Source organism: Bos indicus x Bos taurus, chromosome 13 (assembly GCF_003369695.1).
Source record: "Bos indicus x Bos taurus breed Angus x Brahman F1 hybrid chromosome 13, Bos_hybrid_MaternalHap_v2.0, whole genome shotgun sequence".
Classification (NCBI taxonomy): Eukaryota; Metazoa; Chordata; class Mammalia; order Artiodactyla; family Bovidae; genus Bos; species Bos indicus x Bos taurus.
The window spans coordinates 83,010,579-83,082,667 of NC_040088.1; the positions used below are offsets into that span (position 1 = coordinate 83,010,579).

General features: G+C 38.7%; 3 pseudogenes; all 3 read left to right on the forward strand.

Moving 5' to 3' along the window:
- Positions 1-25,167: 25,167 nt before the first annotated feature.
- Positions 25,168-26,110, forward strand: LOC113902744 (annotated as a pseudogene).
- An 18,840-nt stretch (positions 26,111-44,950) lies between these two features.
- Positions 44,951-46,020, forward strand: LOC113902844 (annotated as a pseudogene).
- Positions 46,021-54,023: 8,003 nt separating this feature from the next.
- LOC113902840 lies at positions 54,024-54,928 on the forward strand (annotated as a pseudogene).
- The last annotated feature ends 17,161 nt before the right edge of the window (positions 54,929-72,089 follow it).

The window sequence follows — 72,089 nt, forward strand, 5'->3', positions numbered from 1 at the left end:
AAATTAAAAAAAAAAACAAAAAACAAAACTGAAATAATCTCAAGTATCTTTTCTGATCACAATGTGGTAAGATTAGATGTCAACTATAGGAAAAAGATCACTGCAGATGGTGACTGAATGACTGAACTGAACGGAACAGGAAAACAACAACAACAACAACAAACTATTAAAAATACAAAACATATGGAGGTTAAAAAACATGCTTCTGAATAGCCAATAAATCACAGAAGAAATCAAAATATACACAGAAACAAATGAAAATAAAAATACAACAACACAAAACCTATGGGATTCAGTAACAGCAGTGCTAAGGGGAAGATTCATAGCAATACAAGCCTACCTCAAGAAACAGAAGAGAAATCAAATAAATAACCTAACTCTACACCTAAAGCAACTAGAAAAAAGAAGAAATGAAGCACCCCAGAATTAGTAGAAGGAAAAAAATCATAAAAATCAGGGCAGAAATAAATGCAAAAGAAACAAAGGAGACCATAGCAAAAATCAACAAAGCTAAAAGCTGGTTCTTTGAGAAGATAAATAAAATAGACAAACCATTAGCCAGACTCATCAAGAAACAAAGGGAGAAGAATCAGATCAACAAAACTGGAAATGAAAATGGAGAAATCACAACAGACAACACAGAAATACAAAGGATCATAAGAGACCACTATCAGCAACTATATGCTAATAAAATGGACAACTTGGAAGAAATGGACAAATTTTTAGAAAAGTATAACTTTCCAAAATTGAACCAGGAAGAAATAGAAAATCTTAACAGACCCATTACAAGCACAGAGATAGAAACTGTAAGCAGAAATCTTCCAAACAAACAAAAGCCCAGGACCAGATGGCTTCAAAGCTGAATTCTACCAAAATTTAGAGAGGCAATGGCACCCCACTCCAGTACTCTTGCCTGGAAAATCCAATGGATGGAAGAGCCTGGTAGGCTACAGTCTATGGGGTCGCTAAGAGTCGGACACGACTGAGCAATTTCACTTTCACTTTTCACTTTCATGCATTGGAGAAGGAAATGGCAACCCACTCCAGTATTCTTGCCTGGAGAACCCCGGGGATGGGGGAGACTGTTGGGCTGCCATCTAGGGGGTGGCACAGAGTCGGGCAACACCTATCCTACTCAAACTCTTCCAGAAAATTGCAGAGGAAGGAAACTTCCAAACTCATTCTATGATGCCACCATCACCCTAATACCAAAACCAGACAGAGATGCCACACAAAAAAGAAAATTACAGGCCAATATCACTGATGAACATACATGCAAAAATCCTTAACAAAATTCTAGCAAACAGAATCCAACAACATATGAAAAAGATCATACATCATGACCAGGTGGGCTTTATCCCAGGGATGCAAGGATTCTTCAATATTTGCAAATCAATCAATATGATACACCATATTAACAAATTGAAGGATAAAAACCATATGATTTTTTCAATAGATGCAGAGAAAGCCCTTGACAAAATTTAACACCCATTTATGATAAAAAGGAGAAGGCAATGGCATCCCACTCCAGTACTCTTGCCTGGAAAATCCCGTGGATGGAGGAGCCTGGAAGGCTGCAGTCCATGGGGTTGCTGAGGGTCAGACACAACTGAGCGACTTCACTTTCGCTTTTCACTTTCATGCATTGGAGAAGGAAATGACAACCCACTCCAGTGTTCTTGCCTGGAGAATCCCAGGGACGGGGGAGCCTGGTGGGCTGCTGTCTATGAGGTCACACAGAGCGGACACGACTGAAGTGACTTAGCAGAATGATAAAAACCCTCCAAAAAGCAGGAATAGAAGGAACATACCTCAACATAATAAAACCTATATATGACAAACCCACAACCAACATTATTCTCAATGGTGAAAAATTGAAAGCATTTCCTCTAAAGTCAGGAACAAGACAAGGGTGCCCACTTTCATTACTATTCAACATAGTTTTGGAAGTTTTGGCCACAGCAATCAGAGCAGAAAAAGAAATAAAAGGAATCCAAATTGGAAAAGAAGAAGTAAAACTCTCAGTGTTTTCAGATGATACGATCCTCTACATAGAAAACCCTAAAGACTCCACCAGAAAATTACTAGAACTAATCAATGAATACATTAAAGTTGTAGGGTATAAAATTAATACAGAGAAACCCCTTGCATTCCTATACACTAATAATGAGAAAACAGAGAAATTAAGGACACAATTCCATTCACCATTGCAATGAAAAGAATAAAATACTTAGGAATAAATCTACATAAAGAAACAAAAGATCAATATATAGAAAACTATAAAATGCTGATGAAAGAAACCAAAGATGATGCAAATAGATGGAGAAATATACCATGTTCATGGATCAGAAGAATCAATATAGTGAAAATGAGTATACTCCCCAAACAATCTATAGATTCAATGCAATCCCTATCAAGCTACCAATGTCATTTTTCAGAGAACTAGAACAAATAATTTCACAATTTTTATGGAAATACAAAAAACCTCGAATAGTCAAAGCAATCTAGAGAAAGAAGAATGAAACTGGAGGAATCAACCAGCCTGACTTCAGGCTCTATTACAAAGCAACAGTCATCAAGACAGTATGGTACTGGCACAAAGACAGAAACATAGATTAACGGAACAAAATAGAAAGCCCAGAGATAAATCCATGCATCTATGGACACCTTATCTTTGACAAAGGAGGCAAGAATATACAATGGATTAAATACAATCTCTTTAACAAGTGGTGCTGGGAAAACTGGTCAACCACTTGTAAAAGAGTGAAACTAGAACACTTTCTAACACCATACACAAAAATAAACTCAAAATGGATTAAAGATCTAAATGTAAGACCAGAAACTATACAACTCCTTGAGGAAAACATAGGCAAAACAATCTCTGATGTAAATCTAAGCAAGATCCTCTATGACCCACCTCCCACAGAGTAATGGAAATAAAAGCAAACAAATGGGACCCAATTAAAATTAAAAGCTTCTGCACAACAAAGGAAACTAGAAGCAGGATGAAAAGACAGCTTTCAGAATGGGAAAAAATAATAGCAAACAAGGCAACTGACAGAGAATTAATCTCAAAAATATACAAGTAACTCCTGTAGCTCAATTCCAGAAAAATAAACAACCCAATCAAAAAATGGGCCAAAGAACTAAACAGACATTTCTCCAAGGAAGACATACAGATGGCTAACAAACACATGAAAAGATGCTCAACATCACTCATTATTGGAGAAATGCAAATCAAAACCACAATGAGGTACCATCTCACGTCAGAGAGAAATGCTGCTATCAAAAAGTCTACAAACAATAAATGCTGAAGAGGGTGCAGAGAAAAAGGTACCCTCTTACACTGTTGGTGGGAATGCAAACTACTACAGCCACTATGGAGAACAGTGTGGAGATTCCTAAAAAAACTGGAAACAGAACTGCCATACGACCCAGCAATCCCACTGCTGGACATACACACCGAGGAAACCAGAATTGAAAGAGGCACGTGTACCCCAATGTTCATTGCAGCACTGTTTACAATAGCCAGGACATGGAAGCAACCTAGATGTCCATTGGCAGATGAATGGACAAGAAAGCTCTGGTATGTATACATAATGGAATATTACCCAGCTATTAAAGAGAAAGCATTTGAATCAGTTCTAATGAGGTGGATGAAACTGGAGCCTATTATACAGAGTGAAGTAAGTCAGAAAGAAAAACACCAGTATAGTATATTAAGGCATATATATGGAATTTAGAAACATGGTAACAATGACCCTATATGTGAGACAGCAAAAGAGACACAGATGTAAAAAATAGACTTTTGGACTCTGTGGGAGAAGGTGAGGGTGGGATGATTTGAGAGAATAGCAGTGAAACATGTATGTTACCGTATGTGAAATAGATCGCCAGTGCAGGTTTGATGCATGAGACAGGGTGCCCAGGGCTGGTGCACTGGGAAGACCTAGAGGCATGAGACGGGAAGGGAGGTGGGACAGGGGTTCATGATGGGGAACACATGTACACCCATGGCTGATTCATGTGAATGTATATCAAAAACCACCACAATATTGTAAAGTAATTAGCCCCCAATTAAAATAAATATTTTTTTAAACAAAAAGAAATGGAAGCATTGATCCAATCTATTACAAAAGCCAAATAAGGAAGTGGATAAAAGCTTATGTAACAGAAAAAGGGCATTTTTATCTATGGATATTATCTCCTGTACTAAGCTTAAGCTAATCTCTCAACCCAGTTGGACAATGGAAGCAGCTTATGTATTAAAATAAGAATAAATATTCTCCAATAATAAAATCCTCACATGGGGGTTTCTTCACTTAAAAACTCGGTGCCTTGACTGAGATACTCACCAGCACTTGGCTTTGGGGAAAGAGAACCTGTTATATTAGAGGAAGATTTTATTGAAGTCTCTAGATTGTGAGTTTAGCAAGATCTTCAACTCTTTGAGTGCATGACATCTTTGTTTTTTTTTTTTTCCTTCTGAAAGAATGAGTTGGTTGAGAGATGGAAAGTGGAGATTTTAGGAAAATTCTGGAACCCCAAAATTATTTTTTGAAAAAAAAAATTATTTTGAAATCATTTCAAACTTACAGAAAAGTTGCAGGACGAGTACACAGGACTCCTATATATCCAACCAGATTCCTCAAGTTTTAGTATTTTGCCACATCTACCTTATCATCCTTATTGTAATTCTCTCTCTCTGTATATATGTAGACATATTTATTTTTTCCTGAGCCATTTAAAAGTTAGGTTGCACACAATGCTCCATTAATACATCAGTACTACCCTTTAATACTTTACTGTGGATTTGCTCCACCGTACAACCAATCAACAAATCAGAAAATTAACATTGGAGCAATTTACCTATGTAATTTATATGCCCCACTCACATCACTATTATTCTGATATCTTCTATAGGTCCAAGATCCAATCCAGAATCATGCATTTAGTTGTTACATCTCTTTATTCTCTTTCAATATGCAACAACTCTTTGGTCTTTCCTTGCTTTTTATCATCTTGACATTTTTTTTAAAGAGTGCAGATGCACACTCTAGAGCCCATTCTCTGCAACAAGAGAAGCCACCGCAATGAGAAACCTGAGCACAGCAATGGAGAGTAGACCCTGCTCACCACAACTAGAGAAAGCCCATGAGCATCAATGAAGACCCAGCACAGCCAAAATAAATAATTTAAAAAAGAAAGAAAATTGAAATAATGGAATAAGACAAAAAAATTACAAAGGAAAGCATAGGACTGACTTTTACCAAAGATTTTGAGTGGAAACGTTTATATTTTTGCAGGCAGAGATTTCTGAAAAAAAAAAAAAGTACCCATACTGACTTCAGTTCAGTTCAGTCACTAAATTGTGTCCGACTCTCTGCGACCCCACGAATTGCAGCACACCAGGCCTCCCTGTCCATCACCAACTCCTGGAGTTCACTCAGATTCACATCCATTGAGTCAGTGATGCCATCCAGCCATCTCATCCTCTGTCGTCCCCTTCTCCTCCTGCCGCCAATCCTTGCCAACATCACAGTCTTTTCCAATGAGTCAACTCTTCACATGAGGTGGCCAAAGTACTGGAGTTTCAGCCTTAGCATCCTTCCTTCCAAAGAAATCCCATGGCTGATCTCCTTCACAATGGACTGGTTGGATCTCCTTGCAGTCCAAGGGACTCTCAAGAGTCTTCTCCAACACCACAGTTTAAAAGCATCAATTCTTCGGTGCTCAGCCTTCTTCACAGTCCAACTCTCACATCCATACATGACCACAGGAAAAACCATAGCCTTGACTAGACGGACCTTTGTTGGCGAAGTAATGTCTCTGCTTTTGAATATGCTATCTAGGTTGGTCATAACTTTTCTTCCAAGGAGTAAGCGTCTTTTAATTTCATGGCTGCAGTCACCATCTGCAGTGATTTGGGAGCCCAAAAAATAAAGTCTGACACTGTTTCCACTGTTTTCTCATCTATTTCCCATGAAGTGATGGGACCAGATGCCATGATCTTCATTTTCTGAATCTTGAGCTTCAAGCCAACTTTTTAACTCTCCACTTTCACTTTCATCAAGAGGCTTTTGAGTTCCTCTTCACTTTCTGCCATAAGGGTGGTGTCATCTGCATATCTGAGGTTATTGATATTTCTCCCAGCAATCTTGATGCCAGCTTGTGTTTCTTCCAGTCCAGCGTTTCTCATGATGTACTCTGCATATAAGTTAAATAAGGTGACAATATACAGTCTTGACGTACTCCTTTTCCTATTTGAAACCAGTCTGTTGTTCCATGTCCAATTCTAACTGTTGCTTCCTGACCTGCATACAGGTTTCTCAAGAGGCAGGTCAGGTGATCTGGTATTCCCATCTCTTTCAGAATTTTCCAGTTTATTGTGATCCACACAGTCAAAGGCTTTGGCATAGTCAATAAAGCAGCAATAGATGTTTTCTATTTGTTTTATATAACTCTATATAGTTATATTATATAACTATAATCTACCTACATATATATATATATATATAACTGGCAGGAATCCACCAAATATTACCAGTGGTTTTCTTTTCATGGAAGATTACATAGGATTTTAATTTTCTTCTTCATAGTCTAGATTTCAGTCATTCTACAAAGAATATGATTTTCATAATAAAAATGCAATGACTTTTTAAAGTATATCAGTGTTCTATTAAGATGTCAAGGTGACTGGAAAATAAACAACATTAGTGTAGACATCAGAAGGCGGCAGAAAGTGTGCCCCCTGCTAGTTTTTAGTGGGATGTTATATAACTACTATAAGTGAAGTCGCTCAGTCGAGTCCGACTCTTTGCGACCCCATGGACTGTAGCCCACCAGGCTCCACGGTCCATGGAATTCTCCAGACAAGAATACTGGAGTAGGTTGCCATTTCCTTCTCCAGGGGATCGTCCCGACTCAGGGTCAAACCCAGGTCTCCTGCATTGTAGGCAGAGGCTTTACCATCTGAGCTACCAGGGAAGCTAGGCTGCTATTTAGAGAAAGGGAATGTCTCAAAATAGAGACTGGCACCAGGCCTTTCACCCACAACATGCATTTTGAGATAACATTGACGCAAGGTGAGTCTTCCTGGGCCATAAAAAGATTGACATGACTCTTGAAAGGCAGGTTTCCAAGTAAACATACAGTTTCATTAACATATATTAGGAGAACAATGTGTGAGTAAAACAAACTGTTTTGTTGAGCCCTTATCAGTTCTGAGTCTTAAGTAGAACCCACTTGAAGAAAGACAGTTCAGTTCAGTCCAGTTCAGTTGCTCAGTCGTGTCAACTCTTTATGACCCCATGAATCCCAGCACGCCAGGCCTCCGTGTCCATCACCAACTCCCGGAGTTCACTGAAACTTATGTCCATTGAGTCAGTGATGCCATCCAGCCATCTCATCCTCTGTCGTCCCCTTTTCCTCCTGCCCCTAATCCCTCCCAGCATCAGAGCCTTTTCGAATAAGTCAACTCTTCGCATGAGGTGGCCAAAGTACTGGAGTTTCAGCTTTAGCATCATTCCTTCCGAAGAATACCCAGGTCTGATCTCTTTTATTTATTTATTTCTGTTTTTGTTTTTTTTTTTCCTGGTCTCCTTCAGAACGGATTGGTTGGATCTCCTTGCAGTCCAAGGGACTCTCAAGAGTCTTCTCCAACACCACAGTTCAAAAGCATCAATTCTTCGGGACTGTGCTTTCTTCACAGTTCAACTCTCACATCCATACATGACGATTGGAAAAACCATAGCCTTGACTAGATGGACCTTTGTTGGCAAAGTAATATCTCTGCTTTTGAATATGCCATCTAGGTTGGTCATAACTTTCCTTCCAAGGAGTAAGCGTCTTTTAATTTCATGGCTGCAGTCACCATCTGCAGTGATTTTGGAGCCCCCCAAAATATGTCTGACACTGTTTCCCCTGTTTACTCATCTATTTGCCATGATGTGATGGGACCAGATGCCATGATTTCATTTTCTGAATGTTGAGCTTTAAGCCAACCTTTTCACTCTCCTCTTTCACTTTCATCAAGAGGCTTTTTAGTTCCTCTTCACTTTTTACCATAAGGGTGGTGTCATCTGAATATCTGAGGTTATTGATATTTCTCCCGGCAATCTTGATTCCAGCTTGTGCTTCTTCCAGTCCAGCGTTTCTCACGATATACTCTGCATATAAATAAAATAAGCAGGGTGACAATGTACAGCCTTGACGTACTCCTTTTCCTATTTGAAACCAGTCTGTTGTTCCATGTCCAGTTCTAACTGTTGCTTCCTGACCTGCATACAGGTTTCTCAAGAGGCAGGTCAGGTGGTCTGGTATTCCCATCTCTTTCAGAATTTTCCACAGTTTATTGTGATCCACACAGTCAAAGGTTTTGGCATAGTCAAAAAAGCAGAAATAGATGTTTTTCTGGAACTCTCTTGCTTTTTCCACGACCTAGCAGATGTTGACAATTTGATCTCCGGTTCCTCTGCCTTTTCTAAAACCAGCTTGAACATCTGGAAGTTCACAGTTCACGTATTGCTAAAGCCAGGCTTGGAGAATTTTGAGCATTACCTTACTAGCATGTGAGATGAGTTCAATTGTGCAGTAGTTTGAGCATTCTTTGTCATTGCCTTTCTTTGGGATGGGAATGAAAACTGACTTTTTCCAGCCCTGTGGCCACTGCTGAGTTTTCCAAATTTCCTGACATATTGAGTGCAACACTTTCACAGCATCATCTTTCAGGATTTGAAGTAGCTCAACTGGAATTCTTTCACCTCCACTAGCTTTGTTCGTAGCGATGCTTTCTAAGGCCCACTTGACTTCACATTCCAGTATGTCTGGCTCTAGGTGGTCGTGAAGCTCTTTTTTGCACAGTTCTTCTGTGTATTCTTGCCACCTCTTCTTAATATCTTCTGCTTCTGTTAGGTCCATACCATTTCTGTCCTTTATCGAGCCAATCTTTTCATGAAATATTCCCTTTATATCTCTAATTTTCTTTAAGAGATCTCTAGTCTTTCCCATTCTGTTGTTTTCCTCTATTTCTTTGAATTGATCTCTAAGGAAGGCAGAGTCTAGGGTTAATACATAGTTCATGAACATAGTTTAAGAAAAACATTTCCATAAGAAAAACACATTGGTTAACTCAAGGTTTGAGAAACGTTAAGTTCAGGTGGAACCATATGTCCTCATGGCAACACAAAATTTTAATAGAAACCTCCTTTTAATTTTGTATAGAGAAGGGAAAAAATTTGACACTTGTAGTTTGTTTCCTCCTGCCACTTAAAGAGAGAGAGATAAAAAATGTCTGACACTTGCAGCCTATTTCCTACATTTGGAGACCCCTAGCCTTCCTGCCTGTTACTCTCTCAAAAGCAAACCACAAAATCCATATGAACTTTTAAGAAACTTGGGGTCTGTGAAAGGCTGCTTTAGGCTATGCTCTTAATATCACTGCCTTTACCAATAGGTTAGAGCAAAGACCCAGCCTCCACACTGCTGACACTTGGTCCAGCTCATTCTTAGTTGTGGCTGGCAGGGGCAGGGGTCAGAGGGCTGTCCTCTGCATTAAAAGTTCAGCATCCTTGGCCTCCACCCACTAGATGCTAGTTCAGTTCAGTTCACTCAGTTGTGTCTGACTCTTTGCAACCCAATGAATTGCAGCACACTAGGCCTCCCTGTCCATCACCAACTCCCGGAGTCCACCCAAACCCATGTTCATCGAGTCAGTGGTGCCATCCAGCCATCTCATCCTCTCGTCCCCTTCTCCTCCTGCCCCCATCCCTCCCAGCATCAGTCTTTTTCTTTTTTTTTTTTTAATTTTATTTTATTTTTAAACTTTACAATATTGTATTAGTTTTGCCAAATATCAAAATGAATCCGCCACAGGTATACCTGTGTTCCCCATCCTGACCCCTCCTCCCTCCCCATACCCTCCCTCTGGGTTGTCCCAGTGCACCAGACCCAAGCATCCAGTATCGTGCATCGAACCTGGACTGGTGACTCATTTCATACATGATATTATATATGTTTCACTGCTATTCTCCCAAATCTCCCCACCCTTTCCCTCTCCCACAGAGTCCATAAGACTGATCTATACATCAGTGTCTCTTTTGCTGTCTCGTACACAGGGTTATTGTTACCATCTTTCTAAATTCCATATATATGCGTTAGTATACTGTATTGGTGTTCTTCTTTCTGGCTTACTTCACTCTGTATAATAGGTTCCAGTTTCATCCATCTCATTAGAACTGATTCAAATGTATTCTTTTTATGGCTTAGTAATACTCCACTGTGTATATGTACCACAGCTTTCTTATCCATTCATCTGCTGATAGGCATCTAGGTTGCTTCCATGTCCCGGCTATTATAAACAGTGCTGCGATGAACATTGGGGTACACGTGTCTCTTTCCCTTCTCTTCAGCATGAGGTGGCCAAAGTACTGGAGTTTCAGCTTTAGCATCGTTCCTTCCAAAGAAATCCGAGGGCTGATCTCCTTCAGAATGGACTGGTTGGATCTCCTTGCAGTCCAAGGGACTCTCAAGAGTCTTCTCCAACACAACAGTACAAAAGCATCAATTCTTTGGCGCTCAGCCTTTTTCACCGTCCAACTCTCACATCCATACATGACAACAGGAAAAACCATAGCCTTGACTAGACGGATCTTTGTTGGTAAAATAATGTCTCTGATTTTGAATATGCTATCTAGGTTGGTCATAACTTTTCTTCCAAGGAGTAAGCATCTTTTAATTTCATGGCTGCAGTCACCATCTGCAGTGATTTTGGAGCCCAGAAAAATAAAGTCTGACACTATTTCCACTGTTTTACCATCTATTTCCCATGAAGTGATGGGACTGCATGCCATGATCTTCGTATTCTAAATGTTGAGCTTTAAGCCAACTTTTTCACTCTCCTCTTTCATTTCAATCAAGAGGCTTTTGAGTTCCTCTTCACTTTCTGCCATAAGGGTGGTGTCATCTGCATATCTGAGGTGATTGATATTTCTCCCGGCAATCTTGATTCCAGCTTGTGTTTCTTCCAGTCCAGCGTTTCTCATGATGTACTCTGCATATAAGTTAATAAGCAGGGTGACAATATACAGCCTTGTCGTACTCCTTCTATTTGAAACCAGTCTGTTGTTCCATGTCCAGTTCTAACTGTTGCTTCCTGACCTGCATACAGGTTTCTCAAGAGGCAGGTCAGGTGGTCTGGTATTCCCATCTCTTTCAGAATTTTCCACAGTTTATTATGGTCCACACAGTCAAAGGTTTTGGCATAGTCAATAAAGCAGAAATAGATGTTTTTCTGGAACTCTCTTGCTTTTTTGACGATCCAGCAGATGTTGGCAACTTGATCTCTGGTTCCTCTGCCTTTTCTAAAACCAGCTTGAACATCTGGATTTCAAAGTTCACGTATTGCTGAAGCCAGGCTTGGAGAATTTTGAGCATTACTTTACTAGCATGTGAGATGACTGCAATTGTGCAGAATGAAAACTGACCTTTTCCAGTCCTGTGGCCACTGCTGAGTTTTCCAAATTTGCTGGCATATTGAGTGCAGCTCTTTCACAGCATCATGTTTCAGGATTTGAAAGAGCTCAACTGGAATTCCATCACCTCCACTAGCTTTGTTCGTAGTGATGCTTTGTAAGGCCCACTTGACTTCACATTCCAGGATGTCTGGCTCTAGGTCAGTGATCACACCATCGTGATTATCTAGGTCGTCAAGAACTTTTTTTGTACAGTTCTTCTGTGTATTCTTGCCACCTGTTAATATCCTCTGCTTCTGTTAGGTTCATACCATTTCTGTCCTTTATTGAACCCATCTTTGCATGAAATGTTCCCTTGGTATCTCTAATTTTCTTGAAGAGATCTCTAGTCTTTTCCATTCTGTTGTTGTCCTCTATTTCTTTGCATTGATCGCTGAGGAAGGCTTCCTATGTCTTCTTGCTATTCTTTGGAACTCTGCATTCAGATGCTTATATCCTTTTCTCCTTTGCTTTTCACTTCTCTTCTTTTCACAGCTATGTGTAAGGCCTCCCCAGACAGCCATTTTGCTTTCTTGCATTTCTTTTCCATAGGGATGGTCTTGATCCCTGTCTCCTGTACAATGTCATGAATCTCTGTCCATAGTTCATCAGGCACTCTATCTATCAGATCTAGGCCCTTCAATCTATTTCTCACTTCCACTGTATAATCATAAGGGATTTGATTTAGGTCATACCTGAATGGTCTAGTGGTTTTCCCTACTTTCTTCAATTTCAGTCTGAATTTGGTAATAAGGAGTTCATGATCTGAGCCACAGTCAGCTCCTGGTGTTGTTTTTGTTGACTGTATAGAGCTTCTCCATCTTTGGCTGCAAAGAATATAATCAATCTGATTTCGGTGTTGACCATCTGGTGATGTCCATGTATACAGTCTTCTCTTGTGTTGTTGGAAAAGGGTGTTCGCTAGGACCAGTGCATTTTCTTGGCAAAACTCTATTAGTCTTGGCCCTGCTTCGTTCCGTATTCCAAGGCCAAATTTGTCTGTTACTCCAGGTGTTTCTTGACTTCCTACTTTTGCTTTCCAGTCCCCTATAATGAACAAGACATCATTTTTGGGTGCTAGTTCTAAAAGGTCTTGTAGGTTTTCATAGAAGCGTTCAACTTCAGCTTCTTCAGCATTACTGGTTGGGGCATAGACTTGGATTACTGTGATATTGAATGGTTTACCTTGGAAATGAACAGAGATCATTCTGTCATTTTTGAGATTGCATCCAAGTACTGCATTTCAGACTCTTTTGTTGACCATGAATCTATTCCATTTCTTCTGAGGGATTCCTGCCCGCAGTAGTAGATATAATGGTCATCTGAGTTAAATTCACCCATTCCAGTCCTTTTTAGTTCGCTGATTCCTAGAATGTCAACATTTATACTTGCCATCTCTTGTTTGACCACTTTCAATTTAAGTTGATTCATGGACCTGACATCCCAGGTACCTATGCAATATTGCTCTTTACAGCATTGGACCTTTCTTCTATCAACAGTCACATCCACAGCTGGGTCTTCTTTTTGCTTTGGCTCTATCCCTTCATTCTTTCTGGAGTTATTTCTCCACTGATCTCCAGTAGCATATTGGGCACCTACTGACCTGGGGTGTTCCTCTTTCAATATCCTATCATTTTTGCTTTTTCATACTGTTCATGCGGTTCTCAAGGCAAGAATACTGAAGTGGTTTGCCATTCCCTTCTCCAGTGGACCACATTCTGTCAGATCTCTCCACCATGACCTTCCTATCTTGGGTGTTATCTTAGTATAGTGTATTTTGTTTTAAAATATTTGAAGCTGGGGGAGGAGCTAAGATGGCAGAGGAGTAGGATGGGGAGAACACTTTCTCCCCCACAAATTCATCAAAAGAACATTTACACGCTGAGTAAATTCCACAAAACAACTTCTGAATACCGGCAGAGGACATCAGACACCCAGAAAAGCAACCCAAGTCTTTGAAAGGAGGTAGGAAAAAATATAAAAGACAAAAAAAGAGACAAAAGAGGGAGGGACGGAGTTCCTTCCCAGGAAGGGAGTCTTAAAAATAGAGAAGTTTCTGAATACCAGGAAACCTTCTCACTGCCGAATCTGTGCCGAGCCTTGGAAGCACAGAGGGCAACATAACAGGGAGGAAAAATAAATAAACAATTAAAACCCGCACATTGCGAGCCCTACAGTAACTCCCCCAGCGGAGAAGCAGTGCAGACACCTGCATCCGCCATTAGCAAGCGGGGGCTGGGCAGGGAGGAGCGGCGTGGGCTGCATTGCAAGGATCTGGCCTGAATACCCCGAGCGCTATCTGAGGAAATAATTTGGGCTGGCAAACCAGACTGTGGGATATCTACCACGCGAAAAGCCAGCCCTAACCTAAGACACCGCCAGGCCCGTGCATGGAACAAAGGACTGAACAGAGATAGCCGGCGGCAGACCATCCCCCTCTGGTGATAGGCAGCCAGAGCCGGAAGGGGACATTCGCAGCCCCAGAGAGACATTATCTATAAAACTGTAATCAGGCTTCTTTCTTAACTAAAACTTCTTGGGGGTCGGGACGGTCAACATCTGTCTGAGAAGGTGGGCTGGTGCACACCTTGATAACTGAGCAGTGGGGAGGCGATAAGTCGCAGCAATTGGGCACACCAAACACCTCATCACCTGAGCTGCTCGGATCTGGGAAGACGCAGGCCCAACTGAGAGTCTGAGCCTCTGAGGACTACCCGAGTGCCTGAACCTGAGCAGCTTGGACCTGGGAAGTACAGGCAACCCAGGGCCGGCCACGGATGGTTCCCGGCGGAGCAACCTAGAGCCTGAGCAGCGTGGGCAGGGAGGCTACACGCGCCGTGAACGGGGGTCAGACCCAGTGTGGCTGAGGCACTGCGAGCACACGCCAGTGTTATTTGTTTGCAGCATCCCTCCCTACCTCCCTTCAGCGCGACTGAACAAGTGAGCCTAAAAAAAAAAAAGTGTCCTCCACCACCCCCTTTGTGTCAGGGCGGAAACCAGACACTGAAGAGACCAGCAAATAGAAGAAGCTATAACAGAGTGAATTGCCTTGGAAGCTACAGACAATAGATTAAAACCCTGTGGTTAGTACTACAGACAATAGATTAAAACCCTGTGGTTAGTACCAACTACATAGGGAGGGGCCTACAGAACTTGAGAAATATAAGTCGGACCGAGGAACTAGCCAAAAATGAACTGAACCTGCAATACTCACAACAAAACCGGAGAAAGTCCTAGATATATTTTTACTATTTGTATGATCATTCTTTCTTTGTTTATTTATTTATTTTTTTAATTAAAAAAATTTTTAAGTCCTCTATTATTCCTTTAATTTTCACTTTTATAACTGATTACTTTGCAAAAAAAAAGAAGTCCCTATTTTTTTTTAAAGCAAACTTCATATATATATCTTTTATAATTTTTTGACCTTTTTTTTTTTTTCCTTATTTTCTTTAACATTGTATTTTTGAAATTCCAAACTCTACTGTAGATTTTTAATTTTAGCTTTTTGGTATTTGTTATCAATTTTATACCTATAGTTTTTTTTTTTTTTTTATAATTTCTGTGACCCATTTTATTTTTTCTTTTTCTTTTTCTCTGTTTCTTTCTCTTCTTCTTTTAAATAACATTGTGTTGGGGGCCAGCATGAGGTACTCCGCCCATGGCAAAGGTCATGAGGAAGGAGGGTCGACATACGCAAAGGCGGGATTGAGTCTCAGGAGTCCCCCTGGAAATCCTCGAGCATCTACCCCCATTAACCAGAGCCTGCCTACTTTACTATTTTGTGCTCTCACCTACACCTCTGACTTTACGGGGGGCTGTCCCCCACCACCTCTTTCGGAGAAGGAGTTAACTTAGAGCTCCAGTTAATAATAATTCCTGGGCATGATAAGAGTGTTTTAACCTACAAACTCCTCTGAAGGTTCTCTAGCCTGCCTGACAGGCTTGTCTGGCCACATGTGATTGCTCACAGCCTCCCAACCATGAGAGGCACGAAATGTTTTAAACCTTCTAAAAAACAGGTTCCTTAGAAAAGTTAGAAAACTATTAGTATAAGTATAATGGGCTGATTATAAATTGTATTGGTGAAGGGTTTTTCATTTGTTCAGCCAATGTTTGTTGCTAAGACTCCACATCCCCTGCCCTTACACACATTAATGAATATATAGAAGAAATAAGTATTAACCTTTGATATTAATCATGTTAGACCTTAGGCTAAGTAAATTCTTTCCTAAAACCCACTACACCCTCACCCTATAGGAATGTAACTTTATTTGGGTGGCGTCTGTTTTAAGAATAATCACCCTTGGAGAAAAAAGTGTTCTGGTTGACTGACCACTGTCACAAGCAGAGGGTCATAAATTGTCAGCAGGCCCCCCTGGCCAGAAGATGATGTAACACCCCTAAGACCTCTGTATACATTTGTATGAAACACCTGACTTTAATAAAAGTCAAGACTGCTGCCCCCACGTGACTTTTGTATAACATCTCAGTGTATAAAAACAGACTCTAAAAAACTAAAGAATTGGGATCAGTTTCTTGAAATACTGGTCTCCCCATGTCGCTCTGTCTCTCACTCTGGCTGAGTCTCCATCTGGAATGCGGAACCCGCCATGCTTACTAATTATGCCTGGGCTTCTAAGATCTGACTGGGGAGGCCTCAGTGTCTCCTCTCCTTCGGGAGAACAGAAGGACACCTGCGGCCTAGGTAAGTGGTGCAAGCTTCTTGTCTTGAAGTTTTATTGGTCTCCCGCGTAAACCAAGCTACTCAGCCTCTTTTCTCCACTGAATTTTCCTACTGAGCTATCCTCATTCTATTACTCTTTATATCTTTGATGAATATTTAAATAGTCGCCTAAGCCGTCTCCCCTTCGAATACCCTGGATCAGCCGGGGCAGGACCCCGGCAAATTGTATATCTGAAATTCCAAACTCTACTCTAGATTTTTAATTTATGCTTTTTGGTATTTGTTATCATTTTTGTACCTGTATTTTCTTTATAACTTATATGACTTTGTTTGTTCTTGTTTGTTTGTTTGTTTGTTTTCTCTTTCTTTTTCTTCTTCTTTTTTTAACATTGTATTTTTGAAATTCCAAACTCTACTCTAGATTTTTAACTTTTGCTTTTTGGTATTAGTTATCAATTTTGTACCTATATTTTCTTTATAATTTTCACGACCTTGTTTGTTTTTGCTTGTTCATTTTTTCTCTCTTTCTTTTCCTTCTTCTTTTCTTTAACATCGTATTTTTGAAGTTCCAAACTCTACTCTAGATTTTTAATTTTTGCTTTTATGTATTTGTTACCAATTTTGTACCCTTAAGAACCCAATCTTCAGTACCCATTTTTCACTAGGGAGCGAGATTACTGGCTTAACTGATCTCTCTCCCTTTGGACTCTCCTGTTTCTCCACCAGGTCACCCGTGTCTCCTCCCTAACCCCTCTCTATTCTACCCAACTCTGTGAATTTCTGTGTGTTCCAGACGGTGGAGAACACTTAGGGAACTGATTACTGGCTGGATCTGTCTCCCTCCTTTTCATTCCCCCTTTTTATCCTCCTGGCCACCTCTGTCACCTCCCTCCTTCTTCTCTTCTATGTATAACTCGGTGAACAACTCTGAGTGGTCCAGTTGTGGAGTGCACATAAGGAAGACATTACTGGATAGCCCACTCTCTCATTGATTCCACCTCATCTCATTCGGGTCACCTCTAACTCCCTCCTCCTTCTTCTCTTCTCAATATAACACTGTGAACATCTTTGGGTGATCCTCACGGTAGAGAAACTTTTCATCTTTAACGTAGATGTTTTATCAATGTGCTGTATAGAAGGAGAAGCTCTGAAACTACTGTAAAAATAAGACCAATAACTGGAAGCAAGAGGCTTAAGTCCAAACCCTGACTCCAGGGAGCTCCTGACTCCAAGGAACATTAATTGACAGGAGCTCATCAAATGCCTTCATACCTGCACTGAAACCAAGCACCACACAAGGGCCAACAAGTTTCAGGGCAAGACATACCAAGCAAATTCTCCAGCAACAAGGAACACAGCCCTGAGCTCCAAGATACAGGCAGCCCAAAGTCACCCCAAAACCATAGACATCCCATAACTCTTTATTGCACATTTCATTGCACTCCAGAGAGAAGAAATACAGCTCCACCCACCAGAACACCGACACAAGCTTCCCTAACCAAGAAACCTTGACAAGCCACCTGTACAAACCCACAGAGAGTGAGGAAATGCCACAATAAAGAGAACTCCACAAACTGCCAGAATACAGAAAGGACACCTCAAACTCAGCAATTTAAACAAGATGAAGAGACAGAGGAATACCCAGCAGATAAAGGAACAGGATAAATGCCCACCAAACCAAACAAAAGAGGAAGAGATAGGGAATCTACCTGATAAAGAATTCCGAATAATGATAGTGAAATTGATCCAAAATCTTGAAATCAAAATGGAATCACAGATAAATAGCCTGGAGACACAGATTGAGAAGATGCAAGAAAGGTTTAACAAGGACCTAGAAGAAATAAAAGAGAGTCAATATATAATGAATGATGCAATAAATGAAATTAAAAACACTCTGGAGGCAACAAATAGTAGAATAACAGAGGCAGAAAATAGGATTAGTGAGTTAGAAGATAGAATGGTAGAAATAAGTGAATCAGAGAGGATAAAAGAAAAACGAATTAAAAGAAATGAGGACAGTCTCAGAGACCTCCAGGACAATATTAAACGCTACAACTTTCGAATCTTAGGGGTCCCAGAAGAAGAAGACAAAAAGAAAGACCATGAGAAAATACTTGAAGATATAATAGTTGAAAAGTTCCCTAAAATGGGAAAGGAAATAATCACCTAGTCCAAGAAACCCAGAGAGTCCCCAATAGGATAAACCCAAGGCGAAACACCCCAAGACACATATTAATCAAATTAACAAAGATCAAACACAAAGAACAAATATTAAAAGCAGCAAGGGAAAAAAAAAACAAATAACACACAAGGGAATTCCCATAAGGATAACAGCTGATCTTTCAATAGAAACTCTTCAAGCCAGGAGGGAATAGCAAGACATACTTAAAGTTATGAAAGAAAATAACCTACAGCCCAGATTATTGTACCCAGCAAGGATCTCATTCAAATATGAGGGAGAAATCAAAAGCTTTTCAGACAAGCAAAAGCTGAGAGAATTCAGCACCATCGAACCAGCTCTACAACAAATACTAAAGGATATTCTCTAGACAGGAAACACAAAAATGGTGTATAAAATCGAACCCAAAACAATACAGTAAATGACAACGGGTTCATACTTATGAGTAATTACCTTAAACGTAAATGGGTTGAATGCCCCAATCAAAAGACAAAGACTGGCTGAATGGATACAAAACCAAGACCCCTACATATGTTGTCTACAAGAGACCCACCTCAAAACAGGGGACACATACAGACTGAAAGTGAAGGGCTGGAAAAAGATTTTCCATGCAAATAGGGACCAAAAGAAAGCAGGAGTAGCAATACTTATATCAGATAAAATAGACTTTAAAACAAAGGCTGTGAAAAGAGACAAAGAAGGTCACTACATAATGATCAAAGGATCAATCCAAGAAGAAGATATAACACTTATAAATATATATGCACCCAACATGGGAGCACTGCAATATGTAAGACAAATGCTAACAAGTCTGAAAGGAGAAATTAACAATAACACAATAATAGTGGGAGACTTTAATACCCCACTCACACCTATGGATAGATCAACTAAACAGAAAATTAACAAGGAAACACAAACTTTAAATGATACAATAGACCAGTTAGACCTAATTGATATCTATAGGACATTTCATCCCAAAACAATGAATTTCACCTTTTTCTCAAGCGCACATGGAACCTTCTCCAGGATAGATCACATCCTGGGCCATAAAGCTAGCCTTGGTAAATTCAAAAAAATACAAATCATTCCAAGCATCTTTTCTGACCACAATGCAGTAAGATTAGATCTCAATTACAGGAGAAAAACTATTAAAAATTCCAACATATGGAGGCTGAACAACACGCTGCTGAATAACCAACAAATCACAGAAGAAATCAAAAAAGAAATCAAAATTTGCATAGAAACGAATGAAAATGAAAACACAACAACCCAAAACCTGTGGGACACTGTCAAAGCAGTCCTAAGGGGAAAGTTCATAGCAATACAGGCATACCTCAAGAAACAAGAAAAAAGTCAAATAAATAACCTAACCCTACACCTAAAGCAACTAGAAAAGGAAGACATGAAGAACCCCAGGGTTAGTAGAAGGAAAGAAATCTTAAAAATTAGGGCAGAAATAAATGCAAAAGAAACAAAAGAGACCATAGCAAAAATCAACGAAGCCAAAAGCTGGTTCTTTGAAAGGATAAATAAAATTGACAAACCATTAGCCAGACTCATCAAGAAACAAAGGGGGAAAAATCAAATCAATGAAATTAGAAACGAAAATGGAGAGATCACAACAGACAACACAGAAATACAAAGGATCATAAGAGACTACTATCAACAACTATATGCCAATAAAATGGACAACGTGGAAGTAATGGACAAATTCTTAGAAAAGTACAACTTTCCAAAACTTGACCAGGAAGAAATAGAAAATCTTAACAGACCCATCACAAGCGCGGAAATTGAAACTGTAATCAAAAATCTTTCAGCAAACAAAAGCCCAGGTCCAGACGGCTTCACAGCTGAATTCTACCAAAAATTTAGAGAAGAGCTAACACCTATCCTGCTCAAAGTCTTCCAGAAAATTGCAGAGGAAGGTAAACTTCCAAACTCATACTATGAGGCCACCATCACCCTAATACCAAAACCTGACAAAGATCCCACAAAAAAAAGAAAACTACAGGGCAATATCACTGATGAACATAGATGCAAAAATCCTTAACAAAATTCTAGCAATCAGAATCCAACAACACATTAAAAAGATCATACACCATGACCAAGTGGGCTTTATCCCAGGGATGCAAGGATTCTTCAACATCCGCAAATCAATCAATGTAATACACCACATTAACAAATTGAAAAATAAAAACCATATGATTATGTCAATAGATGCAGAGAAAGCCTTTGACAAAATTCAACATCCATTTATGATAAAAAAAAAAAACTCTCCAGAAAGCAGGAATAGAAGGAACATACCTCAACATAATAAAAGCTATATATGACAAACCCACAGCAAACATTATCCTCAATGGTGAAAAATTGAAAGCATTTCCTCTAAAGTCAGGAACAAGACAAGGGTGCCCACTTTCACCATTACTATTCAACATAGTTTTGGAAGTTTTGGCCACAGCAATCAGAGCAGAAAAAGAAATAAAAGGAATCCAAATTGGAAAAGAAGAAGTAAAACTCTCACTGTTTGCAGATGACATGATCCTCTACATAGAAAACCCTAAAGACTACACAAGAAAATTACTAGAACTAATAAATGATTATAGTAAAGTTGCAGGATATAAAATCAACACACAGAAATCCCTTGCATTCCTATACACTAATAATGAGAAAACAGAAAGAGGAGTTAAGTAAATAATTCCATTCACCATTGCAACGGAAAGAATAAAATACTTAGGACTATATCTACCTAAAGAAACTAAAGACCTATATATAGAAAACTATAAACCACTGGTGAAAGAAATCAAAGAGGACACTAATAGATGGAGAAATATACCATGTTCATGGATTTGAAGAATCAATATAGTGAAAATGAGTATACTACCCAAAGCAATCTATAGATTCAATGCAATCCCTATCAAGCTACCAATGGTATTCTTCACAGAGCTAGAACAAATTATTTCACAACTTGTATGGAAATACAAAAAACCTCGAATAGCCAAAGCTATCTTGAGAAAGAAGAATGGAACTGGAGGAATCACCCTACCTGACTTCAGGCTCTATTACAAAGCCACAGTTATCAAGACAGTATGGTACTGGCACAAAGACAGAAATATTGATCAATGGAACAAAATAGAAAGCCCAGAGATAAATCCACGCACATATGGACACCTTATCTTTGACAAAGGAGGCAAGAATATACAATGGATTAAAGACAATCTCTTTAACAAGTGGTGCTGGGAAAACTGGCCAACCACTTGTAGAAGAATGAAACTAGAACAGTTTCTAACACCATACACAAAAATAAACTCAAAATGGATTAAAGATCTCAACGTAAGACCAGAAACTATAAAACTCCTAGAGGAGAACATAGGCAAAACACTCTCCGACATACATCACAGCAGGATCCTCTATGACCCACCTCCCAGAATATTGGAAATAAAAGCAAAAATAAACAAATAGGACCAAATTAAAAGCTTCTGCACATCAAAGGAAACTATTAGCAAGGTGAAAAGGCAGCCTTCAGAATGGGAGAAAATAATAGCAAATGAAGCAACTGACAAACAACTAATCTCAAAAATATACAAGCAACTCCTACAACTCAACTCCAGAAAAATAAATGACCCAATAAAAACATGGACCAAAGAACTAAATAGACATTTCTCCAAAGAAGACACACAGATGGCTAACAAACACATGAAAAGATGCTCAACATCACTCATTATCAGAGAAGTGCAAATCAAAACCACTATGAGGTACCATTTCACACCAATCAGAATGGCTGCGATCCAAAAGTCTACAAGCAATAAATGCTGGAGAGGGTGTGGAGAAAAGGGAACCCTCTTACACTGTTGGTGGGAATGCAAACTAGTACAGCCACTATGGACAACAGTGTGGAGATTCCTTAAAAAACTGGAAATAGAACTGCCTTATGATCTAGCAATCCCACTGCTGGGCATACACACTGAGGAAACCAGAAGGGAAAGAGACACGTGTACCCCAATGTTCATCGCAGCACTGTTTATAATAGCCAGGACATGGAGGCAACCTAGATGTCCATCAGCAGATGAATGGATGAGGAAGCTGTGGTACATATACACAATGGAGTATTACTCAGCCATTAAAAAGAATACATTTGAATCAGTTCTAATGAGGTGGATGAAACTGGAACCTATTATACAGAGTGAAGTAAGCCAGAAAGAAAAACACCAATACAGTATACTAACGCATATATATGGAATTTAGAAAGATGGTAACAATAACCCTGTGTACGAGACAGCAAAAGAGACACTGACGTATAGATCAGTCTTGTGGACCCTGTGAGAGAGGGAGAGGGTGGGGAGATTTGGGAGAATGGCATTGAAACATGTGTAATATAATGTATGAGACAAGTTACCAGTCCAGGTTCGATGCACGATGCTGGATGCTTGGGGCTGGTGTACTGGGACGGCCCAGAGGGAGGGTATGGGGAGGGAGGAGGGAGGAGGGTCAGGATGGGGAGCACGGGTATACCTGTGGCGGATTCATTTCGATGTTGGGCAAAACTAATACAATACTGTAAAGTTTAAAAATAAAATAAAGTTAAAAAAAATTTGAAGCCATGAGATAGTTCAGAGGAAACATTACTCTGAAGTGTAAACATTTAATGTAGGTAGGAGCCCAGCCACTGTGTTTGAAAGGAACAGAGTCTCTATGTTGTCTCCTTCAAACCCCAGTTCGCTAATAATGTGCCATAGCTACCTCATTCTCTAGATGAGAAAACTGAGGCCCAGATTACTGAACAATGTAGCAACATAATCTAGGAGTGAGAGGGACAACCTGTAATAAAACCCAGCTTTCCTGATTTCCAAGAACAGGTCCTTTCTACTTCATTTGTGCTATTAAAATATTTGAAATTCTTAGACTGGAGATGAGAGTGATTGAAGCTAAGTTACATTGTATATTTGCAAATAAAGTTGTAGAATTTGTTTAGTAAGAGGGATAATCGTAAGAGTGGGTCTTAGGTGTTTACAGGAGTCTTAGAGACTGTGTAGTTTGCATCCCCATTTAAAGCAATCATCTCTAACAGAGGTCCAGCAAGACAGGCTCTGCTTAAATATCCCTTGCAAAGAGACCTTGGCTAATGAAGCACTTGTCTTACCATCTCATCATCCAACTGTGGTAACAATTGCGTTTAGTCAATGGAGGCCACTATTCACTTCTTCAGTGGTATAAGGCAAAGACTAAGAATTTGTATTTTAAAATGAGATGACATGGATTTGTAATTTCCACTCTTTTTAACTGAGATCCTCAATGGGCCTAAATCTGTTTCCTCATCCTCAAGATGAGATGTGCGACAGTACCCTGTCCCAAGTGATATGAAAATAAATGTAATAATGCAAATAGCAGACAAAACACCTTGCTGTTACATAGTGAGTGCAAAATAGATTAGTTTCTTTGTTAATATTTTTCTTACACTTTAGAATCTTTGGCTTTATCTGGATGCACCCCTTTACAAGAAAAAAAAAAAAAAAAAGAAGAAAGGATTTATGTTGACTCAGGCTCATCTGCTGGGATGAGGCTAACCAAGTTGAATCTGGGTCTTCTTTAAGCAAAGAAAGAGATTTAAGCTTTTGTTTTCTTTAATCAGCATTTTTGGAAACTAGAATCTTGGGAGGTTAGTTAAAGGTTATAAATCATGGTTTCAGAATTATATTTATAATAAACACATACTCTTCATTGTAGTCTCATCATTGAATTTTATTGTGGAATTATTGAATAATATAAGCACAGGAAGCATAAATTTGCCTCTCTGCATTGTCATAGTATAGAAATTATTGAATTTTCAATATCTCTTTCATATTGAGTACTCAACATTATATAAAATGAGCAATATAGGTTGTTGTTGGTATTGATTTTGATCCAGAAAAACCTGGACTTGTACTTTGCTTCAGTGTTTATTATCTTTGGGAACTTGCTGTCATTTTTTTCACCCATTTTTGCCTCAGTATCTTATCTCTAAAATGAAGAAAATGCTTCGTGGGGTAGTCTAGTGCCTGATACACAAGAGAGATTTATTGAGTAGTCACAGTGCAATAATAATCCAATTTGATAGGAAGATGAAAAGAGTATAGTTCTTAATAAGTGGAGAGGCCTTGGGATGTGACCTACCTGCTTTACAGACTCTTCAACTAGAATATTCTAGCGATCAACAAGAATATGAAGCAAAAGAGCTGAAATAAAATGTTCTTCGGTTACTAGGTATGTCCAGTGATACATTAAGATCAGCTTCCTAGCTTGGGGTTCCTAAAAGGCAGCAGCTGAGAGGACTTGTGTGTAGGTAGTTCATTCTGGAAAAGAAAATGAAGACAGTGAACGGGGGAGAGTGAAACAGGGGAGGAGCAAAACTGAGTCTTAGTTGTGCTAGTCTGGTTACCATTTATCCACTGGCTCCTATTGACTGGTGATCTAGGATTTCCTAACGGTATGTTAATTCTCCATATCATCACATGGTTGACGTCCCAGGGTGATGAAGCAGGGTCTTCTAAGTGTCTCAAGCAGCAAGGGTCAGAAAGGCAAGAGATACACTGGTGAAAGGTGTTGTATGGGGAATGACAAGGATCAAGGTGTTATCAGGATACGATTGTTTGCAGCAAGTTGCTGCACTGATGGCTGAAGGAAAAGGTAAGTCAAGAGGGTGTGAGAGAGAGTCCAAAAAATAAAAATCCCAAATTAGTAATAATTACTAATTTAGAACAATATTCTTTTGTAGATTTTCCAGCTCAGAGAGATAAGTTTACATCAGCCCATAGTAAATGGGGAATCCCAACAATGTGACATAATTCATTGTTTTGGGCATTGTAAAGAATCCAGAGCTGCAGAAAATACTCTCTGCTGTGTTTCTAATCATGTCTGTGTCCACCATTTTGGGAAACCTCCTCATTGTGGTAACTGTGGTCACAAGTCAGAGCCTGAGATCACCCGTGCATTTTTTCCTTATGTCCTTCTCCCTCACGGATGTTACCTACTCTTCCATTATTGCCCCCAAGTTGATTGTGGACTCCCTCTCTGAGAGCACTGCCATCTCCCTCAAAGGCTGCATGGCCCAGCTCTTCATTGACCACTTCTTCTGTGGAGTGGGGATCATCCTTCTTACTGTGATGGCCTACTACTGCTACATGGTCATCTGTAAGCCCCTTCACTACATGACCATCATGAGGCCTTGGATGTGCTGCCTACTACTGAGAGGGTCATGGTTGGGAGCACTTACCCATGCAACAGTACAGCTTCTCTTCATGTATCAAATTCATTTCTGTGGCCCTAATGTTATTAATCATTTTATATGTGATTTGTTTTCGTTGCTGAAACTGGCCTGCATGGACACCCACACCCTGGGCCTCTTAGTCATCCTCAACAGTGGAGTGATGTGTGTGGCCATCTTCCTCTTCATCATCACTTCCTATGTGGTCATTCTCTGCTCCCTGAAGTCCTGCAGCTCCGAAGGGCAGCATCTCCACCTGTGGCTCCCACCTCATGGTGATCTTCATGTACCTCGTGGTGATCTTCATGTTCTTTGTGCCTTGTATTTTCTTTTAGGTGAGGCCTGTGGCCACCTACCCCATAGACAAGGTGATGGCTGTGCCCTTTACCATCATTGCTCCCATGTTAAATCCCCTGATCTACACTTTGAGGAACATGGAGGTGAAAAATGCCATGAAGAAACTGTGGGTGAAACAAGGGGCCTTGTGTGATCATTAGCTTACATGCTAAGAGCAATTCTTTGTTACAAGGACAATGCGCTTTTACCCTCCCATTCATTCCGAACTGCTGAGGATACAGTAGTCACTGGCATCATTTAATCATGAAAATCAGGCTAAGACTCTGTAACCCTGTTACTCCCCACCTCTCCAGTGCAGTTTGTGTTCCATTCCTTTTCTCACAAGGCTCTGCCCACCTTCTCTTTCTCTCTCTACATTTTTCTCCTGCCTTTTGAATAATTCAAGCCTTTTATAGTTTGTGGCTTTTGCTTTTCTTACTCTGCCCACTCCTGAAATTCTCTTTCCCAGAGTTCTTCTTCTTTGGCTCTATTTTTTTTCTTCTTCTTTCAGATGAACTGTCATCTCCTTAGGCATTTTTCCTGATGATTTTCTTCTAGGTAACTCTTTAACTCTTCATCTGATTATATCTTTAGTATCAATGTCAGAAACTAAACTTTACCAATTATTTCTTGGCTTTTATTTTCTCTTTTCCCTCCAACAAATTTGTAATCCCGATAAGGTCAGATATTGTGTTTATTGCTTCATACTGTGCTTAACAAATATTGTTGAATGAATATAAGTCTAAAAGTAACTTGTTTTTTCTTAATACAAATTAATGCTAAAAAGTAGGGGTATGTGTGTGTGTGTGTATATATATATATATATATATATATATATATATATATATATACACACTCCTATATATATATAGGAGTTGGAATTATCTGATTTCATGTTTCCAAGTGTCTTTTCTGGAAACATTTGGAAGCAAGTACAATCTCAGATTAGTACTTTACTTAGTAGTTTACTATTTAAAAAGGACTACAGCACTGCCAAAATTCTCTGCTGCTGTTATTTCTCCCTTAAAGAGGCAGAATAAGAATCACTCACACTGGGAGTCAACATACTTTAGAATCTAGTGTCTATAGTTATGCCCTTTATGAGAAAAAGGTAACTCTATAGAGACCTAAATTTTTCTTTAACTGTGGGAAATTTTTTTCTTGCTGTTACATCATGGAGTTGGATTTGAAAATCCAAACGGTATTCCTTTTCCTCCAGATTTTGCTTTGTCTGTCACTAGAGAGGTACTGATCCCTTTTAAACTGTCTCCCTCACCTCCCTCACCTACATATGGGAAATCTAATGTCTTAGACTAAATTAGCATTCTGTTATAGTTTACTTAATTTAAAAAATACATAGTATAAATGATAGAAATAATTACAATATCAGTCAGTATTTGAAGTAAGGACAATATTTAAGCCAGTATTTATTTGTATACACAAAAACATGTGTATAAGGTACATATATCATGTTAATTATCCTCAGCTATTTTTGAAAACTATGAGGTCCATTTATTTACTGAAGAATATTTGCTTACTTTGTTAGAAGTGTCAGATACTCTTTAAGATCAGGGTACACATCCATGAATAAGGTGATGCTTCTCTTTTACCTTGGGGTTTACATTATAGTACAGGAGACAATACATTGATATGAAAATAGTCATGAAGTGTTAACTGATTGTCAGAAACTATAGTGGAATGGTGTATATGTGACCAGACAACTTTAATTAGGTGGACAAGGAAGCTTTTCTGAGAGGTTACTTCTAAACTGAGACCTAAATGATGAGACAGAATCATCCTTAAACACATCAGTGAGAAGAGCATTTCAAGGGACTACTGAAAAGCTTGTGAAAAACTTGTAAGTTAGAAGCCAGCTTGAATAGAAGAAGGTCAAGATAATCAGAAATGATTATCTGACCGGTTCTGACCAAGAAAAATGCCAAAAAGCAAAATGGTTGTCTAAGGAGGCCTCACAAATAGCTGGGAAAAGAAAAGAAGTGAAACGCAAAGGAGAAAAGGAAAGATATGCCCATTTGAATGCAGAGCTCCAAAGAATAGCAAGGAGAGATAAGAAAGCCTTCTTCAGTGATCAATGCAAAGAAATATAGGGAAAAAATAGAATGGGAAAGACTAGAGATCTATTCAAGAAAATTAGAGGTACCAAGGGAACATTTCATTCGAAGATGGGCTCAATAAAGGACAGAAATGGTGTGGACCTAACGGAAGCAGAAGATATTAAGAAGAGGTGGCAAGAATAAAAAGACTTACTGTACAAAAAATATCTGCATGACCCAGATGATCACAATGGTGTGATCACTCACCTAGAGCCAGACATGCTGGAATGTGAAGTAAAGTGGGCCTTAGGAAGCCATCACTACAAACAAAGCTAGTGGAGGTGATGGACTTCCAGTTGAGCTATTTAAAATCCTAAAAGATAATGCTGTGAAAGTGCTGCGCTCAATATGCCAGCAAATTTGGAAGACTCAGCTGTGGCCACGGGACTGGAAAAGAACAGTTTTCATTCCAATCCCGAAGAAAGGCAATGCCAAAGAATGCTCAAACTACCACACAATTGCACTCATCTCACATGCTACCCAAGGCATGCTCAAAATTCTCCAAACCAGGCTTCAACAATATGTGAATTGTGAACTTACAGATGTTCAAGCTGGTTTTAGAAAAGGAAGAGAAACCAGAGATCAAACTGCCAACATCCACTGGATCTTCAAAAAAGTGAGAGATTTCCAGGAAGAAAAAAAAAAAAAAAAGGAACAAACATCTATTTGTGCTTTTTTGACTATGCCAAAGCCTTTGACTGTGTAGATAACAATAAACTGGAAAATTCTGAAAGAGATGGGAATACCAGACCACCTGACCTGCCTCTTGAGGAACCTGTATGCAGGTCAGGAAGCAACAGTTAGAACTGGACATGGAACAACAGACTGGTTCCAAACAGGAAAAGGAGTACGTCAAGGCTGTATATTGTCACCCTGCTTATTTAACTTATATGCAGAGACGCTGGGCTGGAGGAACACAAGCTGGAATCAAGATTGCTGGGAGAAATATCAATAACCTCAGATATGCAGATGACACCACCCTTATGGCACAAAGCGAAGAAGAACTAAAGAGCCTCTTGATGAAAGTGAAAGAGGAGAGTGAAAATGTTGGCTTAAAGCTCAACATTCAGATAACTAAGATCATGGCATCCAGTCCCATCACTTCATGGCAAATAGATGGGGAAACAGTGGCTGACGGTATTTTTGGGGGGGGGGGGGTCCAAAATCACTGCAGATGGTGAGTGCAGCCATGAAATTAAAAGATGCTCACTCCTTGGAAGGAAAGTTATGGCCAATTTAGACAGCATATTAAAATGTAGAGACATTACTTTGCCAACAAAAGTCCATCTAGTCAAAGCTATGGCTTTTCCAATAGTCATGTATGGATGTCAAAGTTGGACTATAAAGAAGGCTGAGCACCAAAGAATTGATACTTTTGAACTGTGGTGTTGGGGAAGACTCTTGAGAGTCTCTTGGACTGCCAGAAGATCCAACCAGTCCATACTAAAGGAGATCAGTCCTGGGTGTTCATTGGAAGGACTGATGTTAAAGCTGAAACTCCAAAACTTTGGCCACCTCACTCAAAGAGCTGACTCATTTGAAAAGACCCTGATGCTGGGAAAGATTCAGGGCAGGAGGAGAAGAGGACAACTGAGAATAAGATGGTTGGATGGTATCACCAACTCAATGAACTTGAGTTTGGGTGAACTCCAGGAGTTGGTGATGGACAGGGAGGCCTGGCCTGCTGCTGTTAATGGGGTTGCAAAGAGTCGGACACAACTCAGTGACTGAACTGAACTGAAGATAATCAGTAGAGAGGAGGGAATGTGATGCAAGGCAAGAAGTGAAAATTTAACAGATGTCTTCTAATCAAGAAATCTGTTTTTTTGACTTTTAAATTCAAAATGAATTATCAGCATCAGAATAATTTTGATTAGAAGAATAATTAAAAATAAAATCCTTCATGTGTTTATGAATAACTCAGCAATTTGGCATCAAACATCTTTGAAAATGGGTTTCCCAGATGCTGCTGTGGTAAAGAACACGACTGCCAACACAGAAGACATAAGAGACGCTAGTTCAATCCTTGGGTCAGGAAGATCCCCTGGTGGAAGGCGTGGCAACCTACTCCAGTATTCTTGCCTGGAGAATCCCATGAATAGAGGAACCTATTGAATATAGGCTCCCATGAATATGGAGCCTGGTGGGCTCCATAGGGTCATAAGTAGTACAACATGACTGAAGCAACTTGGTATGCATGCATGCATCTTTGCACAGAGTGTCCATTTGATTTTGCTACATCATAACAGAGCATAATGTTGACTGGCTCCCTACAATATCTTAAAATTGAACATCTGGATTCACCTAATAATTATTTTTCTTGCCTCATGTCAAAGAAGAAAAAGCTGCTGACAATTTGTAAATGTTGATCTCTGTAAGAACTTTCTGATGATCATTTTTACTATTTTAATTATGAGAATTGGAAGGTTCATAATGAGATCCCTAAAGCTAAATAATATTTTTGGTAATTCTCCAGCATCAAAGTAGGTCCAGAATTTACATTTTCTGTTACAAAGTTAAGGCCATTCTGACCATTCTTGCTGAAGTTACTACCTGCAATTATACTCCACAAATCTCTTCTCTCTTCTGTAGGTCTCCCTAATTTCTTCACATGAAATAGCTTTATTCATTAAACATATCACTTTTCAGCTCACTGATCACCTTTTTTGTTTGGTTCTTTAATGCTCTTGTTTTGAAGCAAATCTTGGTCTTGCTGCTTTTTTTAAAGAAACTCACTGTGGATAATTGACTGTAAATAATCTAACCTGTGTATAAGAATAGAAAATTTCACTACTATTTATGATACAAAGACATTACAAAGTAGGAATAAGGTAGCATTTTAATTTGAAGGAGAATATTGGTATAAAAAAAAAACAACAGTTGCAAACATTCAACTTCTTTGGAGACATTAAATAAGCTTACTTCTTATTTCACTCTGAAAATGTAAGCAATCTGAAGGGAACTTCCTTAGACTGTTACAACTATATCTACCAATTTTCAGCACCCATTCAGCTACCTTCTTAACTACTCTTAAAAGTGAATTTGTTAGCTATGCTCCTATGCAAAGCAATCAACCTCTTTATTGTACACTAGACATTATTTCCTTGTTTGCATGAGGTCTAAAAATAGCTTCTATATCTATTTTATCTACATTTCACTTTTTATTTGATAATTTTACATCAGCAAAGAAGCAAATCTGTTACATCCTTCATCTTTCAAGTAAAATCTTCCATTGATTCCTTTTCCTTCATCAGGTACTCTTTCATTTCATTCTCTCCTCTTTCTTACAAATCACAAGAGATTCTCTAACACTTGTCTCCCATTTCTCTTCTTCTGTTCTGTTTAAACCCTTTCAGCCACACTTCAGTTAAATTTTTCTTTTTTGGGTCACCAGTGACCTCTATGTTATTCAACATAAGTGTCATCACTCACTTCTCATCTTACAGAATCCACCAGCTGTGTTTCATCCCATCTTTCATGGCACACTTTCTTTGAGCAAAGATTCTTTGAGTTTGAGACCTGGAAATCCAAATTCTTCCATGGTATTTCCACTTGAATGACTAATAGCTTTCTTACACTGGTCCCAATGACAAAACATATTTTCATGGAAATTAATATAAAAATTCTAAAATTATATGCATGTGTGCCTGTCTTTAAATAAGTTTGGTGACAAAAGAAAAGAAGAATAGGAAACTAGATAGGAAACTAGATTTACTAATTGTAAGAACATGTCACAAAGCTTTAGTTTGTAAACTTTTTGCTATATTCCCATGAATAGAGAATCCTAAAGAACAGGATAAATGGTCCAGACTTGAGTCCTCTATATTTGTAGATTTAATGTAAGTGCTATAATGTAATTAATTAATGATCAGGATAGAATTTTAATCCCTCAGGAAGCAGGGACTACTGGATAAATTCTGAAAGAGCCATATGGTCACTTAACTCCCCCCCCACATCATCCTCTCATTTCACACAATCTTTGTGCTTTTTGCTCCTTGTGTCCTTCTCCCTTTTCTGATTTGTACAGTCTTTCTGAATTTACCCTCTTTCTATAACATACCTGTTACATTATCTGCCCCACCCCATCATCACAATATTATTTCTTATCCCACTCACTTCCTCTAGCTGAAGCAAATAATAAAGGATTAAACAAATCAGGACTTGGAATAAAGTAGAAGATGCTACGTGCATTTTGAAGTAGGAACCAGGGTTTCAGGATTAATTGCTGGAGTCCTGTTGTTGAGTCATAATTTAAAAAATATCCCCTCCAGGAGAGTGGTCCATGTCAGACGGCTATTCCATGTCAGGAAAAACATCTAAAATATCATTGAAAATATAATAGCATTTGTCCCTTAATACCATATGCAAATGAAATGTAGGCAATTATTAATATTTACCCTTCTGATGGATCACTGCAATACTGCTTCTTTCTGGGGTGTGTGACTAAGCATTAAAAATAGGTAGAATACAAGAGTGTATAGAGGGGCACACTCATTGATATAGACTTTCTGCAGGGACCTCATGAGCAATTTTCCCTCCAGCTTCAATTGCAATGCTACATCCCATCAGAGTAAACAAACTGTCAATATTTCTCTAAAAAAAATTTGAAAAGAGAAAAATTTCTTTAAGGTCTGGAAATTGTACGTTTAATTTTAAAATTATGGCATATCAAGATCAAATACTGAGAGAAGAAAAGCAGATTATGGATTAATGTATACATTTTTGCATGAAAAACATTCACACATAAAAGTTGTTACTGTTTAGTAAGCATGACTGTTGCTCTAGTTCCCACACAGTACATGCCTTTATGGATTGATGCTGTGTCTTATCCCAGAACTCATCTTTTGCATTTAGTAAATAAACAGACATTTCACCACAGTCTGCAAAGGGACTATGTTCTGTCCTAATTTATACAGTTTCTCTTTCTGAATATGAAGGGAATTGAAAGCACCTACAAATAGAAGCCCAGAAGAAGCCAAAAAAAAAAAAAAAAAAACCCTAACTGATTGGGGTCATAAAATTTTTACAAACACTTGAGTAAGTCAAACCATAAATAACTGTGTCTTGGAAAATTGTAATGATGGGAAATTTCCATACCCTGAAGGAAACTGAGATTCAATCCTAAGGTTCATGACCTCTCAGGGAAACCTCTTTAAATTCCACTTAAAGGTCAAGGAGGAAACTTTTGCACCTTTATGTTTTCATTGAGACCATGGTGAAGACAATGTTTGAGAATCAGTAGGGAAAATCCTTTACCAATCTCCCAGAATTGTAACATCTCTCTTAGATGTAGAAGTAAGACTTAGAAATTTTATATTTCACGTTTTGACCAGCTGTTGAATGGGTGTTTCTCCATAGAGAGAAGGATATTACCATTACCAGAATTTTCAAGAGACTGACACATGGTGAGATTTATAATTCACATTTTTGCATATTCACAGGTGACTTTAAATTGTAATGTAGTATGTAAAATTATGGGCATTTTGATGCAGGCTACCATGTTTAAGGCAAGCTGTGGTCTATCACTTGGTTATGTACATTTGGGCGAGTTCTATAAACCTTTTTGCCCTCAGAATGTTTATTTTTAATGGAGATTATATGTTCACATGGCCAAAGGATTTGGAAACAAATAAAATAATACATGTGAAATTAATTAGATAGGACTTGAAATAATTTAAGTGTTGAATATATAGCAGCTGTTTGAATACAAATATTTTTGGAGGGTTATGTGTTCCTATTCAAGTCTAATGAAATTATAGCTATCATCAGTTTTTTATCTTCAAGTTAAATCCAAATAACTATAAAATGCAACATCTGATTATTTTTGTTAGAGCTAGTTGATAGCATTTTATTTACTGTTTCTTGATATGTTATCATTTATCATTATTGTTTCTTAATTTGTTATCATTTAATTATTGTTTCTTTATATGTTATATTTATCATTCATTTACCCCTCAAACTAGTGCTTCAGATGAAAAAAAGTGGACTACATAATGCCTATGTAGAACTAAGATGATTTACTTAGAGAACTATTGATAGGTAATACAATAGTTCAGTTCAGTCCAGTTCAGTTCAGTTCAGTCGCTCAGTTATGTCCGACTCTTTGCGACCCCATGAATCACAGCACGCCAGGCCTCCCTGTCCATCACCATCTCCCAGAGTTCACCCAAACTCATGTCCATGGAGTCAGTGATGCCATCCAGCCATCTCATCCTCTGTCATCCCCTTCTCCTCCTGCCCCCTATCCCTCCCAGCATCAGGGTCTTTTCCAATGAGTCAACTCTTCAAATGAGGTGGTCAAAGCCTCAGCATCAGTCCTTCCAATGAACACCCAGGACTGGTCTCCTTGAAGATGGACTGGTTGGATCTCCTTGCAGTCCAAGGGACTCGCAAAAATCTTCTCTAGCACCACAGTTCAAAAGCATCAATTCTTCGGTGCTCAGCTTTCTTCACAGTCCAACTCTCACATCCATACATGACCACTGGAAAAACCTAGTTAATTTCCCACAAAAAGCACTAAAGAATGGTCCAGGAAAGGACATGAAGGGTAATAGTGTCTTACTCAACTGACAGAGTAGAATCTTCTGATTTTAAATTTGCTCATTTAATTTTCTCTATGTACACTTGATGTCATAAATAACATTAAATTTCTGCTGCAGAGTTGTTCAAGAATATTTTATTTAAATGGCTGAAGTCTCTAACTGCCTTAGTGCTAGTTGTTGTGGCTTTTTCTCTCTCTTTATATGAACTAAATCACTAAGACAACAGAAGGAAAAAAGGCTCAGGCGTCCGTCAGGAAGAACACAGGTAGGAACAATGAAAGGCTATTTTTCTAAATTCCCAAGATAGTAAGTATATATAAGTTGAGACTTTTGGGGAAATTAGCAGAGCAATTTTGAGGGGAGAGTAAAAGATCTGAAATCTGAAGAGAACACATTTCTCAGGCCATAAAGGAAAATAATATACTTAAATAGATAAAAAATTAAACTATTATTATTAAAGTAAATAACAATGCTGGATAAAATGCAGTGAATTCAAGGAATTTAACTTGGAAGGTAATTAGAATGGGTTTTTAATCTATCAATTTAATATTAAAATATAATTAGAAAACTGCATATAGTGACATTCCTTATTACTAATTTCTCATATAATTTTGAATATTATATTTATTTTATAATGCTATTATACAAACTATTATATAATAGTTACATCAGCTTTAAATTAGGCACAGAAATTTCTATATTATTTTCAGAATGATCAATGCTAGAATAATGTTGCTGCCAAAATGAATGGGAAGGAAACAGTGAGTAATGGTAAGAGCCAGGAGGCAAAATTTCCAGGGTCCCAGGTCCAAAAGATGGTCCAGAGCCCTCAGTTCATGGTGTAAAGGGCCGTCAGCAATCTTCTGTGAATCTCCAGCGTCTGAAGAATATGGTTGTCAGGGAAGGGAAGTCCGTGAGATATTTTCTCAGGAATATGAACAGAACAAGCTGTTTCCAAGAAAAACATATGAAGGGAAAACTGATAGGGAGGGCTAGGCCTATGATTTGGCTATCTGTGGATTCTTTACAGCAAGAAAATACTTACAGTGCATAACTTAACTTCTATGTTATGTTAGCATGTTGGTTCCACCAGTACAAATTAATTACATTGGATAAGTAATAAAATTACCCTCAAACATTGTCTTTTCCTGAACAAATATTTAGGTGATAAATAACACAATGTTGTGGGTTCCAAAATTGATTTTTAATGTTAATTTTTCTTATTATTATTTCAAAATGCATGTTAAAATAAAAAGTTTCTACTATCTTCATACATTATTAATGAATAGGGTTGCTACAATTTTTCATTTAGCACGCTGTAAAAATTCACCAAGTATGTCCTTATGTTATTAATTAGTGTTTTATTCATAGCATATCTTGTTATTAATTTATAGTAGATTGAGTTGCATAAACATCTTATTAACATTTTAGATATTTGTAATTTTTTAATAAATGAAATATCATCTTCCATAAAACTTACATCACTTTATTTCACTCTTAGAATAATTTTTAGGGTTGGGATTACTTGTATAAAAAATATAGTCATTTTTATGACTCTAAAAATATTTGCTAAAACATTTTCCCAATTAGATAATATGAATGAAGCTGTTTCATTGCAATTTAGAAGACATTGTTTTTTAAAAACCAGACTTAGAAATCTATTTTATTCTTATGATAGATTCTTCAGTGCACTTTGTATGTGAAAACATTATTAAAAAAAATAAAGCTTATATCAATATTCCACATCTTCATGTGGAATTATACATTATAAAGCAGTTCATAGTAACTGTCTTATTTGACTCTCATAGGTCAACAGCTTGAACAAATGGTACTCTATTTTATCAGAGAGGATTCAAAAGCTTTGTGGTTTCTTCAGTGACACATGACTATAAATCTGTAGCTTCTAGATATTTTATATTGGAAACTGAACAATTATTATATTATTTTAATTAACTTTTCATTTTGGAATAATTTTAGATTAATAGAAAAGTTACCAAGATAATACAGAGTTTCTATCCACTCCTCAGTTATTTTCCCCAGGAGCTATCCCACGTTGAAGATATGGAAGGGTGGCGGTGAGGAGATACCCCTCGTCCAAGGTAAGGAGCAGTGGCTGTGCTTTGCTGGAGCAGCTGTGAAGAGATACTCCATGCCCAAGGTAAGAGAAACCCAAGTAAGACAGTAGGTGTTGCAAGAAGGCATCAGAGGGCAGACACACTGAAACCATACTCACAGAAATCTAGTCAATCTAATCACACTAGGACCACAGCCTTGTCTAACTCAATGAAACTAAGCCATGCCCATGGGGCAACCCAAGACGGGCGGGTCATGGTGGAGAGATCTGACAGAATGTGGTCCACTGGAGAAGGGAATGCAAACCACTTCAGTATTCTTGCCTTGAGAACCCCATGAACAGTATGAAAAGGCAAAATGATAGGATACTGAAAGAGGAACTCCCCAGGTCAGTAGGTGCCCAATATGCTACTGGAGATCAGTGGAGAAATAACTCAAGAAAGAATGAAGGGATGGAGCCAAAGCAAAAACAATACCCAGCTGTGGATGTGACTGGTGATAGAAGCAAGGTCCAATGTTGTAAAGAGCAATATTACATAGGAACCTGGAATGTCAGGTCCATGAATCAAGGCAAATTGGAAGTGGTCAAACAAGAGATGGCAAGAGTGAATGTCGACATTCTAGGAATCAGCGAACTAAAAAGGACTGGAATGGGTGAATTTAACTCAGATGACCATTATATCTACTACTGTGGGCAGGAATCCCTCAGAAGAAATGGAGTAGCCATCATGGTCAACAAAAGAGTCCAAAATGCAGTACTTGGATGCAATCTCAAAAATGACAGAATGATCTCTGTTCCTTTCCAAGGCAAACCATTCAATATCACAGTAATCCAAGTCTATGCCCCAAGCAGTAATGGTGAAGAAGCTGAAGTTGAATGGTTCTATGAAGACCTATAATACCTTTTAGAACTAACACCCAAAAATGATGTCCTTTTACTTCTAGGGGACTGGAATGCAAAAGTAAGAAGTCAAGAAACACCTGGAGTAACAGACAAATTTGGCCTTGGAATACGGAATGAAGCAGGGCCAAGACTAATAGAGTTTTGCCAAGAAAATGCACTGGTCCTAGCAAACACCCTTTTCCAACAACACAAGAGAAGACTCTACATATGGACATCAGCAGATGGTCAACACCAAAATCAGATTGATTATATTCTTTGCAGCTAAAGATGGAGAAGCTCTATACAGTCAACAAAAACAACACCAGGAGCTGACTGTGGCTCAGATCATGAACTCCTTATTACCAAATTCAGACTGATATTGAAGAAAGTAGGGAAAACCACTAGACCATTCAAGTATGACCTACATCAAATTCCTTATGATTATACAGTGGAAGTGAGAAAAAGATTTAAGGAACTAGATCTCATAAATAGAGTGCCTGATGACCTATGGTCTGAGGTTCATGACATTGTACAGGAGACAGGGATCAAGACCATCCCTATGGAAAAGAAATGCAAAAAAGCAAAATGGCTCTCTGGGGAGGCCTTACACATAGCTATGAAAAGAAGAGAAGTAAAAAGCAAAGGAGAAAAGGAAAGATAAAAGCATTTGAATGCAGAGTTCCAAAGAATAGCAAGAAGAGATAAGAAAGCCTTCCTCAGCGATCCATGCAAAGAAATAGAGGACAACAACAGAATGGAAAGACTAGAGATCTCTTCAAGAAAATTAGAGATACCAAGGGAACATTTCATGCAAAGATGGGCTCGATAAAGGATGGAAATGGTATGGACCTAACAGAAACATAAGATACTAAGAAGTGGTGGTAGGAATACACAGACGAACTATACAAAAAAAGATCTTCACGACACAGATAATCATGATGGTGTGATCACTCATCTAGAGTCAGACATCCTGGAATGTGAAGTGAAGTGGGCCTTAGAAAGCACCACTACGAACAAAGCTAGTGGAGGTGATGGAATTCCAGTTGAGTTATTTCAAATCCTGAGAGATGATGCTGTGAAAGTGCTACACTCAGATCCGATCAGATCAGATCAGTCGCTCAGTCGTGTCCAACTCTTTGCAACCCCATGAATCGCAGCTCGCCAGGCCTCCCTGTCCATCACCATTTCCTGGAGTTCACTGAGACTCACATCTGAGTCAGTGATGCCATCCAGCCATCTTATCCTCTATTGTCCCCTTCTTCTCTTGCCCCCAATCCCTCCCAGCATCAGAGTCTTTTCCAAAGAGTCAACTCTTCGCATGAGGTGGCCACAGTACTGGAGTTATATGCCAGCAAATTTGGAAAACTCAGCAGTGGCCACAGGACTGGAAAAGGTGAGTTTTCATTCCAATCCCAAAGAAAGGCAATGCCAAAGAATGCTCAAACTACTGCACAATTGCACTCATCTCACACGCTAGTAAAGTAATGCTCAAAATTCTCCAAGCCAGGCTTTAGCAATGCATGAACCGTGAACTTCCTGATGTTCAAACTGGTTTTAGAAAAGGCAGAAGAACCAGAGATCAAATTGCCAACATCCACTGGATCATCGAAAATGCAAGAGAGTTCCAGAAAAACATCTATTTCTGCTTTTTTGACTATGCCAAAGCCTTCGACTGTGTGGATCACAATAAACTGTGGAAAATTCTGAAAGAGATGGGAATACCAGACAACCTGACCTGCCTATTCAGAAATCCGTATTCAGGTCAGGAAGCAACAGTTAGAACTGGACATGGAACAGCAGACTGTTTCCAAATAGGAAAGGGAATATGTCAAGGCTGTATATTGTCACCCTGCTTATTTAACTTATATGCAGAGTACATCATGAGAAACGCTGCCTGGATGAAGCACAAGCTGGAATTAAGATTGCTGGGAGAAATATCAATAACCTCAGATATGCAGATGACACCACCCTTATGGCAGAAAGTGAAGAAGAACTAAAGAGCCCTCTTGATGAAAGTGAAAGTGGAGAGTGAAAAAGTTGGCTTAAAGCTAAACATTCAGAAAACAAAGATCATGGCATCCGGTCCCATCACTTCATGGGAAATAGATGGGGAAACAGTGGAAATAGTGTCAGACTTTATTTTAGGGGGCTCCAAAATCACTGCAGATGGTGACTGCAGGCATGAAATTAAAAGATGCTTACTCCTTGGAAGGAAAGTTATGACCAACCTAGATAGCATATTGAAAAGCAGAGACATTACTTTGCCAACAAAGGCCCGTCTAGTCAAGGCTATGGTTTTTCCATTGGTCATGTATGGATGTGAGAGTTGGACTGTGAAGAAGGCTGAGCACCGAAGAATTGATGCTTTTGAACTGTGGTGTTGGAGAAGACTCTTGAGAGTCCCTTGGACTGCAAGGAGACCCAACCAGTCCATTCTGAAGGAGATCAGCCCTGGGACTTCTTTGGAGGGAATGATGCTGAAGCTGAAACTCCAGTACTTTGCCACCTCATGCGAAGAGTTGACTCATTGGAAAAGACTCTGATGCTGGGAGAGATTGGGGGCAGGAGGAGAAGGGGACGACGGAGGATGAGATGGCTGGATGGCATCACTGACTCCATGGACGTGAGTCTGAGTGAACCCCGGGAGTTTGTGATGGACAGGGAGGCCTGGCGTGCTGCAATTCATGGGGTTGCTAAGATTTCGGACACGACTGTGCGATTGAACTGAACTGAGTAATTATCATCTAACATTGCTAGTAGTATATTTGTCAAAACTGTGGAATGAACATTGATTATATTACTCTTATAGAAGCACAAGATTTTAATCATGTTTCACTAACTTTGCCATGGCTATCACTTTTCTGTTCTAAGAATCAATCCAGGACAGCACAGCACGTTTAATTACCTTTTAAATAATTTCTAATCATAGACCTTGTGATCATAAACTTTGCGGACACTGTCCTCTCCATTGCCTAAGTATTAACAGTAATTTTGGAAATTCCGTTTATCTAAAAAAAGAGCAGTTTGATCTGTTCATATTTAATGTGCATTTGATTCTAAAACAGTATTTCTTAGAAACTTCCCAGATTAGGGAAATACAGAGCCTAAGAATTACTTGTTAGATTAACACAGAGCCTTGCTGTTCCTCTCCACTGTTTTTATTATTTGATTTTCTTTGTACAATGACACTACCTGAAAAAGATTTGGACTCCTGAGGATCTGGGCTTCCTAGCTGATGCTAATGGTAAAGAACCTGCCTGCCAATCCAGTAGACAGAAGAGATGCAGGTTTGATCCCTGGGTTGGGAAGATCCTCTGGAGAAGGGCACAGGAATCCATGACAATATTCTTGCCTGGAGAATCCCATGGACAGAGGGGCCTGGCAGGCTACAGTCCATAAGGCCACAAAGAATCAGAAACAATTGAAGCAACTTAGCACCCACATATGCACACATGAGGATCTGAAGAGTATAAAATTGTATTCAGGAATTATTAAAGACTTAAAAGTGTTACAAATTTAAATGATACCATATCTTCATTGTGGTAACCAAAAAACTATTTTATATTTGTGAATGTGTAAAAGGATGAGTAAAGATATTTGTAACCCTAGATCATGGTAAAGCACAAATTAGGAGTAAAAGGATTATCATTTCTGTTCTGTGTTAAAGGCTCTGGGAGGATGTTTGCACTTATGGCAAGTATCTCCAGTACATCTAACTGCATTAATGGCTTTATCAATATCAATATTGCCTTATCTGATTCTTCAAAGGACCTTATCAAGAGGTATTGTTATTATACACAATTACAGAATAGAATCTGAGCTCTTGAGAATTTTAAGTAACTTTTCTCATCACATAATATAACTTAGTACAAGAGCTTTGATTAGAACCTAGATCTCTATGAATCTTGACCTGATGTCTTTATTTCATTTCATTGTCTCTGCATATACTGATAGTTTTTACTCTTTAATATATAGTCATTAACTTATCCAATGATCTTATAAGGTTTGTTTCATGTTCTTGTTTGCTTGATGACATGGTTGAATATGGAGTTCAGAGTCCAGGCGCTGTTTAGGAATGTCTAGTATCCTAGTGCTGCACTCAATATGCCAGCAAATTTGGAAAACTCAGCAGTGGCCACAGGACTGGAAAAGGTCAGTTTTCATTCCAATCCCAAAGAAAGGCAATGCCAAAGAATGCTCAAACTACCACACAATTGCACTCACCTCACATGCTAGCAAAGTATTGCTGAAAAGTCTTCAAGCCAGGCTTCAGTAATACATGAACCATGAACTTCCAGATGTTCAAGCTGGCTTTAGAAAAGGCAGAGGAACCAGAGATCAAATTGCCAACATTCACTGGATCATCAAAAAAGCAAGAGAGCTGCAGAAAAACATCTACTTCTGCTTTATTGACTATGCCAAAGCCTTTGACTGTGTGGATCACAATAAACTGTGGAAAATTCTGAAAGAGATAGGAATACCAGACCACCTGACCTGCCTCTTGAGAAACCTGCATGCAGGTCAGGAAGCAACAGTTAGAACTGGACATGGAACAACAGACTGGTTCCAAATAGGAAAAGGAGTATGTCAAGGCTGTATATTGTCACCCCGCTTATTTAAATTATATGCAGAGTACATCATGAGAAACGCTGGGCTGGAAGAAGCACAAGCTGGAATCAAGATTGCTGGGAGAAATATCAATAACCTCAGATATGCAGATGACACCACCCTTATGGCAGAAAGTGAAGAGGAACTCAAAAGCCTCTTGATTAAAGTGAAAGAGGAGAGTGAAAAAGTTGGCTTAAAGCTCAACATTCAGAAAACGAAGATCATGGCATCCAGTCCGACCATCACTTCATGGCAGATAGATGGGGAAACAGTGTCAGACTTTATTTTTTTGGGCTCCAAGATCACTGAAGATGGTGACTGCAGCCATGAAATTAAAAGACGCTTACTCCTTGGAAGGAAAGTTATGACCAACCTAGATAGCATATTGAAAAGCAGAGGCATTACTTTGCCAACAAAGGCCCGTCTAGTCAAGGCTATGGTTTTTCCATTGGTCATGTATGGATGTGAGAGTTGGACTGTGAAGAAAGCTGAATGCTGAAGAATTGATGCTTTTGAACTGTGGTGTTGGAGAAGACTCTTGAGAGTCCCTTGGACTGCAAAGAGTTCCAACCAGTCCATTCTAAGGGAGATCAGTCCTGGGTGTTCTTAGGAAGGAATGATGTTAAGCTGAAACTCCAGTACTTTGGCCACCTCATGCGAAGAGTTGACTCATTGGAAAATACTCTGATGCTGGGAGGTTGGGGGGCAGGAGGAGAAGGGGACAATAGAGGATGAGATGGCTGGATGGCATCACCGACTCGATGCACATGAGTTTGAGTGAACTCTGGGAGTTGGTGATGGACAGGGAGGCCTGGCTTGCTGCAATTCATGGGGTCACAAAGAGTTGGACAGAACTGAGCGACTGAACTGAAGTACTCTGGAAAGAATTTGTTTTGAAGTAAGTAAATACGTGTTGTATATACATCTGTATATTTTCTAGTTTTATTCATATTTTCAATCATTTTTGTTAGCAATCAGTGTCATTCATAAAAGTCAACTCATTTTTAATTATTTCAGAAAGCCCAATTATTCTTTTACATCCCTATTTAACAAGCATAGATAGTATGTATATGTACACACACACACACACACATTTGCCACTTGACTGATGCATTTCTCATATATACAATGAAGGACACAATCATATTTCCCTGGTTGTTTAGCAGTAAAGTATCCACCTGCCAACGCACGTTCAATCTCTGCATTGGGAAGATCCCCTGAAGAAGGAAATGACAACTCACTCCAGGGTTCTTGTCTGGGAAATCCTATGAACAGAGGAGCCTGACAGGCTACAGTCCATGGGGTCACAAAGAGTCAAACATGACTGAGCGACTAAACAACAAAGGACAGTCATTCTTCAAAGCTGTGTCTTGCTATAAGAAACGAAGTCAAAAGTTGGAGTAATATTTGGATGACTAATGGAAAAGCTTTCTGTGAGTAAGCTGCTTGGCTTTTTAAGTGAGAGAAGAGTCACTAAAATCAGTAAGGGCATTTTATCATAAGCAGCAATTTCACATTTTCCAATTTGACCCTCATTATAATTGTATGAAATGGGTAGGGATGTTATATGTGAATCTCCATACATTACAGTAAGTCATATACATTTGAAACAGACACACACTCGTGAGTACTGCTTGATCTGATTGGGCCACTTTGAATAAATTCTTAGCAATGAATAAAGCCTCAGGCTCTGGCTATAGTCAGCATTCTGTTTCTATTCTTACCTATGTAGTTACTGTCAGTTTGTATCTAAATAATCCAGCGATTACCTTCTGATTCTACATAATTGGCTCTGTGTCCTTCATCAAGAAGCATCAGTCAAACATGAATACAGGAATCAGGTTATAACCTCTACAGTGAATGGCGACTCTAGAGAAGCCCCTCCTGCTCTGAAGCTCTTGCTAGAAAAATTTTTGCTTCTTTCCCTGTAGAGTCAGTCACTTTCATGCTGGAGTCAGAGGTTCTGGGTTAAAACTCCAGAGCCAGCATCTGTTATTTCTTTAATTTTATTTCTTTAAGCATGGACTTCCTACCAGTAAAACTGGGTAATAAGATCTAACGTGGACTGTTTCCTAGCCACTTAACTCTGAACAACTGCTTCCTTGCATTATTTAACCTAGTCATCATAACAGTACATATTAGTAGGTATTACTTATTTTTGTCAGCTTCTCATTTTTAAATAATGAGTGAAAAGAAAGCCAACTTAACACATGGATATTTATTATGTATTAGTCTACAGCAAGGTGTGTTCCCAATGATCTTTCTTTCTTTCTTTTTTTTTTTTTTTGAAGAATGAATTAGTTGATTTTAAAGTCTCAGTTTTTTTCTAGATTTTAAAGAAATAACTAGGAGTATAGCCATGATCCAAGAACTTCTTCAGGTTTGTCTTATTTCTCCTTCTATCTGTAGATAAGGAAGTCACCTGATCGTGGATGGCATGCAACCCCCCCTTCTCCCACCCATGCACATGGCAGGCATGACCAATAAACTGCTCTTTTCCTTTACTCAGAACATGGATTGGGCTTCAGAATTCTTCTCACAATTCACTCCAGGAACCCACTACTATTAACATATGACCAGAGTTGGCAGTTGAGATAACAACTATTTCTTACCCCCACCCCAGGTGGATCCCTACCCTTCTCTTACATTGAAGCTGTATCTTAAAACATTTAACAGTTTATCTAAACTTCAATTCTTCCTGGTATCCCCCTACCACCTTCAACAAATTTCTAGCTTTGCATTCTTAATGAAAAAGCAAGCACAAGAACATAAGTCAATTTTTCACATGGATGCACCAATTTGTTGATAACTATGATGACTCTCAAATCTGGTCTGAGGCACATTTGTCTTTCTTCTAACTGTAGATTCTACATGCTCACTGTGGTACCTTTCACCTTTTCCTTGGAAATTATGCAAAACCAAAGCTTTGTAACTGAGTTTGTCCTCCTGGGGCTTTCACAGAATCCAACCATGCAAAAAATAATGTTTGTTGTATTTTTGTTCTTTTACATTGAACTGTTGGGGGCAACTTGTTAATTGTGGTGACCATCAGTAGCAGCCCAGCACTCCGGGGCTCCCCCATGTACTTCTTCCTGGCTTTTCTGTCCTTCCTGGATGCATGCTTCACCTTCATCATTGTCCCAAAGATGATTGTGGACTCTCTCCTTTGGAGGAAAACCATTTCCTTCGAAGGCTGCATGACCCAGCTCTTTGCTGAACACTTCTTTGCTGGGGTGGAGGTGATTGTCCTCAGTGCCATGGCCTATGACCATTACGTGGCCATCTGCAAGCACTTGCACTATTCTTCTATCATGAACCACAGACTCTGTGCCTTTCTGATGGTAGCCTGGACAGGGGGCTTTGTTCATTCAATGATACATATTATCTTCACTTTCCAGCTGCCCTTTTGTGGCCCTAATGTCATCTATCACTTCATGTGTGACTTGTACCCATTGCTGGAGCTTGCCTGCACTGACACTCACATTTTTGGCCTTTTGATAGTCACCAACAGTGGGTTTATCTGCATCCTAATCTTCTCCTTGTTGCTTGTCTCCTATGGGGTCATCTTGCTGTCTCTGAGAACACATAGCTCCAAAGGGCAGCAGAAAGCCCTCTCCACAGGAGGATCTCACATTGCTGTTGTGGTTTTGTTCTTTATCCTGTGCATATTTATGTATGTATGACCTCCATATTCTTTCTCCTTTGACAAAATGGTAGCCATATTTTATACCATCTTAACTCCCTTGTTCAATCCTTTGATTTACACTTTGAGGAACAAAGAAGTGAAAAGTGCCATGAGGAAAGTGCGGAATAGGATAATGATGGTTTCTAATGAAAAATAAAACATTTAAGGTTGAATAAAAAATTCAAAATTTCATATCAGACAAAAATTTTATATGGATGAGCATTATTTGACAGGGGTTGACTGTGTGGATCACAATAAACTGTGGAAAATTATGAAAGAGATGGGAATACCAGACCACCTGACCTGCCTCTTGAGAAACCTGTATGCAGGTCAGGAATCAACAGTTAGAACTCGACATGGAACAACAGACTGGTTCCAAATAGGAAAAGGAGTATGTCAAGGCTGTATACTGTCACCCTGCTTATTTAACTTATATGCAGAGTACATCATGAGAAACGCTGGGCTGGAGGAAGTACAAGCTGAAATCAAGGTTGCTCAGAGAAATATCAATAACCTCAGACATGCAGATGACACCACCTTTATGGCAGAAAGTGAAGAAGAACTAAAGAGACTCTTGATGAAAATGAAAGAGGAGAGTGAACTGAACTGAACTAAGAGAGAACTTACTGAACTGAACAGTAAGTAATGTAATATGATAAAGAAAGTTGGCTTAAAGCTCAACATTCAGAAAACTAAAATCATGGCATCTGGCCCCAACACTTCATGGCAAATAGATGGGGAAACAGTGGAAACAGCGCCTGACTTTATTTTTCCAGGCTCCAAAATCACTGCAGATGGCGATTGCAGCCATGAAATTAAAAGATGCTTACTCCTTGGAAGGAAAGTTATGACCAAGCTAGACAGCATATTAAAAAGCAGAGACATCACTTTGTCAGCAAAGGTCCATCTAGTTAAGGCTATGGTTTTTCCAGTGATGTATGGATATGAGAGTTGGACTAGCTGAGTCCAGAAGAATTGATGTTTTTGAACTGTGGTTTGGAGAAGACTCTTGAGAGTCCCTTGGACTGTAAGGAGATCCAACCAGTCCATCCTAAAGGCAATTAGTCCTGGGTGTTCATTAGAGGGACTGATGTTGAAGCTTAAACTCCAGTACTTTGGCCACCTGATGCGAAGAGCTGACTCATTTGAAAAGACCTTGATGCTGGGAAAGATTGAGGGCAGGAGGAGAAGGGGACAACAGAGGATGAGATGGTTGGATGGCATCACCGACTCGATGAACATGGGTTTGGGTGGACTCCGGGAGTTGGTGATGGACAGGGAGGCCTGGTGTGCTGCGGTTCATGGGGTTGCAAAGAGTCAGACACGACTGAGCAACTGAACTGAACTGAACAGTAAGTAATGTAATATGATAAAAAATAGCATAAATTGTAGGAAATAATTTCGTTTTCATTTCAGTCTTAGATCACTTATGAACTCTGATTTGGCAATTCAATATCCTCAAATGAAAATTAAGAAGACTTGAATTTTATGCTTACTTACAATCTAAAAGTAAAAAAAGAATGAAAAAAATTACTAAAAGAATCACTTCTTGCTACTCATTTGATATTTTGGGAAATATTTCTGGAGGGAAGACAAAATTGTCTTAGAGATTAGGTTTTACTAATCTCTTTAGTAAACTTTTTGCCCAACCTAATGTATCTGCTGTACAACTGAAATTAACAAAACATTGTAAATCAACTCTATTTAAAAAGTAAATTAATAAACAATAGAAAGAAAAACATTAACATATTAATGTTTCAGATTTGCCAAAGAACTGTAATTATTGCTCACATTAGCCCTTTGATATAGATGATAACTGTAATTCACACTTTGAAAGTGAAAGTGCTGTCACTCAGTCATATCCAACCCTTTTGTGACCCCATGGACTGTTGCCTACCAGGCTCCTCTGTCCATGGGCTTTTCCAGGCAAGGGTACTGGGGTCGCTTGCCATTTCCTTCTCTAGGGGTCTTCCCGACCCAGGGATTGAACCCTGCTCTCCCACATTGCAGGCAGATGCTTTACCATCTGAGCCACTAGGGAAACCAGTTCACAAGTTGATATAATACAAACAAGAGTAGTTAACCACACATATTTCATCTACAGGCTTTCAACTGCCTTCAAAGACTTCCAGGCCTCTAGAAGAGATGGAGTTAAGCAAAGTTTATGCAGAAGCGAACAAAATTACCTCAAATCAAGTCATATGAGTTGAAGTTTAACCAGTTGTCCCCAAGGCTTGATTTTTCCCTTGGGCTTTGAGCAAGGTAGCTCATTGCATATCACTTGGGACTGGTTTGGAAGAAATAGTTTCCTTGGAGCTCCTGAGGCTTAAAGCCTACCTTAAGCATTTGCAAACTCTTGTGTGAATTTCTATAAATATCCAGTAAAAATAAAACACTTAGCCTCATGATTTTTCACACACACATACACACACACACACACACACACAGAGAGAGAGAGAGAGAGAGATACAGTGGGAAGGAAGCTGGCCACAGAGGCATTTATGTCTCAGAGTGTAGGAATAATTAAGTTTCCAAGAACTGAATTAAGACATTCACTCCATTTTCAGAGCATTCTCTCTGCTCCAATACAGACCTTGCTGTTCTGTCTGACCCAGTGTTTCCAGGAAGGAGCTGTGTAAATTATGGCTACATGAAGAGTTCCCTTTCTCCATAAACTCTTTACATCCCATCATCACTTGTGATAGAAGGCAATGATAAATCTCAATGAAGTATAGTTTGTGTATTTTATTTAAGCTTCACATAATTGACCTTCTAAGTAAATGAAAGTTGAAGATATGAAAAATACACTCTGTTGGAAGTCATCTGGTTGTAAGAAAAGAGGTAAGTTTCTCAATCTGTCTGAAATATTTTCTTCTGTGCTGTTCTTAGTCTCTCAGTTATGTCTGACTCTTTGTGACCCCATGGACTATAGCCTGCCGGGCTCCTCTGTCAATGAGATTCTCCAGGCGACAATACTGGAGGGTGTTGCACTCTTCCAAGGGATCTTCCCAACCCAGGGATTGAACCCAGGTCTCCTGTATTGCAGGCAGATTCTTTACAATCTGAGCCCTAAACACTGATCTCTTGGAATCTATATTCAGTGTGTCTTCCAATAAATGACAGAGCTCTTGGGGAGTGTTTCTACCAATGAAGAATTATGGTGGTTCAGGCTTCCTAGGCCTTCCCTGGACTCAGCACATGGCTGAACTACCTCTCAAAGGCACCTCTGCTCACAGAGGATGCAAACCATGGAATGAAGGTCAGCTTGGCAGAAATTTCTCTCTTGGTGAGCTCCTGGTTTAAAGTCTATGGTCAGTCCTGATGCTTCTGAGACAGAGTATGAAACTGGGCTCCACTTTCTACACACCTGGGTTTTCAGGATCCTTGACAATCCTTGCGATGACACACAACAACACTCTCTCTTTAATTGGGGTAAGTGATGGCATGGTTGTTCAGGAAGAAAGAAGCTGAACTGTGGGATGAAATCTCAGATAAAATGACTTTCTCTAAGATGTTTTCTCTCCTTCTCACTCTATGTCTTTCTATATCCCATCCCCGGCTCTTTCCCTGTACCTGCTCACTCCTCTCTCCTGTTCTGACTGCATTAGTCTGCTTCTTTCCTCCTCTTCACTACTATCCAGTTAGATCTTTATTTTTATTTTTTGCTTTAATATTAGCCTCAGCATGCAGTTTAATGCACTTGGTTTTGGAGTCTGGACAGAAATTTGAGATACCAATTGCCATCCTTCTCTCATGACTCATGATTTTTCTTTTCTAAGATGAAATCTATGTGATGATTAGAATTTGATTTTTTATATTAGATGTAGGGTGAATGCTGACAGAGAGGCTATGTAATAACATCCCTTTCTAGTTCTAGCCTAAGTGTCTTAATTAAAACACTCTGTATCACAGATCATGCTTTGTAACTAGAAATGGATGAATCACATGGCCAATCCAGTTACCTTGCAAAAAAAATTTATGTCAAATGAAATAGCACAAGCAAAAACTTGTTTGAATGATAAGATTATGGAAAAAGAATAATATTTAATCCTGGATTGCCTTATTCAATCATATATACACACACACACACACACACACACACACACACACATATATATATATACACATACACATATATATGGAACATAGGAGATAGAAGCAGATGGTTATTTAACTTAGGAAGAATGGAAAAAAATTGGCACCAAATATCCAAATATATTTGAGTTGGTTAACAGTCCAGTAGGTAAAAGTAAAATGTAAGGATCAAGGAAGGGAAAAGACCTTCTACTACCATGATGCCCTCCCAAATCAAAAAGGCAGGGTGGTCCAGAAAAGTTTGGAGATAATGGCTGAATTCAATAATAAAATTCTCAGGTAGAATTGATTTAAACTACTGCATACATCCTTCAATGATGCTTACCTGTTTTTATGTCCCAAACCTTCTCTTTGCTTACTTAAAAAAAAAAAAAAAATAGAATTAGTTGAACTGGAATCATGGTTGTCTGTGACCTACCCAGAATTTGTCTCTTAAAACGTTTGGATTTAATAAGAGTGCAGTTTTTAATGATGGGAGCATCTATTTTTCCTGAAGCAATGCATCTTCCCTTTCCAAAAATATTTCATCACTCTTCTATCCTAACTCCTCCTCTTCTCACAGCAAAGGGCTCCCTCTCTTTTGTTTTATCCCCTACTGGAAACCTAATGTATTAAAATTAAATAATCACTGATTTCTTTTCTTTTTTTTTCATAATCAGCAGAGAAAATTTCAACTTCCAATCAAAGTTTGTAATTACTGTGATATTTCTAATTTCTCATAGTGAACTAATATTATTTTAGCTCAACTGCAAGGAAAACCTAATTGTATTTAGATGTGTAACTTTACTAGAGTTAAATAGTTTGATTTACTGATACTGATATATTTATCTTACTTAGAGAAACCCTTTATAAACTTTTTGAATATTTAATTTTCAGAAAACTTTGTTGGAAATTGAAGTTTAACTCAATTAAAGCCATAATTTCACTTATTTCCCATGTTTAAACCTTTAACGACCAATCAACTTATTTTCTAGGATCTTTCTGATATGGAGTTAAAATTCATTTGGTATTATTGCAGAGTTGTGTGTAGTTTTTCAATGATTAAGAATCTTACATAGAGAAATGGTATCCCTCCAATGTCAGTGTGAGGAGGTTGAAGACGTCTTTTCATGCTCTATAAGTTGACTCCAAATATGAGTAGGTTCTCAGTACACATTTGATGACTGAGTTGATGGTGTTATTGATCACTAAATAACTGATGATTAATCAGAAAGAGGAAGTGTACATTAAAATTCACATTAAAATGTGTTTCATTTGACATTAAAATTTAAAGGCATGCTTGACTAAAACGGAAACAGGAGTTTAAAATTGATAGAGTGTATTGCATAATGTTGAAAAAAAAAAGAGCTCAAAACTTAAAGATATCAAAAATTAAACAGACTCAACATACAAAATTCAAAACAAATGAAACATAATAAATTAAAATATACAAAAATGTTATACTCTATTGCTAATCAAAATGTATATTTCATAAAATACATATTTCATAATTTTAATTGTTAACTAAGCAAATATAATAATGCATCAAGTTAATTTTTTATTTATAATTTGTGCCATATTGTTATAGTTTTAGAAACAATGGAAAATAACCTAATTTGTACATAAAAATATTTCACGTGTGTGTGTTTACATACATATATGTAGATATAGATATATATAGATATATGTCTTTAAACCCAGCAGAATGTGTAAAGAACTGACTTTTACTTCCAGTTTATGGGCTCTCCTGGTGTCTCAGATGGTAAAGAATCTGCTTGTATTGCAGGAAACCTGGGTTTGATCCTTGGGTCAGAAAGATACCCTGGAGAAGGGAATGGCAGACCACTTGCCTGGAGAATCCCATGTATAGAGGAGCCTTGTTGGATTCATGGAGTCACAAAGAGTCTGGCAGGACTGAGTGACTAAAACAACCATGGGATTGGTTAAGTATGAATTTTTGAAGGGCACTTTTCTCACCCTGTAATACATTGCAAGCTTTGGAAATTTTATTATGCAGATATACCCATACAGTAATTAATTTTCTAATAAATAGTGAAGCAACCAAGTTGAAAGATTATTTGAGAATAGTGTCAATAATTATGGGCTTCCCTGGTGGCTCAGTGGTAGAATATGCTTGCAATGCAGGAGATGTGGGCTCTATTCCTGGGTCAGAAAGATCCCCCAGAGAAGGAAATGACCACCCATTCTAGTATTCTTGCCTGGAAAATCCCATGGACAGAGGTGCCTGGTGAGCTACAGTCCATGGGACTTAAAATAGTGATATTTATATTAGCAATCCCCTGGGCATATATTTGATTAAACTGTTTTTTTTTCCTCTAATTTTATTTTATTTTTAAACTTTACATAATTGTATTAGTTTTGCCAAATATCAAAATGAATCCACCACAGGTATACATGTGTTCCCCATCCCGAACCCTCCTCCCTCCTCCCTCCCCATACCATCCTTCTGGGCTGTCCCAGTGCACCAGCCCCAAGCATCCAGCATCATGCATCGAACCTGGACTGGCAACTCGTTTCCTACATGATATTTTACATGTTTCATTGCCATTCTCCCAAATCTTCCCACCCTCTCCCTCTCCCACAGAGTCCATAAGACTGTTCTATACATCAGTGTCTCTTTTGCTGTCTCGTGATTAAACTATTAAAATAAGCACAAGCTATATGAGAAGAGTTTATTAAAAATATTTTAATTAAGGTGAAAATTTGGCAAAACAAAAAAATAAATGGTAGAATTTATATTTTAAGATTTTGATATGTTAATTTTGGGCTCCCCTGGTGGCTCAGCTGGTAAAGAATGTGTCTGCAATGAAGGAGACCTGGATTTGATATGTGGGTTGAGAAGATCCCCTGGAGGAAGGAATGGCAACACGCTCCAGTATTCTTGCCTGGAGAATACTATGGACAGAGGAGCCTGGTGGAGTCCATGGTGTTACAAAGAGTCAAGCATGACTGAGTGACTAACATCATGTTTATTTATAATTGCTAAGTAAATAATTACACTACAAATACTGTTTAGCTAACATAGAAAAGGCTTGTAAGTTAAAAAAGGAAAATCAGAAAATATAATAAGATGATTGAAATTATATAGATATATGCATATAAGGAAAAAGTAAAGGAGAGCAAGGAGATGTATTTTTATGTTGAATTTCTGAAATACATTTTTAAACTTACATTTTAAAGAGATAAAAATGGAAAGAATGCAATCTTCTAGATGATAGTGGTAGGAGAATCAGATATGAAGGAGGATAGTACATGGGTTACAGAAATATAGAAAGTGAAATAACAGGTTGAGTCCACAGAATGTGAAATTTACTACCATGCATCTAACATATGTAAGGGTTTATATCAAATATATAGCAATTTTCCAAAATATTGCTAGCCTCAATGATTTGCTCAAATATCTCATGTGCCCTAACTGGCAATACAGGTAAACTTATAGCTTCAATGAACCTAAAGATGGAAAAATAAGCTTTTTTCTTAAGTATAACCCAACAAAGATACTGAAGAGATCAGGAATAATGGCTACAAACTGTTGTTCAAATTAAGAAATGTATTCACTCAGAAGAGAATCTCCAAATATATTATTTCTAAATTATATAAGGATATTATTATCAGTGGTTGATGTGCATACACATTATATACATATGCATATGCTTAATAATGTATCTATTAGATTCTCTGTCATATAAAGAAAGAGTATTAAGACATTAAAATGATCTGATTAAGATAATAAAGCAAATTCACTAGTTTTCAGATCATGGCAGAATGCACAATCACTTGAAAGCTCCCCCCAACCAAAAAAAAAAAAAAAAAATTGGCAACCCATAAGAAGACCTTGAATCAATGCCAATGTTTAAAGCATGTCAACATTAAAAAAAAAAAAAAAATTCTTGAGTGAGTATAGTGTATGAAAACTTTGAGAAACACCAAGTTATATGTTTGATGAAATTTGAACTCTAAAATAGCAATTCTGCATCCATATACATTGCAATTGCCAAGTCACCATTTCTCCAACTTTTTTTTTTTGCAGATGAACCACTTCTCAGCTGTGCCTGTTCCACATTCACCATAACCATGGAGATGAACAGTAGTGTTAACGAGTTCATACTGCTTGGGTTAACACAGAATCTACTAAAAGAGAAAGTAGTATCTGTTATCCTCTTATTTCTATACCTTGGGACTCTGTTGGCAAACTTCATAATTGTGATGACCATACAATATAGCCAGACACTTCAGAGCCCCATGTACTTCTTCCTTTTCTACTTATCCTTTGCTGATGCCTGTTTTTCGACAACCACTGCCCCTAGGTTGATTGTAGATTCTGTATCTGAGAAGAAAGCCATCTCCTTCAATGAGTGCATGACTCAGATCTTTGCATTTCACTTCTTTGGGTGCATGGAGATCTTGGTACTTGTCCTCATGTCCTTTGATCGCTATGTGGCCATTTGCAAGCCCTTGCAGTACACAGCCATCATGAGCCAGTGTATCTGTGACACACTAGTGAAACTGGCCTGGGTGGGGGCCTGTATCCATTCTTCAGCACAGATTCTCTTGGCTTTGAAATTACCCTTCTGTGGCCCCAATGTTATTGATCACTATTTCTGTGATATACAACCTTTGTTGCAACTTGCCTGTGTGGATGCTTATGTCATTAACCTACTCATATGTTTAACATATGCATGGTGAGTTTCCTGTTGCTGCTTATCTCCTATGTTTTAATCTTACATTCTCTGAGTAACTGTAGCAGAGAAGGAAGAAGGAAAGCCCTTTCCACATGTACCTCCCACATTATTGTTATTGTCTTATTCTTTATACCATGTATATACATATATGCTCGCCCTTTAACTGTATTTCCAGTGGACAAGATGGTGGCTGTGTTTTACACTATTGTGACACCCTTGCTCAATCCTCTGATTTACACTCTGAAGAATGCAGAAATCAAACAGGCCATGAGAAAGTTATGGTGCAACAAAGTCTGACTCGAGATGGCAAAGCAGAAGATGCCAACTGCTAATTCTGTCAGAGTTTAAGTATAATTGGATTGATGGAAAAGAGAAAGTGTTCTCATTCTATTGTGGACAATATAGATGTGTTCCAGTGGGGCATTTAGGGGAATAGGCAGAATGAGCACCCAGTAAAATCTGTATTGTTTTAACCAATGTCTCAGAGAAAGAACTTGAAGTTCCATCATCTTTGTCGGGGCACAAGCCCATTCCTCACGTCTGCTGTCTACTTTGATGTTTCTGCTTGTGAGTCACATCCTGTTCTTTCTATAGGTTTAACTTCTGGTTTTGTACATTATTGTTTTTCTGTTGTTGTTGTCATATTTCTTATCCAAGTTTAAATAGTTCGTCCCTGATTTCTATCATCCATTTTGTTGGTAAACTGCCGGGAGCCAGCGAGAGACATTCCACTCGTGAGAAAGGTCATGAGGAAGGAGGCTCGGCATATGCAAAGGCAGGATTGAGCGTCAGGAGTCCCCCCGGATATTCTCGAGCATCTACCCCCAAAAAACCAGAGTCTGCCCTACTTTATTGCTTTGTGCTCTCACCTTTGACTTTACTGGGGGCTGTCCCCTACCACCATCTCGTTCTCTCTGACAAAGAGTTAACTTACAGCTCCAATTAATAAAGTTCCTGGGCAACTACGATTGTTTAAATCCAAACCCCTCAGATGGCTCTCTAACTCGCCTGACAAGTTTACCTGGACTCCTACAACTATGCATATGATTGTTTACAGTCTTCCAGCCTCAAGAGGCACGGGAAACTTAAGATATTCAAATAGCTTAGAGCCTCTCAGAGAGTTAGAAACTGTCAGAATAAACTAGTAAAGGATTTCATTGATGAGCCAATGTTTGTTGCCAAGTTCACATCCCCTGAATTGTATCCTTGAATATGTATTAATTAATAGTTGGTATGTAGAAAAAATAAGTAGTGGCCTTGGTGTTGGTAACTTTAGACCCTTAAGGTAATAAATTCTTTCCTTTGTTGTAAACCCATCACACATCCGCCCTATAGGAATGCAATTTTATCTTCGGAAGATGGTGCCAAACCTTAAAATAATTACTCTTAGGGAAAATAAGTCTTACGGTTGATAAGTCTTTGTCAAGAGTCATAAAATGTTAATAGGCCTTCTGGCCAGAAGATGATGTAAATCACCTAAACCATTTGTGTATGATAAATTTGCAGGAAAGAAACCCTGGTTTTTGATAAGGATCAAAGACTGCTGACTTTGCATCCCCTATTATCCTGCATGTGTAACTTAGGGTATAAAAGCCCCTGTTGAAAATAAAGCTACAGGCCTTGCTCACCAACACTTGGTCTCCCCATGTCATTCTTCCCCTTAACTACCAGCTGAGTCTCCATCTGGAGCGTGGATATCTTCTGCGACCATTTATTTGCCTGGGCTTCTAAGACCCACTCGAGAAGGTGTCTAAGGTGGGGCACCTTCCGCTATTCGAGAGGGTGCCTGCGGCCTCCGTGGTCAGAGCTAACCTGGTGTCACGGGTTATATTGATTTTCCGCATAAACCAAGCTACTCAGCTTCTTTTCTCCACTGAATTTTCCTACTGAGCTATCCTCATTCTATTACTCTTTATATCTTTGATAAATAAATAAATAAATAGTCGCCGAAGCCGTCTCTCCTTCGAATACCTTGGATCAGCCAGGGCTGGACCCCAGCAGGAAACGAGCTCTGGAACTACTGGGTCTGTATCATATACTTTCTGGCTCAAGAGTCAATAGCATAATGTCACACCCAGAAACCTATCATCCCCAAGGAACATAAATATCAACTAGTCAAGCCTCCTTTTGGTGCTTGTCTCCCCTCTATAATACTCTTAAAAATAAGCTTTTCCTTTGGCTAACTATGTACAAGGGAAATAACATCTCACTTCCTATTCAAATCGAATAATTCTAGTTATAACAAAGGTATTCACTGTATTGATACATAATTTCTCTGTATATACATTAATACATTTTGGTCATCATGATTATTATTTTCATATTTCTTGGTTTCTTATACATATCTGTTTTTGTATTTTAAGTTCATGTACACTTCCCTAATCTTTGGTTACTTATGAATGGATGACCATTTTATAAAGCTGTTCAGTTCAGTTCAGTAGTTCAGTCGTGTCCGACTCTTTGTGACCCAATGAATCGCAGCACACCAGGCCTCCGAGTCCATCACCAACTCCCGGAGTTCACCCAAACTCATGTGCATAGAGTCGGTGATGCCATCCAGCCATCTCATCCTCTGTCGTCCCCTTCTCCTCCTGCCCCCAAAACCTCCAAGCATCAGGGTCTTTTCCAATGAGTCAACTCTTTGCATGAGGGGGCCAAAGTATTGGAGTTCCAGCCTCAGCATCAGTCCTTCCAAAGAACACCCAGGACTGGTCTTCTTTAGGATGGACTGGTTGGATCTCCTTGCAGTCCAAGGGACTCTCAAGAGTCTTCTCCAGCACGACAGTTCAAAAGCATCAATTCTTCAGCTCTCAGCTTTCTTCAAAGCCCAACTCACATCCATACATCACCACTGGAAAAACCATAGTCTTGACTAGATGGACCTTGATTGGCAAAGTAATATCTCTTGAATATGCTATCTGGATTGGTCATAACTTTCCTTCCAAGGAGTAAACGTCTTTTAATTTAATGGCTACAATCACCATCTGCTTGTGATTTGGGAGCTCCAAAAAATAAAGTCAGCCACTGTTTCCACTGTTTCTCCATCTATTTGCCATGATGTGTTGGGGCCAGATGCCATGATCTTAGTTTTCTGAATGTTGAGCTTTAAGCCAACTTTTTCACTCTCCTCTTTCACTTTAATCAAGAGGCCCTTTAGTTCTTCTTCACTTTCTGCCATAAGAGTGGTGTCATCTGCATATCTGACGTTATTGATATTTCTCCTGGCAATCTTAATTCCAGCTTGTGCTTCATCCAGGCAGCGTTTCTCATGATGTACTCTGCATATAAGTTAAATAAGCAGGGTGACAATATACAGCCTTGACGTACTCCTTTTCCTATTTGGAACCAGTCTGTTGTTCCATGTCCAGTTCTAACTGTTGCTTCCTGACCTGCATGCAGGTTTCTCAAGAGGCAGGTCAGGTGGTCTGGTATTCCTATCTCTTTCAGAATTTTCCACAGTTTATTGTGATCCACACAGTCAAAGGCTTTGGAATAGTCAATAAAGCAGAAGTAGATGTTTTTCTGCAGCTCTCTTACTTTTTTGATCATCCAGTGAATGTTGGCAATTTGATCTCTGGTTCCTCTGCCTTTTCTAAAGCCAGCTTGAACATCTGGAAGTTCATAATTCATGTATTACTGAAGCCTGGCTTGAAGACTTTTCAGCAATACTTTGCTAGCATGTGAGGTGAGTGCAATTGTGTGGTAGTTTGAGCATTCTTTGGCATTGCCTTTCTTTGGGATTGGAATGAAAACTGACCTTTTCCAGTCCTGTGGCCACTGCTGAGTTTTCCAAATTTCCTGGCATATTGAGTGCAGCACTTTCACAGCATCATCTTTCAGGATTTGAAATAGCTCAACTGGAATTCCATCATCTCCACTAGCTTTGTTCGTAATGATGCTTTCTAAGGCTGGCTTGACTTCACACTCCAGGATGTCTGGCTCTAGGTGAGTAATCACACCATCGTAATTATCTTGGTCATGAAGGTCTTTTTTGTACAGTCTTCTGTGTATTCTTGCCACCTCTTCTTAATATCTTCTGTTTCTGTTAGGTCCATAACATTTCTGTCCTTTATCAAGCCCATCTTTGCATGAAATATTCCCTTGGTATCTCTAATTTTCTTGAAGAGATCTCTAGTCTTTCCCACTGTATCTTTTTCCTCTATTTCTTTGCATTGATCCCCGAGGAAAGCCTTCTTATCTCTTCTTGCTCTTTGTTGGAACTCTGCATTAAGATGCTTACATCTTTCCTTTTCTCCTTTGTTTTCCCCAACATCAGGGTCTTTTCAAATGAGTAAGCTCTTCACATCAGGTGGCCAAACTACCAGAGTTTCAGCTTCAACATCAGTCCTTCCAATGAACACCCAGGACTGATCTCCCTTACAATGGACTGGTTGGGTCTCCTTGTAGTCCAAAAGACTTTCAAGAGTCTTCTCCAACACCACAGTTCAAAAGTGTCAATTCTTCTGCATTCAGCTTTCCTTATAGTCAAAGTTTCACATCCATACATGACCACTGGAAAAACCATACCCTTGAGTAGACAGACCTTTGTTGGCAAAGTAATGTCTCTGCTTTTTAACATGCTGTCTAGATTGGTCATAACTTTCCTTCCAAGGAATAAGTTTCTTTTAATTTCATGGCTGCAAACACCATCTGCAGTGATTTTGGGGCCTAAGAAAATAAAGTCAGCCACTGTTTCCACTGTTTCTCCATCTATTTGCCATAAAGTGATGGGACCAGATGCCATGATCTTAGTTTTCTGAATGTTGAGTTTTAAGCCAACTTTTTTACTCTCCTCCTTCACTTTCATCAAGAAATGTGTTTTATGACCGGGTGTAAATTTGCTTTATGCCTTGGTGTAAATGATATTTCTTCAATACTTCTCCAGTGCTGATCCTGACTTGGCCATGGTTATATCCTCGGCTCCCAGGCAGGAAATGACTATCAGATGATTTCCCAAGAATTTTACATTTTCACAGAACATGATTGCTAAAATATACAAAGGATTAAGTGCTTTTGTAATTTTGTGATGCTTTTCTAGGTAGTTAGTCAAATTATTTTTAATGGCTGAAGGTGTAATTGAAGTCAGTTAATCAAATATTATCTACAGAAACTTATACACTGAAAAAGCTACATTTTAGCTCTCTGGGCATTGAATTGAAGTTTAAAGATGTGAACTGAAGTACTTTAATACCACTCCTGAGCAGCTGTGGAACTTTGGGCATAAAGCAAATTACTTATCTCTTGTTAGTCTTTTTTGTGCATAAATTGACAATAGTTGATTGTAGATGGACTCTGCAGTATCACCTTCCAAATCCCTCAACAGTGCATATAAAGGGAAGAATCTAATTTACAGAGGTCAAGATTTAGCAAGTGGGAGGAACAGGACTTATAGCATTCCAAAGACTTCCAAAGTGAAGGTAGGTGGAATAGAGGTCTAGAGAACCAATGCAAAGTGTTAAGTATATGTTTAAAATACAGACTAGAATTCCTTCCCCTTTGTGAATTTAGATTCTAGAGGAGGAGAGAGAAATTGCTAATTACAATTATAATCATGCAAGTGGATATTGGCAAATCCCCTGTAGAAGGAAATGGCAGCCCACTCCTGTATTCTTGCCTGAAAAAAAACCCATGGACAGTCCATAGAGTCGCAAAGAGTCAGACACAACTGAGTGACTAAACACACACACAAACAAGTGGCTATCATGTTTCATTATGCTTATATGTATTATAAAAAATTAAAAAGTAACATATTGTAAGGAAGATCATTAGTGCTAGGGTGCAGTCTGCAATTTTAAATGCATGATCAAGATAGTCTTCATGAAGGACATATTAATTGAATAAATATTGCAGGAGGATAACAGAGTCATCCATGAAGACAGCCACATGAAGTCATGTGTCCAGTGGGTTCAGGAAACAGTAAATTGGCCAGTAAAGTGGGAGCTCAGGAATAGCAAGAGATACAGTCCCTTCACATGGTGCCTGACAGGTTGCATTAATGACTCGTTGCTGATGAGAGTGAAACTGAGAAATATTAGACAGCTCTTATCAGAGAAAAGAGCAAGACTTGACATATCTATGACAGGGTCACTGTGACTGCTCAAAAAGGGCTGACTGGGGTGAAGTTGGGGCAACAATTATAGAATTAGGGAGATGGGTTAGGGAGTGAATTTCAGTGATCTAGCTGAGAACTAAATGTGACTTGCTCTGAAATGTTGAGTTCTGGATATATTGTGAAAGCAGAACCAGCATAATTTTGTGTCAAACTGGATGTGGGTAGGAAGAGAAAATTGAGGAGTTACTTAAAGTTTTTGGCCACAGATATTAAATTCATAAGAAGGGGCTTCCCTGGTGGCTCAGATGATGAAGAATCTGACTGCAATGGGAGAGACCCAGGTTTGATTCCTGGGTCTGGAAGATCCCCTGGAGAAGGGAATGGCTACCTATTCCAGTATTCTTGACTGGAGAATTCCATGGACAGAGGAGCCTGGTGGGCTACAGTCCATGGGGTCACAAAGAGTCGGACATGACTGAGAGACTAATACTTTCATTTTCACATTGATAGGATGGAGTTACCATCAACTGAGAAGAGGAATCCTTCTCTAAGAGAATAGCATGGTGGTGAGGATGGGGTGATGGTGAGTGGAACTGGAATCAGGAGTTCATTTTTTACATTTAAAATGTGAGAAGATTATTAAACAACAAAGTAGAGATTTGGACAGACAGGTACATATATGAGACTCAAATTAGGGACCATGATCTTGGTTGCTGTTATACATTTGTGAACATTCAGCAGTTCAGTTCAGTTCAGTTCAGTCTCTCAGTCATGTCCGACTCTTTGTGACCCCATGAACCGCAGCAAGCCAGGCCTCTCTGTCCATCACCAACTCCTGGAGTCCACCCAAACCCATGTCCATTGAGTCAGTGATGCCATCCATCCATCTCATCCTCTGTCGTCCCCTTCTCCTCCTTCCCTCAATCTTTCCCAGCATCAGGGTCTTTTCAAATGAGTTAGCCCTTCTCATCAGGTGGCCAAAGAATTGGAGTTTCAGCTTCAATATCAGTCCTTCCAATGAACACTCAGGACTGATCTCCTTTAGATAACATTTAAAGCTATAGGCCTGAATGTATATATTGAGGTAGTATACATTGACAGAAGGAAAAAGGGGACTTGGACTAAGCCCTAGGGTACTGAAAACTAACATAGAAAATAAAGACAGAATCAACAAAGGAGAATGAAGAGTGACCTGTCAAGTAGGAGGAACATCAAGAAAGCAAAGTCAATTGAAACCCAATGAAATAAGTGTATCAAGAAAATAGCAATTAATTTAGCAATGGATTTATCAAGGTAAAAGTCATTGCCAAAGAAAGTTTGTTAAGATAGAGTGTTGGGGAAGCCTGCCTCATTTTGGCTTGAGATGGAGTGAGAAAAAATGAATAATATAGAGGAAGTATAAAAACTCTCCTGACACATTTTGCTAGGAAGGGAAAGACATTAATGGAAAAAAAAAAAAGTATCTGGAAAGAGAGTAGAGTTTTAAATAATGACATTTTGAGATAACACACACACACACACACACACACACGATGTTTCATGCCTTTGGAAATGATCTTACAAAGAACAAATGTTGCTAAGGTGGAGTGTTAGTCACTCAGCCATGTCTGACTCTTTGCAACCCCATGGACTGTAGCCTGCCAGACTCCTCTGTTCATTGAATTCTCCAGACAAGAATACTGGAGTGGTTGCGAGAGGAGAATTATCAGACCATTGTTCTTACATGGCAGGAGGAAATGAGATCTGGTACACAAGTGGAAGTATTGGCTTGAGATAGTAGAACTGAGAGTTCACAGGGATCTGAATTCTATATCAGGCAGGGAGGCTGATTATGTGGGTGCAGATACAGGAGGTGAGCAGACAGAGTGAAGTGAATTTGCAAAGATTATTTCTAATTGCATTAAGCATTCCCTGAACTAAAAGGTAAGGACATTGATTGAGACTCAAGAAAGGGAAGAAGGTTTCAGGATTTTAAAGACAGAGGAAAAGATGGGAATATTGCTCTAGCATATATATCCCTTTATCACTGAAGGTCCTAATAGTCCTGTAAGCACTTTAGAACAGTAAGAGAAGAGATGGAGACTGAAACTGCAGTGTGACGGTTTACCAGCTTCGACTCACTTGATATCCAGGTCAAGAACTTAAGGAGAGATTGGTCAGTGTAGTCTGAAATACTACTCACAGGATGAATCACAATTTGGTGAAAAATTCACACAGTCTATTAGCACTTATCTGAAGATAGGCAAATCTATAAAATTTCTAGGTGAAATATGAAGTTGGATTTAGCTCACTATTTTAGTTGAGCACCACCTTGTGGGAAGATAGCATAAGTGTCAAATTAACCAAAGGGTTGTAGAAACTGCAGAAATCATCAGTAAACAGATTATCCTAATCTGTGCAGAGTTTGGATTGTGTGATTTGTCTCCCTATCTGTTTAGGAAATAATCCTGGGACCTGATATTTATCTGAACATTTATCATAGTATTGTCTTAGCTTATTTGTCCTCATATGTGACAAATTCTCCACTTTAAGTTGCAGGATATAAAATCAACACCCAGAAATCCCTTGCATTCCTATACACTAATAATGAGAAAACAGAAAGAGACATTAAGGAAAAAATTCCATTCACCATTGCAATGAAAAGAATAAAATACTTAGGAATATATCTACCTAAAGAAACCAAAGACCTATATATAGAAAACTATAAAACACTGGTGAAAGAAATCAAAGAGCACACTAATAGATGGAGAAATATACCATGTTCATGGGTCAGAAAATCAATATAGTGAAAATGAGAATACTACCCAAAGCAATCTATAGATTCAATGCAATTGCTATCAAGCTACCAATGGTATTTTTCACAGAGCTAGAACAAATAATTTCACAATTTGTATGGAAATACAAAAAACCTCAAATAGCCAAAGCAATCTTGAGAAAGAAGAATGGAACTGGAGGAATCAACCTGCCTGACTTCAGGTTGTACTACAAAGCCACAGTCATCAAGACAGTATGGTACTGGCACAAAGACAGATATATTGATCAATGGAACAAAATAGAAAGCCCAGAGATAAATCCATGCACCTATGGGCACCTTATCTTTGACAAAGGAGGCAAGAATATATAATGGAGAAAAGACAATCTCTTTAACAAGTGGTACTGGGAAAACTGGTCAACCACTTGTAGGAGAATGAAACTAGAACACTTTCTAACACCATACACAAAAATAAACTCAAAATGGATTAAAGATCTAAACGTAAGACCAGAAACTATCAAACTCCTAGAGGAGAACATAGCCAAAACACTCTCCAACATACATCACAGCAGGATCCTCTATGACCCACCTCCAAGAATACTGGAAATAAAAGCAAAAATAAGCAAATGGGACCTAATTAAACTTAAAAGCTTCTCACAATAAAGGAAACTATAAGCAAGACAAAAAGACAGCCTTCAGAATGGGAGAAATAATAGCAAATGAAGCAACTGACAAACAACTAATCTCAAAAATATACAAGCAACTCCTGCAGCTCAACTCCAGAAAAATAAATGACCTAATCAAAACATGGGCCAAAGAACTAAACAGACATTTCTCCAAAGAAGACATACAGATGGCTAACAAACACATGAAAAGATGTTCAACGTCACTCATTATCAGAGAAATATACATCAAAACCACAATGAGGTACCATTTCATGCCAGTAAGAATGGCTGCGATCCAAAAGTCTACAAGCAATAAATGCTGGAGAGGATGTGGAGAAAAGGGAACCCTCTTACACTGTTGGTGGGAATGCAAACTAGTACAGCCACGATGGAGAACACTGTGGAGATTTCTAAAAAAACTGGAAATAGAACTGCCTTATGACCCAGCAATCCCACTGCTGGGCATACACACTGAGGAAACCAGAAGGGAAAGAGACACGTGTACCCCAATGTTCATCGCAGCACTGTTTATAATAGCCAGGACATGGAAGCAACCTAGATGTCCATCAGCAGATGAATGGATGAGGAAGCTGTGGTACATATACACAATGGAGTATTACTCAGCCATTAAAAAGAATACATTTGAATCAGTTCTAATGAGGTGGATGAAACTGGAGCCTATTATACAGAGTGAAGTAAGCCAGAAAGAAAAACACCAATACAGTATACTAATGCATATATATGGGATTTAGAAAGATGGTAATGATAACCCTGTATGCAAGACAGCAAAAGAGACACAAATGTATAGAACAGTCTTTTGGACTCTGTGGGAGAGGGTGAGGGTGGGATGATTTGGGAGAATGGCACTGAAACATGTATAATATCATATATGAAACGAATTGCCAGTCCAGGTTCGATGAATGATACAGGATGCTTGGGGCTGGTGCACTGGGATGAACCAGAGGGATGGTATGGAGAGGGAGGTGGGAGAGGGGTTCAGGATGGGGAACATGTGTACATCTGTGACAATTCATGTTGATGTATGGCAAAACCAATACAATATTGTAAAGTAATTAACCTCCAATTAAAATAAGTAAATTCATATTAAAAAAATGTGTAGAGAACGTAGAGAACTCTGTAGTAATAAGCTTTTCCTTTTTCCTCCAAGTTAAAAGTCTTTCTCACTATTTTTTTTTTCCCCTAAAGAGTCTGAACAGAAGTGTTGTACTTCAGTTAAGAATTCTATGAATACTGTATTTGGCAAATTCTCCACATTTCAAAACAACTTAAATCTGGCAGAAAGCTAGTATTACTCCCCTAAGAGCAGTCCCTAGAACACTATTTATTCCTGATTTTATCCCACATATTTGTTGCTAATTATTCTTATAATGGGGGTTGGGGACTTCCTTGATGGATCAGATGTTAAACAATCTGCCTGCAATGCAGGAAACCAGGGTTCAATCCCTGGGTCTGGAAGATCCCCTGGAGAAGGGAAAGGCTACCCACTCCAGTATTCTGGCCTGAGGAATTCCATGGATTGTATAGTTCAGGGGTTGCAAAGAGTCAGACATGACTGAGTGACTTTCACTTTCACTTCACTTTAATATCCCACTTATATCAATGGACAGATCATCCAGAACTTATGATTAGGTTATGGTGAACTCTTCCTCATTATAGAAACAATGCATTTTTGAATACTATACCTGGTGCCCAGTGACTTAAACAGTTTTCTATTCTGATGGGTAGGAAACCACAACTATTACAGGTACTGTGTGAGTTCCTAGGATTGCTTCTTCTAGGAACTAATTTTGCCTAATATCCTAAAGATACTCAACATCCTTAAGATCTCAGCTCTCCACAGTGTTCAGTTCAGTTCAGTTCAGTTCAGTCGCTCAGTCATGTCTGACTCTTTGTGAACCCATGAATTGCAGCACGCTAGGCCTCCCTGTCCATCACCAACTCCCGGAGCTCACTCACACTCACGTCCATTGAGTCGATGATGCCATCCAGCCATCTTATCCTCTGTCGTCCCCTTCTCCTCCTGCCCCCAATCCCTCACAGCATCAGAGTCTTTTCCAATGAGTCAACTCTTCGCGTGAGGTGGCCAAAGTACTGGAGTTTCAGCTTTAGCATCATTCCCTCCAAAGAACACCCAGGACTGATCTCCTTTAGAATGGACTGGTTGGATCTCCTTGCAATCCAAGGGACTCTCAAGAGTCTTCTCCAACACCACAGTTCAAAAGCATCAATTCTTCAGCACTCAGCTTTCTTCACAATCCAACTCTCGCATCCATACATGACTACTGGAAAAACCATAGCCTTGACTAAATGGACCTTTGTTGGCAAAGTAATGTCTCTGCTTTTCAATATGCTATCTAGGTTGGTCATAACTTTTCTTCCAAGGAGTAAGTGTCTTTTAATTTCATTCTAAAGTTAGTGGTCATCTATTAATATTAATAATTGATATTAGATATTAATATCAATACTAAAACTATATAAAGGTCCTCATCTTATTTTTCCTGCCAAGTAAACAAACATTGTATTTTCGCTTATCATTTATGCTATTCAAAACAGATTTTCTAGTGAATGTTCATTTCCCATGTGCTGTTTAACATGAAAGAATGCTAAGCAGAGTTTAGTTGTTTTCTTTCTTGCATATTAAAATTGCAATTATCACTTTAGAGATAATGAAGCAGGCACTGGGGTTCAATCAGACTCACTTATTTATAGAAAATAAAGAATGTATCTTTTTGCTGTTTTTATAAAATCAAGTTAATAATAAGAATCTCTGTGCCTTTGGATAGACTAGAAAGTTACTAACAGTTCAGGCTTCTGGGAGTTCAGACTCCTGCCATAACTGCCATTCTCTGAGCTTGTCTGTGATTCTTTTTCTTTTAATCTATTAATTTACATTAAAAAACATTCTCTATTGCCTTCATGTTGTCTGTTTACTCAAAATATCTGCTTTCACATGGCTCATCAAGGTAGCAATTCTTTCTTCGTGTATCTTACAATATTCTCCCCCTTTTCTCGGGTGTATGGGGCTTCCCTGGTGGCTCAGACGGTAAAGTGTCCGTCTGCAATGCAGGACACCCGGGTTTGATCCCTGGGTTGGGAAGATCCCTTGGAGAAGGAAACGGCAGCCCACTCCAGTATTCTTGCCTGGAAAATTCCATGAACAGAGGAGCCTGGTAGGCTACCGTCCATGGGGTTGCAAAGTGTCAGACATGACTGAGCTTCACTTCACTCGGATGTATCCAATTCCCTATTCAGAATTCCAGAAAGGAAATCTGAGGAAACTTGCATTAAGTCATTGGTCAAACCATGTAGTAACTCCCCAAGAAGGTGTTATCTCTGGTACAATCTGCTATGATATAGAAGAGTTGGTGGGGAGGATAATGGGGTAAAAATGTATATATCTAAGGCAATTTATCAAGTTTATTTAGTATGGACCATTACCCATCATGCTGGGAAAAATGAGGGAAACATTATAGTAACTAATCAAAAATTTACCTGGACATTTTAAGTAAATGTGACTTGTTTTTTATTTTTTCTAGCTTTTTTGAGAGACTATTGACATATGACATATGTAAGTTTTGTGATGATTTGGTACAAGTATATATTGGAAAACGAGTATCACAATAACTTTACTTAATGCATTCACTCCAAATACTATTATGGGTGTGTATATGTGTGTGCTTGTATTTGGTGGTAATATATAAGATCTACTCTCTTGATAACATTCCAACATATAATCAGTTCAGCTTAGTCACTTAGTCATGTCCAAGTCTTTACGACCGCATATACTGCAGCACACCAGGCTTCTCTGTCCATCACCAACCCCCAGAGCTTGCTCAAATTCATGTCCATCGAGTCAGTGATGCCATCCAACATATAATACATTATTGTTAATTACAGTCACCATTCTACACATTAGATCACCCAAACACTTATTTTTTGGTGAGAATTTCTTTTCTTTGATTAATATTGCCCTATTTCTCCTACTTCCTGCCCCCTGGAAACCACCATTATAGTATTTCTATAAGTTTAGCTGTCACAGATTCTTCATGTGAGAACACATGATTTGTCTTTTTCTGTCTGACTTATTTTACTTAGCATAATGCCCTCAGGTTCCAGCCACATTGTTGCAGAAGGTAGGGTTTCCTTCTTTTATATTGCTTAAGAGTATTCCACTGCATATGCACACCACATTTTATTTTTCCATGAATCTTTTGATGTACACTTAGGTTGTATCCATATTTGGCTATTGTGGATAACACCACATTAAACATGGGGGTAAAATATATTTTTAAGACTTTTTTTCCCCCTGGATATATATCCAGATGTAGAATTGCTAAATCATATGGTAGTTCTCTTTTTAATTCTTTGAGGAAACTTCATACTTCTTCCATAGTGGTTACATTGATTTACGTTCCCACCAAGAGTGCACAAGTATTCCCTTTTCTCCACACCCTCAAACAAAACCTTGTTTCTTATAACCCTTCCTCTAGGAAGACTTGAACAATTTTAGGAGTTTTAAATTTGAGTAAGTGTGATGGATTAATGGAGACTGATTAGTCTGCACAAAGAGGGAGCCCTGGCACTTCAGGTTTCTTCTGCACCATTCTTTAATCCTAGGATCTCAGAATCTCCGTACAAGCTCACACATCAAGTGATCTTCTCTATCCCACTGTTGCAATCATGTTCCTTGTTCCTCTTCCATAATGCCCTCTGTCTCCCTTTCCTATAGATCTGGTCTTATTTAGGCTGGAGGAAGGGAAATACGGCATACAGTAATCACTAGTGTCAGGGAATAAGGGAATCATACACTGCTGTGTAGGTTAGTTTCTTTATTCATTTTTTATTTTGCATGAGCTGGAAGAAGGTGTGAAAACATTCAAGTCAACAGTGATAAAAAAGATAGGAAAGGAAACACACATAAAAAAACAAATTTTGCTGTATAACCTTCCCATGTCAGTTTATAAACAGAACCATTCAAGAGTTCTAGTAGTCTCTGATTCACTCTTTCTATACCATCAAATTTATCATTAACTTGTCATTCTGACAATGTCTTATCAAATAATGTTTTAACTTAGTGACAAATATGACTGATTTTTTCATATTGTTAAATCATTTACTTACTGTTTTGTATTTATATTTTATTACCATCTAACTGTGTCTTTTACAAATATATGTTGCTTATTCAATGTCCATGCTGACCATATCATATTTTTGTTGTTCAGTCACTAAGTCGTGTCCAACTCTTTGTGACCCCATGGACCACAGCATGCCAGGCTTCCCTGCCCTTCACTATCTCCTGGAGTTTGCCCATGCTCATGTTCAGTGAGTCAGTGATGCCATGCAACCATCTCATCCCCTGTCACCCCCTTTCTGTCCTGCCCTCAATCTTTCCCAGTATCAGGGTCTTTTCCAATGAGTTGGCTTTTTGCATTAGTTGGCCATAATATTTAAGCTTCAGCATCAGTCCTTCCAATGAATATTCAGGGTTGATTTCCTTTAGGATGGACTGGTTTGGTCTCCTTGCTGTCCAATCAGCACATTACACTGATACACTTGGGGTGTGTGTGTCTGTGTGTGTGTGTGTGTGTAGATTATATAGGAATTTCTTTAATTTTTTTTTTTTCTAAAAGACTTCAACCGTTTTAAAGAAAACTACACTGAGAATTCTATCACCTTTAACTTAGTATTCTTTGCTACAGTTCAGGTATATTGATAACAAATCTAGATGCTAAATTTAAACTAATCTAAATTTAGCTAATAAATTAAGGTCAACTTCTAATGAATTAACATCAACTTCTAATGAATTTACTAACAGAGTAATTATTTTGATTATTTTATGTGTCTGTTGCTGTGTAACAGATTACCACAAAGTAATATCCTAAAATAGCACCCATTTACTGTCTCACAGTGTTTCTTGTCAGGAGTTTGAGTAAGTTTCTGTCATCAGTGAGGTCAAAATCAAAGATCTACTGGGCTGGGCTTTAATCTGCAGCTTTTTTTTCAACAATCTGAATGAACCTAATTGCTTTTAGGTTCATTCAGATTGTTGTCAAAATTCAGTTCCTGTAATTATAGGACTGAGGCCCTGATTTCCTCGCTGGCTTTCAGCTAGGGGTCATTCTCAGCAGGTTAAAGTCCCTGAATTTAACACTTTGTCTTCAAACACAGCAATCGTGCATGTAATTCTTCCTGATTGCACTCTGAATTTCTGTAATTCCTCCTGTTATCAGCCAGGGAAAATTCTCTGTTTTTAAAGAATTTATGGGATTAAATAGAGCTCAAATGTGACTCAAAGTTAATTGATTAGTAACCATATTACATTTTTGGAATCCCTTATGACATGTAATTTAACATAGATGTGATATATTGCCATACTTAAAGTCCGAAGAGTTGGGGCAGGGAATCTTGAATGGCATTTTGGCATTATGCTTACCTCAGAGATAAAGGAGTCTTTTTAAAAATCATAGCTTTAGCAAGAGAATCAGAGAATGTATCATTCCATATTTCAAAAGGATAGCTCTATTATTTCTATTAAGTATGTCATCTTTCTATTCTCTATCAAAATTTTATCCATGAGAAAAGATAACATTCCCTTCGACATGGGAAGGAGCCTTGGAAGATATATGTGACATTTTAATATCAATTTATTTTTTTTTCCTGCTCCACATTTATTGGGGCCAGAGAGGCCAGGTGTTTTCCTTTCAAATACTTGGAAAAATATAACACAACAGCAATTTCTTAAATACAGAACAAAACTTTCTGGATCATGAATCAACAGAGATGTAATAGCCTATAGATATCCACTGTAACAGTTTTATAAAATGTCATTCATCTAAGGCATTCTGAAACACTTTCAAACCACACATATACACATATTCTATATACATGAAGGTATCCATTCATGAACAGACATGTGTAGGGAAGGCTAAAGTAATACACATTTAGATTCTATGTACTTTTTAAGAGACAATTTGGGGTTCTAAGAAACATTGATTAACATTCAAACCAACATAGATTTTCAAACCTGAATGGGTAAGATTTTTGTGATGCCAGCTACAAGAAAATTTATACTGTGAATTGTTAGTTTTTTCAAAGGCCTCTTTCAAACTAGAGATTTCAAGTCAGGAGCAAACATTCACGGCATGAACACAGGATGCCTAAGGTTCTAAAATTTGCTTCCATATGGTTTTCTTCTTCACCTCCCTACCTCACCTGGATGCTGAGTTATTCCTTCCAGATGACAATGCAGTGAAGGATTTTTTGAATTTCTGTTTCAAATGGACTACAATACTCCAAACACAGATTTTTGCCACGACATCCAAATATCATTAAATAGACCCATATTTCTTCCTAGAACAGACAGAGATCACTAGCAAAGGACAGAGCTGACAAACAGGGAGACAAGGTTCAACACTTTCTCTGGCCAGTTATACAAAATGAAAGCATCATTTTAATGCCATTTTAATATCAATTTAAATGAACATTTAGGTGGTGCTTCCCTTGGTGGCTTAAATGGTAAAGAATTTTCCTTCAGTGCAGGAGACCTGGGTTAAATTCCTGGGTCAGGAAGATCCCCTGGAGAAGGCAATGGTTACCCACTCTAGGATTCTTGCCTGGAGGATTCTGTGAACAGAGGAGCCTGGTGGGCTACAGCCCATGGGGTTGCAAAGAGTTGGACATGACTGAGAGACTGATACTTTCACTTCACTTTCACTTTTACACATCAGTGGTAAAGAACCTGTCTTCCAAATAAGGAGACTTAAAAGATGCAGGTTTGATCCTGGATTAGGAGCATCTCCTGGGGGAGGACATGGCAACCCACCCCAGTATTCTTGCCTGGAGAATCCCATGCACAGAGGAGCCTGGTGGGCTACAGTCCATAGGGTCGCAAAGAGTCAGACACAATAGAAATAATACTACTACTAATAATAGAGAATGAATATTATGTATAATGAAATATATATTCTC